The 72,089-nt window shown below is 44.7% G+C and overlaps 3 protein-coding genes across 3 annotated transcripts; all 3 read right to left on the reverse strand.

Annotated features, from left to right (window-relative positions):
• Positions 1-8,659: 8,659 nt before the first annotated feature.
• On the reverse strand, positions 8,660-29,051 carry LOC142563177 (uncharacterized). The gene is made up of 4 exons (XM_075673727.1): positions 28,937-29,051; positions 19,956-20,268; positions 12,203-14,346; positions 8,660-8,682 (listed from the first exon to the last, which is right to left on the reverse strand). Exons 1-4 carry the CDS (start codon positions 29,004-29,006, stop codon positions 8,660-8,662), a joined length of 2,550 nt encoding a protein of 849 aa, XP_075529842.1. The 5' UTR covers positions 29,007-29,051.
• Positions 29,052-35,254: 6,203 nt separating this feature from the next.
• Positions 35,255-43,978, reverse strand: LOC142564451 (uncharacterized). Its single transcript, XM_075675453.1, has 3 exons — positions 43,833-43,978; positions 39,950-40,265; positions 35,255-37,224 (listed from the first exon to the last, which is right to left on the reverse strand). The coding sequence occupies exons 1-3, from the start codon at positions 43,948-43,950 to the stop codon at positions 36,066-36,068; spliced, it is 1,593 nt and encodes a 530-aa protein (XP_075531568.1). The 5' UTR covers positions 43,951-43,978; the 3' UTR covers positions 35,255-36,065.
• A 7,294-nt stretch (positions 43,979-51,272) lies between these two features.
• Positions 51,273-56,223, reverse strand: LOC142564756 (uncharacterized). The gene is made up of 3 exons (XM_075675906.1): positions 56,034-56,223; positions 52,463-52,772; positions 51,273-51,589 (listed from the first exon to the last, which is right to left on the reverse strand). The coding sequence occupies exons 1-3, from the start codon at positions 56,206-56,208 to the stop codon at positions 51,334-51,336; spliced, it is 741 nt and encodes a 246-aa protein (XP_075532021.1). The 5' UTR covers positions 56,209-56,223; the 3' UTR covers positions 51,273-51,333.
• Between the last annotated feature and the right edge of the window lie 15,866 nt (positions 56,224-72,089).

A 72,089-nucleotide genomic window follows, 5' to 3' on the forward strand; every position in this document is an offset into this window, starting at 1 on the left:
ATGTTAGCGTGCCGACAGGGAAGTTCACTCCAATACCATGTGTACCTACATCCAGCCTACCGCTTCCGACGTGACCTGCACCAGAACCTGTAATAACATAAAAAGGCGTACGTTCACCGCGTACACTTATGCCGTCTATCCCAACACCCGTAGTACCAGCTAATGAGGGACCTGCTGAGCCTATATTAGTACCGGCGTTTCCACTTCCTGCAGTATATGTGGAGCGTGCACCTACTGCTGGTACTAGTGTGCCGGCAGGGAAGGTCGCTCCAACGCCACCCATTCCCATTGTGCCACTTGCAACACCACTTGCGCCAGTTCCTGCGGTGAGAAAAACAGGTGCAGCTTCTCCACTTGCAGGGGCACTAACAGGCCCCGCCACGCTTGTACCACTTAACGATGCTCCAGCCGGGTATATTGCCACACCTGACGGGTGAAGTCCTGATGCTCCAAGTAAATGTGCGCCCCCTGTACCTACTACGACGCCGCCTGGGCGGATAGCACCTCCATACATGTTGACCGAACCGCCATTGACAACTGACCCGGTGTTTGCGGATAACGTGCGAAGGTACCAGTCACACTTTTCTTGGCGGACGCACATATGGTGACCAAAGTACCAGAACGCGGCAAAGCCCTTGTCACAGACGCAGGCGCCCCTTTGGCAACTGGTGATGCATAGCTTCGGAGCCCTAATGCCGCACATAGCTGTACAGCTGGACACGCAGGGCTCAAACGTAGAATTTGGAGGGCATATCGGAGGAATGCTTGTCGCCTCGACGCACCTTTTCCAGTTTTTTGAGTCACTGCGTAAACACAGGGAAAAACAAGCATAACGGTAATCAACATATTTTGAACAAATCGAGAAACATAACCCGGTTAAAGCTATTATGGAGCAAGGGTACTGCTAAAATTATTCTATACAGAGGACAGCAACGGGGCACGCTGCTAGGTAATACAAGGTATGAAGACACACAAACAACAACATACGCTTTCGCACATGAACACGGAATGACCAGCTACCTCAAAAACCACTGGTGGAACGTGTGCCCAGCAAAAAATATGACGACTTGTTTGTCGCTCATTGCCCCATTTTGGGCAATACCACTCTGAATGACATCATGAATGGCGGCTCTGATGTACGCAAACTAAACAAAAAAGAACGAAGAGAAGACAGCAGATAGCAATTATAGACCTAGTGAATGCCAGAGAAATTACGCATTTGATGTTTATTTTGACTGCATTTCATGGTAATTTTGCACATCGCAGTTTAAATTGAGCCCGAATGCATGCACAGAATATTTTGTTTACTCAATAATTACTACAGCGATCGCCTCTTACGGTTCACTGCCCTAGTTATTCTTGTGTCCTCCGTTACCCCTGGTGTCCGTCGCTGGAACCCCAGAGTGCTTCGCCAGAATTTTATGAAGAGTGCCGCAGAGCTTCGCGATGAATATCCGTATTCACAAATTCACAGCCTAAGGTTCTACCTCTCAGCGACACTACCGACGCTGAACAAACGAGTGTTGGGCAGGGACACTATTCTGTCTGGCCTTTCGAGCGCTTCCCAAAAGGATTATTTCACGGTGCTCTGTGTAATTTATCCATACAGCATTTCCTAGCTGTAAGCAAATGTGGGCCGAATACATCTACAGTGATTGTCGATGTGATTTGCGCTTATAGAAGGCTATTCGCTCCATTATAGCAGTGATGCGACTTAAGGCACATATTTTGATCCTGTGAGGTTATTTACTTAGCCATAGCTGTTGTGTTGCTTCAGAGCGTAGAGCACACAGCTATTATCCAGCTCTTCTGTACCGGTAATGTCGGAGGCTATACATATAAGCTGATTCTTGGAGAGTTTTTTCCTTCCAGCGGTGTCAGCTCGAAAGTGGAAGGCGACGGCCATCCTCTTTTTCAACGCATAAACCTTCTCTTACAGACGCCAATAGGGTTTAAGGCTACTGTAGAAGAGCAGGGCTGCTCTTTACGAGCGTTGCACCACAGCATGTAAACATTCAGCCGCCCGAAGCAACCTCTTGCAAGACAATTCGTGCGTCTAATGCATGTGTTCTCGGATGTGAGGTGGCGAGAGGAAAATGGGCGAAAATGCCAAAGAAATCTATCCGCCTTAATTTTTGCGAAACCATTGACAAGAAACGATAAGCATCACAGTAAAATGCAGACATAAAGAAAGTCCTGTTTCGAGCGACTGTATTCTTCGAGCAGTTAGATTAGGAAAATAAGACTAATTCTTTATTCAACATCATCATCATGAGGATGTTGTTGTTGTAGAGTCCAAAGCTCTCTAGGACTTAGACCAAATGAGACCGAAGATCTACAGCTCTGCCAGTACATTGGTTAACATAACAGATAGTGGCTTAATGACACTTTCAGGCCCTTGCTGCAGATTGTTTTTACAACAGGTGCTATTCGCTCAATTTTAAATTCGCGTGCGCATTTTCCCGTCGCATGTTCACTGAATTGAGCCTCTGTACAGTTAGGCTTACCAATTGGAGTTCTTTTTTTACTCTTTACGTACGAATGCCGCAAAATAACGTGCCCACTTCATCTCTGCACTTTGGTTAATCTCAATATGTGCGTAATATGTACGAATTCTGGTAAATGTGAGTCAGCATAACGTGACCGGACCCTTTCAAAGGGCTTGCTAGCGCTTGCTAGGCCGGTGCGAAAGCTTAAGAACATTTGGATGTATTTCTACATTCGTGTTAACAAAATACCTGCAAATAATTTGGCTCAGTGGAATTATGTCACTGAAGCTTTCTCATTATAGTACTTGTTTTCTTTCACAAAATAAATAATGGGAAGAGCTTTTCAAAGTAAGATGGCAAAAATGCCGGAAAGGCTGCGTAAATTAAAGGAAAACAGACTCTGGTGAGTGCCGAGTTTTTTGGAAAAGGAATTCCACCAATTGGTTCAGAATTTAAGTTGATTACAGATGCCGAAACTGCAATACTGAATTATTAGTTCTTTGCGAGTGGACTAAACCGGGCACTGTTCGCAAAAGCCAGATAATCAGACAATGCTGTGGAGTACGTCAATACGCTATTTAGTGGCAGACACTGCACTTTGAGCTATGCAAAATAGCGTCTGTCACAACATTTCCTATGGCACTACCAATATGTCTTTCGTGGGAGGGATAAAAGGAGGCTGAAAACGGTGGTTCAGCGAATATCTTCCAAGGTCATAACTAGGCCGGAAACGTTGAAGCTTCGAGAGGCATCACAGAACGCGTCCCTCAGTTTCACTCGCAGGAAACCATACAAGACTTACTGCGGATGATATTGCGACCAGTTGTCCGCATCAGAAAAGCACACTCTGGGGTAAGCTGAAATATTCCCCAATAGTTCAATGGGTATCCCTCATAAGTTGTTATTCCAGCTATAATGCAAAAGTGAGGCAAGTTTTTTTCGCTATCGACCACATCGTGCCAGAGTCTGTGGGTGTTCGTACGCTTCCTATGCCTCTCCAAAAGTCGTCTGCACATAACAAGGTGTTCGCCGACGACCTCTGGCCTTTATCGTCCCCTGTCACGGCTACATCGTTTTCGCCATAAGCCTTTCACAACTGAAACGACATGGTCGGAAGGTTTACAGTGGACGTATAACGCGTATTTGTGCGCTATGCTTCCTACTGGCATCTGAGGAAATGTGCGTATGCTTCACATATTAACAATAGCTTTTACATGGAGAAATGCTGGCAGTTATTGATTTATTGTTATGGCTGCAATGATCCCATACCAGAACACAACATATTAATTGGTGACATCAAAATTCCTCTGAACAAAAAGCAAAGCACTTACGACAGCGCTTGAAAGCAATAGTCCAAATTTTCAAGAGTAATTCTTGCTCTAGGTAGCGCATTTACGATGCCGTACAATGTGCACACGAGATCCCACCCCTAAGAAATTTTCACTGCCGGGCACCGCTATGCCATGACTCTCAGAGTACAAATAAAAGCGTATTTCCTCAAGGTGATAGGGCCTTACAAAATATTGCTTCTACTGCTTTGTGAGCCACGCGTCACATGTACTACTAACCACACGGTTTTGTACCAATGCTCCTAGAGAGAACATTGGCCTTTGTGCGTACAATCGCCAGAAGTATGGCAGTAAGTTTAGCTTAGGAATAGTGCTTATTACATGAATTTGCCTAAACTTTATCTTCATGGCATCAAACAGCTTTCACACTTACCGAATTGATCACTTCCAGCTTAGCGTGACGTTACAAATTCAAGAACTTGCAAATGTTGTCGTTGTGCAATTGTATGTATGTGTGACTAGAAAAGAAAAATGACTTCAGAAATTAAAAAAAGATCAAGCACAACAAATAAAGAGACGAGAACGACTGAAGGCACAACAGAAAATACATTCATTTAGGTCACCATGTTCATGTGCGGAAGCGCCCTTACTTCTGAATATTACGACTACTGACGGCTAGTAAGAAAGCTTGAACTTAGCGCTGAGTGTGACTGTAACCCTCTGAGAACCAAAATTGATGTCATAAGTTAATTTGGTAGGGAAAAACAGGTAAAAGAATTCAATCTAAGAAAGTGCACTACAAAATTTCATGAGGACGTGTTACTCAGTATGATTGCTTTTACCAAGTGTTAATTTCTGCATTGGCTCTCACTAGACTGAGTGATAACCAGACGGTCTGTTTGTAATAGATAAGTTGCTTCTTTGTTTAATATACTACAAAATCTATGGGAGCTTGATATTAGTAATTATTGAAATTTTATAGTTGTATCGTGTCGCTTGGAGTGAATTAAATATACATTCTTCATGCATGATTAGTTTTCTGACACGTTTGCACCATGTAACAGAACAATATATGACATTAGAGGTTCTAGCACATTCACTAGAATTCCACGTATGAAATAGTTAGATAAGACAAATACAGTCACCCCTTTTATTCCCCTTAGGGGTCAGCGATCGCCGATCCAGGATTCCCTCTAGTGTTCACATGACTAAGCATGACCACGCACTTGCTGTGCAATCCGACACCTCAACTCATGACGATGATGAATTGAAAGTGCCGAGCGACAGCACCAACTTGTATTTCCGTTCAGTCGTGCGAATGGCCGCCATCTTAATGTAATTGCCTTCCCACCTCCATCGCCAACAACCCGGATCCATATGCATTCATGAGCTACACCTGCAACAGTGCTCGAAAACTCTACCACTCCTCTCGCTAATTCTGCAAGAACGTAAGAGTATTTTGAAATAAAAAGCAATTTTTCATTTTTAGAAAGCTTGCTGCCACCAACTGCAACGGTTAATGACGAAGCCAATGAAATCTTGAAAATAAGGATACGGAGAACAACTTACGCAACCCAGCCTGGAGGGCAGTCGCATCCAGGAGCGCACATCTTCATGCAGATAGGTATTGTCATATTGGAAGTCACGGGGCACGCAGATGCGCATGTGTGCCAGTCCTTTTGACGTCGTGCCTTGCACCGGCTGCACGACTTCCTGGGTACGCACTCTCCCCAAGAGTTACGAACGTAGCGAGGCTTGCACACGCATTCACGCAGCTTTTTCAGTTCCCAAAGAGGCGTGTACATGGGTCTGCAGAAATTTTCTCGCTGACCGTGGTCGGTAACGGGGACTTCATCTTCGCCGCATTTCGGAGTGCGGCAACCTGTGATTGCAATACAATCGTGAAGTTGACCAAGGTACCGGTAAAATAAAAACAGGCGATACGTCGATTTCTTTCCTCCCATAAGAGAGTACAGATGGTGAGCTGCAACTCAGCTGAATGCTGGGCCTGCTGTTATTCGAACTTGCATAACATCTTTAGTGCTAGTAGACAATGACAGAAGGGATATTTGAAAACCGCTGTCTGCTAACTTCAATTTATTCACAGGAAAATTCGTTATTTGTAGACTTGGCTAAAGACCGTCCCCCTCATCCCTGGTCAACACGTTATGCAGATCATTCCATAACGGTTGTCTCTTTATGGGTCAGGATGACAGACACTGTGCTAACGCAGCCTTCACCGCTACGCTTGAAGCTTGTGCCTGATAGCTTGTGCGGTGAAATAAACAAGACCAGATAGTCCGAGTACAATCGCTGGCGCTTTGCTCAACACAATGCAGATTAGCGGAAAAGGCTATTGAGAGACCGTGGCTTTCAGTCTTTGAGAACAAGTTTGATGTCTTTAGTTGGGTCGTGGCGGCTGGGATTCGGCGTGGGCAGAATAAAACGGAGTCGTATTTTGGTCCTGTGTCATGACCTGGCGTGATATAAAGCTCAATGGTATCTCCAATTACTTGTGTAGCTTTAGGACGCAGTGCTCAATCAATTCAGAATAAGACACTTGAACGATTATTATTTCCAGATGTTGCCACGCCGCCTTCGGGTGTATCCCTTCCAACCAAATAAAAGCGTTGTAACACCTATTTACTTTTTGTAAGCTATGACATATATTTTAAAATAAAAGGATTGCCAAGCTGAAAACAGTGGACGGTACTTGAAAACAGGCAAAAGTTTACGACCTTCGCATTTTTACTTCACAATAGTATGTTCGATGCGAAATTGCACCCTTCTGTAGGAAGAAAGCAGGGGGCATTATCCGCATTATAAACACCAAAACAAAGCTAAAATAAGAAAATATAAAATTCCTTTTCAAGTGAAATTCGCCGTCCAATGTACGCAGGATAGGCCGAGCAAGAAACACTGCGTATCTTCTCCCACCAAAAACTGTTCACCCAAACAAAACAACATGACGGCAAGGTATTGAGGGAGGTGAAGAAAGGCGCGCCAAATGCAGAGCTTATATATATTACTGCTTCTCTATTCCGGCCTCGTTGGTTTGAGTAATGCCTTGAGTCAATGACAACACACCAAGGGAATGCGCCAAGGAAGTGACGTAAACGTTTGTCTCAATCACTGTTACGTCAATGCGTTTTGCAGAAGATAGGCCCACTCAGCTTAAGTCATAACGCCAAGTACGCGGCTTTATTAGGACATCTTGCATTGCTGATTTCCAGTTTAGGAGAAGCAAGGAGCATTACGAGATCACGTTTCCACTAGATGTAGGCCAACTTCACTGCAATATGGTAGGATCAAGTACATGTATTATAATTAAGAACCGGCTATCCCTCCATGATCACGCAGAATCACTACAGGGTGCCTCATAAATATAAATAAAATAAAAAAAATATTCCTTAGTTCTCGATCAAGATGCTGATCCCAAATTAAGAATCCCGCGCTTCGATAAACTTCAAATTTCACCATCTCGCCGACGTGAGTCGGTATCGTTATTTACCCAGTTTTGAGCAGCTTTCAGCGACATTAGACAGCGTCAACAGTATAGCTATGTCATATTAAATGTGCCAGCGACAAAAGTTATCGGCATGTTCGTTCGTTATACTTATGAACGGGAAGACCGCTATACAGCAGAAGCTATTTAAATTCCTTTAGAAATGTTGTACTTCGAAGTTTTCGAGCACCAGCACACGGTGTGTGAAAAATAATCATCTATGTCCTAACGACCAGAGAGTCATAGCACAATGTTTAAGGGTACTTTGATGCACTGGTCCTCTAGTGCGCCTGAAGCGCAGACACATAGTTCACTTTTGGCGAAGTCGAGGTTTTCAGACGAGGCGTGTTGGCCTCAGCAGATTTCGCCGCGGTAGCGATCAACCTTCGTGTACGTTTCACCGTCGAGGTGCATCTGTCAGGCCGGACTGCCGCGAATGCATGCATTAGACGAGCACGAGAATTTTGTTATTTATCATCTTGGCGGCATCATTAAAGGCTCATTTCACGGAAGCTTACTTTCAGAGCGAAAAAAAAATTGGGCGGATCCCCAGCATTGTGGGAGTCGATGTAAGTGAAGCTTTGCATGCTGTTTTCTCTGATTGATGATAATCAGATGTGATGTTGGTGGCGAATGTACAATTTGTTCAGCGTTTAGTCTAATACGAGAGCGGTGAGTTGATTTTCAACGTTACCTTGTGTACGCCACTGATGTTTGTACGCGTAGACCACAGAAAACCCAGGGAGACGTGTTTTCTTGAGGCGTTGTTGTGGGTCATTATTCATAATATCTGAGGGGGTTGAACATTGTCGTTGCCTCAAATGGCACATGGCATCGTCGTAGACGTGTTAAACCTTAACTGAAATATGGGGCTGTACGTAATTCAGTTATTATAATTGTACGTATACATTGTATACACATATTCGCGGTCTGCACCACGTTTCGCGGCTTGGCGACAACACTTTTCTCCGCACGACGATTCTTTCGGGCGTGGGTGTCCTCGACGCTGAGAGCACGCTTTGTAGCCAATTTTGCTGTCACGTGCTTACGTGCTCCATCAGCATGCTTGGTCAGCACGCTCTTGAGACGCCACATCCAAGCGCTCTCTTCAGGCTTTAGATGATTGTAATGTTCAGACTACTGCAGTCCAGCACCTTCATTTTTGTCCCATAGGAAAGCAAGCAGAGCATGTGCCATACGCACAAACTGTGAAACACTGCCGTGGCGGCGATGGCCGGGATGTGTGGAGGCGGGTGCCATCTTGTGGTGGTGTAAGAAACTCAGTGGTGCGCGTGAACAAAACTACAGCAGCAGCTCCCGCAAAATCGGAAGAAGAGGAAAAGAAAGCTTCGCTTTCAGAAATTGTCCCAAGTTCTTCAGGGGCGCTCCCATCCCTCTCCTGCACAATTTAGGGGAATGTTACTAGAAAACTATTGGTCTGTGGCGTACGACTCGCTAACGTTGAAGGTCCCATGCGACTCATAGTAAACACTCGTAAGGCACTATAACGTAAAGCTATGCCGATCTGTCTCCTATTTGTGCCACTAACTAGTTTAGTCAAAAAAGTTTCAGACCGCGACCACTTCGCGAGTGTATGACGCGACATCAAGAAAAGCGCCAAACTTACCATTTGATATTACATGTACACACGGATGATGCGTGATTAAGCCAAATAAACGTAAAATAATTATTTTTGATTCTATGCCTTTTTCGCCACTATCCCTCATCTATCGGTAACAATTTCCGGGACTCTGCCTACTTCGCCTGCCTGTCAGGTGATGTCACAGACCGCGAAAACTCACCACGTGTAGCATGTGCCCGCACTAAAAATGCATTCTTGCACCGAACGAATTTGAATTTTTTACGGTATAGCCGGAGGCTGCCCTGTACCGGAACGAATAGAAGATGGCTAGTGGTCAGCTAATTGTTTAGGCACTGGCTGCTCCCAGCTGCCGAGAATCGATTTATCTGAGCATGATAATATCTTTTGCGTGGCAGTAGGATGTTTTGGGACCCTTTCGGCATGTATTCTACAATGCTCCGACAATGCTTTTTCGCCGAGGGTTTCTTTTAGCGGCATGTTTTAACCATTCATTCCACAGCGCCGCGATTTTCGATCAGCCTATGGAAGCAATAGCAAGGAGAAGCCGAACAATCGCAGACGCAGGCCACTGCCCTCCACATAAGATTTTCTACTTTCACTGCGCTAGCTTGCATCCACCGAAACCCTCTACACTTCTGCGCACTCCACGTCGGTTAGCGAATTACAGATAAAAAAGCCTGTAATGTTAGGGAGTGCTACTTGCTTTCCATGAAACAAAAGTTCTGTCCAGTAAACGAGAAGAGCTTTTCATTGGACTGTTCAAACGACGCTCTAGCTCAACGCACGATGCTCGCATCGGATGTTAACGTAATTCGACGTCATTATGTCGCAATAAAATTAATATGGAATAGCTTTACGTTATACAGCCTCTACCTAGAACAGAAATGCCAATTATTTCTGAAAGTTTTCACGCTTTTACAGCGCTGCTGCGACACATACATTATTTGTGAGCGGAGGAAGCAGCCTTTTGCCCAGCAAACTGTCGTTTTCAGACACCCGGCATTTCATAGCTCACTAAGGCACAAATTCCCTGCTTAAGGTCAATTCCATAAGTTAATGTTTTCAATGAATATTACTATTTTATGCTTTGACAGCAACGCGCCCAACTGGCGGGGCACGTCAAATTCTGTGGTCCCTACGAAGACAATGTAACTGACCGGTGTGCATGAAGAAGCGGTAATGCTAACGCACACGTGTTACTGTGCGACACGCCATGTTGTTTCTATTAGTCACCAAATGGTGGGCCAGGTGAACGCGGTCATGGACGTCGGTATCACATTGCGCTATAGAAGTGTATGCTGGCTCCTCGCATCAAGTGGCACTTCATGTCGACATTTAACACCAATGTTAACACATCTGCTGTCACCGAATATACAGGTGCGTCATACGTTCGACTTTATAATTAGCATTGTGGCCATTGAAACGGGTTCCATTGAAATCGCAAGGTAAACACAAACGAGAATATCTGAGTGATTTCCAGTCGTACGTGTTATGGCACATAAACTTAACTGTGCCACTTCAGCCGGCATGTGGGCAATTGGTAATGCTACGCAGATATCATTACTACGCAAATATTATTGCACAGAATGCCACGCAGTAGCAAACAAACGAGAGTGATTACTCTACTCTTTATTTTACGCTACACTGCAACTCGAAAGACTGAAGAATTAAGATGATGATGCACACTGATGGAAGCGCGAGGGCAACATATGCTGGTTACTTGATGCACAAGGTAGAAGTAATTTTAGCATTTTCTAATTTTTTTATTTAAAGATGAAGAATCAGTGGCATTGGTCACAATTTTCGCCCTTTTGTCAAAATAAGCGTATATCGTAAGGTATTCAGAAATATGTCCAAGAAGCTCAGAGTGTCACGATCGCGTAGTAAGATACTCTGAAGCACGCCGACATTGGCCGAAGTCCCCGGGAAGCTTCTGCGATCTTCAGAGCGATATTGCACAAACCGTGCTTGGATCAAATGTATGTTATTTGGCCAACTTTCTCGCAACAGCAGTGCCTTGTGCATTGTACTGTCCGTTTACCATTTAAAAATACCCGAGTCGAGCACTTTTGTAGCCCCCAGTTTATCCGGCACAATGTTGCCGCATGTGGCGGCGGCTTTGCTGAAGCCGCCGTACTTAGGCAGGCTCGGTATACATTGTACATCTCCGTGGCTGGCTGTTGACCAGGTAGGGATGCGGTGCTGGCTGAAGAACGCCGGCACCCGGTAGCGAATTCTTACCAATGCGGCGGCTTCAAGGTAGGCTGCATTATAACTGTTATTAGTGACACTTGATAATGACTTCGCCGCTGCTAACCACCAATGGCCTTCACTGTAGCCGTACAATAAACATTGTGGCGCCCTTTTACTACATGCCGAGTAGGTGTTTCAGGGCTCGACAACCTTCTGGTACTCCACAGCACGAATACTTTCCTATTTCCCAATACACAGGCTTTTGCTACATTTTACTTAACTTGATCAATATATGGGCATTCCACTGTACACGACTACAGCCAGGTAAAAATTCAGTCGAGACGCTTTTATTATGTTACAACCATAGTTTTATTGACCTTCCTACAAAAAAGCGAGTGTTACTTTAATTATTTCGCACCATCCTCAAGGCCTCCAGAAGTTACTGGCACTTCACCGGTGTCTATACCTCCGGAATGCGTGCCCGTAACATTTGTGAACCCATAATTAACGACCGTGCCATTCCCTCCTCCGCTAGGTGACATGCCAGTTACTATGACATAAGTTGGGTAGGAAGAACCTGGGAGTAATTTGGTGCCAGCCCCAAGAGTTCCAGTGTTCGCACCTGGGAGCACAACCAATGGGGTGAGCCCGGCGCTAGAACCACCAACTGTTGTGACGCCAAGTGAAGTTGCGCGCGCTCCGTTTGTGCTGCCAACTACAACACCTCCATTAGCCAGAGAATTGTGTGTGGCACTACTTGTGGCAGTAACCCCTGGCGAAATAACTACAGTACCATGACCAGGTGCCGCTGGTGTAGCGAGGTGTGCATTCGCAGGGCCCCCAGTGGCTCCACTTCCACCGACCACGCTGATTACTGTGGCAGGACCTGTTGCAACAGTCACTGGGGACAATACAGCGGCAGTGCCACCTGGTACAGTGCCAGTAGCGACGTTTATACTTGCTGGGCTTGAGCTGGCAGAAAACCCACTACCACTAATCCTACCACTCGTGACGGAGCCAGCTGAGGCTGTAGCTCCTGGGGATAATCCGATATTAATGCCACTAGGTAAGCGGACGCTCACTGGGTGTATTCCGGCAGTAGCACTGTTTCCAGTAACCCTACCTGTCCCTCCTGTACCAGATGCAACCATACCACCTGGGGATATTCCGCCTGCGAGGCCTCCAGGTATTGTGACTACAGGTGAGTGCATACCCGCTGTCCCGATAACAACACTGGTACCTCCAGCCCCAATCCCTCCTGAGGCTGCAGTACCACTTAGCGACGCACTACCTGTAGATAGTCCGGTACCTCTCGTTCCGAGTACGACAGTGCCATGTGAGGGTGTAGCCCCTGGGACTATTCCTGAAGAGATAGCGCCAATTGATACCGGTCCATACGAGGGTGAACTGCCTGTGTTCATTGTGACACCTGCTGTATTGACATGAGCACCGGTGCCACTCGAAGCTGCCCTACCACCTGAAGATGAAGCCTCTGATGCAAGCCCAGCACGACCTCCGCCGTGTACAGCGCCGCCATATACGGTTGATCCGCCCACGTGTCCAGCATGCCCGTGCAACGATGTAAGCCCTGAGTGTATTCCGGAAGCGGCACTGCCGACTGCTCCAAGTGACTGTGATCCTCCTGTGCTCATTAGAACACTGCCACCTGTCCCACTTATACCGGCGCCACCACTTGTTGATGAAACCCCAGATGTTAGACCAGCACCGCCTCCTGCATACCCAATAGTACCAGACCGGATTGTACTTTCCGTTATTGTTCCGCCAATTTCAGTGAGATGCCCTGTTACACCAGTGGCAGATGCGCCTCCTCTGACGGCTGGGACACCACCCGCGGCTGATCCGTGGGTAACCGCAGAACTCACAGCTGCTCCGTGTAGGCCGGTACCAGTGACGCCAGATGGTCCGGTATGGCCGACAGCTAAATTTCCTGAGTTTTCGACATTGCTTAGGCCATTTGCTGCTACACGCGACGGCCGCCCTTCGCTTGTTGAGACTGCGGAGCTACCCGAGGCAATGTTTCCTACACCACTTGTGGCAATTCCCATACCAGAAGTTCCCGCACCAGTCGCGCGTGAGCCACCTGCGTGTAAGCCGCTTCCGACTACCCTGAATCCTATAGCGGTACCGGAACCTGTTCCCCCCGAGCCTCCACCAAGTCTAACCCCACCACCTCCTGTGGCAATGGGTGACGTTGAACCGACTGTAGGTGATCCCGCACCGGCTGGGAAACTCACTCCGGCACCGGGGGCGCGTATACTGGTTGCAGTGCTTCCCAAGTGACCCGTGTGTGATCCCGTGGTAAGGGAAGAGCTTGGGCTATGCACACCGATACCGACTCCTGTAACTCCAGCACCACCACCTAAGGATGCACCTGCCGGGTTAACCGCAACGGTGGGTCCGGTAGTTCCCGCGATATTCGATGTTGATGTACCCGAGGCAGTTGTTACTACAGTAGTGGGGACACTCACGCCGATACCAGGTACGCCCACACCCCCTGTAGTGAATCCGAGATGTCCCCCACGAGTTCCTGTAGAAATGGAAACAGGCGTACCTCCACCGCCTACACCGAGACCTAAACCACCAACTCCTACATTACTACCTAGGGATCCTCCTACTGAACCTACGCCGACCCCACCCATGCCATTTCCAGCGGTACCTGACAAAGGTATGCCCGCTGCGGATGATATTACAGTAGGAATACTCCCTCCCACACCGTGCATGTTTACAATCCCCGTACCACTTCCAGCCCCACTCGCTCCAAATGCTCCGGTGTGTGAAGCAGATGTACCTCCCCCTCGCACGCCGACGCTAGTGGCACCGGTTCCACCAGTACCCAATAAGGAAGCGCCTCCTGCGAGCATTCCTGCGCCGAACGGAAGTAGCCCCATCGCACCAGGTACAAGCGCGCCTCCTGGGCCCATTACTAAACCGCCTGATTGAACCACGTTTCCCGGCAAACCTCCACTAACTCCGTTTATGATGGTCCCGTTGCGCGTCAATAAATTCCGGAAGTACCAATCGCATTTTTCTAGGGGAACGCATATCTTCCCGTTGTCTGTCCAGATTTCGGCAAAGCCCTTGTCGCAGACGCAAGCGCCTCTGTGGCAGATCGTAGCGCATGTTGTGGGCTGCCTAAATCCGCAGCTGGGTGCACAGGTAGACACGCAGGACTCGTACCGAGAGTGTGGTGGGCATACCGGGGGATATTTTGCTGCCTTGACACACCTCTTCCAGTTCCTGGAGTCCCTGTAAAATTGAAACACGGTACAGACAATCTGAATGTTAATAGGGCAATGACAAATGCATAGCAACATGGCAATGCGAGGTGAGATACAGAGGTAAAGCTTCTCAAATGTCGTTAGATAGGTCACCCTAGCGTATATCACCACCTACGCTACGGCATGTGACTCTGAATTATGGTATACTAACAGGCACACACACACACGTGCACGCAAAAGAACACAATCACATTAGCTTAAACAGCGTTATGTGCACGTGGGCTCGGTACAAAATTCAAACGCTTTTTAGTACTCCGATAAGTAGAGGCAATGCATTCTAAGCACTCCAGACCCCTGCATTTAATCTCGTAACATATGCAACTAGTGTAGCAGTCTTCAACAAAGGAATCGCAAAGATATAAAAAATAACGAAATGTAGTAATATATATTTCATCGCCACAGAACCATATATACTTTAAGCCCCGAGCACTTACAACTGTGTTTTTCGCATTGGACAAAAGATTGAAATAAAGAAAAAGAATGCTGAAATAAGAGACTTAAAAGCAATATCATTATAAAAAAACGTGGCGAACAGCGGAGCGTAAACAAAGCAGACGAGAAAAAATAAATATCTGTTCTTCAAAGCAAAGTGACTTTATCAATATGCTTGATGTTTTTACACTGATGCCGCCGAAATGAAACTATTTTCTTCTTTGACTCACTTCGCTTTATTTCCGTTTTGTCAGTACATGTCCGTATGGCGCAAAGTTCGTACCCCAGACAGACTTCGTTATTTCATAAAGGAATTTCCGACGTCACAACTGCTTTATGTGAGCCCTCTCACTCTCTTTTATGCAGGTGAAATTTTACCCAGGCCTAGGTAAACTTTCAAAACCTTTCTGTGCAATATTTTGGCTATCTACACGGTGGCCCTTTATAAAAAGGTACGTGCGAGCGCCTGGCAGCGCTTTGTGGCGGCAGCTTTGAGTGCCAGCAAGTGGCCGCAAGACGAAGAATGGATGGTGGATGAAAGGTGGGAGCTTCGCTTCGAAACGGGGTGATGGCTGTTGCCACCATGCTCAGTTGTTTATTTTTGTTTAAATGTGTTGAAAGTTATCAAACTTCGCCATTTTCTCTAAATACGTCTTCCTACACTTTTCACCTTATGTCACCTCTCTGGTTTTGAGCCCCCAACCTTCCAATCGCTTTTTGCTAATTTCCACCGCATCTTTATTTACATGACTATTGTTATCTCTAAACCCTAGGGCCTCAGGAAGCGTGACTGTGCCCGCATCGACATCTGGATGGATACCATCACATTTTAGTTTGAGGTGTTCTATTGTTTGTACAGGTTTTCTACACACAGTGCATGTGTCTTCCTCTTCTCTAAATTTCTTTTTATAGCTGCGCGTTCTAAGACATCCTGGCCTAGCTTCAAAGAGTAGGGCACTGCCTCTTGAGTTATCATAAAACGCTTCCTTCCTGATCTGCTGTTTCCAGTATCGATAGGTTTCAACACTACGCTTCTTTTCCATTGAATTTATCCAATGTTTACCTTCTGCATTTCTAACCTGTCGTTTAATGCTCTGTCTTTCTCCGTCTTCGTGTCTGGCATACTTACTGGTTGGCTTCCTAGTGCTTTACCACCATTGTGAGTCAATGGTCTTTCTGTATATGTAGTTAAATACCTTAGCTGCCCACCTGTGATCGTCCAATTTTCTCAGGCGTTTTTATTATAGGATCTTAGTATGAGCTTCCCGTGCTTGGAACGATGTCCAGCCCATATTCCCCTGTACTGCCTCGTTTGTGGTTTTCCCATAGGCACATAATGCTAATCTTCCAGCAGCTCTCTGATTTACTTCTAGTCTCGACTGAACTTCTGCTCTTAAGCACAGGACCGCATTCCCGAAAGTAAGCCCCGGCACCATTATTCCTTTCCAAATACCTCTAAGTACTTCATACCCTTTGTACGCCCATAAAGCCCTATGTTTCATTATCCCGGCATATCTTCGCCATTTTTCAATGAGTGAATGTTCGTGCTTTTCCGTGCACATCTGCCCTTTGTTTATCCATACCCCGAGATATCTGTATTCCACCACTCGGGGTATTTCATGGCCTTGTATTGTAAGCTTCTGAACAGTTGTATCGTTGAAAAACATCCCACCGGATTTAGCTGCGCTAAAACTGAAACCTAGACTGTCTCCTTCGTCTCCACAATAATTAACCAGAGTTTGCAAATCTTGCTCGTTATCTGCTAACAGTACAATATCGTCCGCATAGTTTAAAACTGGTGACCGTTGCTCAACAACCTTTCCGCCTAATCTGTGCTACATATTACACCCTAGATTGCTTCCTTGTAGCCTTCTCTCCATACTAACCACATAAAGCATGAACAGCAGTGGTGATAGAGGACAACCTTGCCTTAAGCCTTTGTGTACCTCGACAGTTGTCGCACTCTTAATTCCTTCCCATGTTATTTCAACATTATTTTCTTGATATATTTTCTGTAGGAAATAAGCTACCTCATGACCGATACCTTCATATTTTAATATGTTTCACAGGAGTTCCCTGTTCACGTTGACGTATGCACCGCTTATGTCCAGGAAGGCTAGATACAGAGGTCTATTTTCCGCCTTAGTTTTTCTATGCACTGGGTAAGCACGAACAGGCTATCATCTAAGTGCCTACCACTTCTGAATCCGTTCTGAAGTTCTCAGAGTATTGTATTACTTTCTACCCATGACTGCATTTTTAATTTCACCACCTGCATCGCCAGCCTATATATAACTGAAGTTATCGTAATTGGTCGGAATGATTTTATTTTCATCTCATCGCCTTTCCCTTTGTAAATGAATTTCGTTTTACTCTGTTTCCAGCTGCGCGGAATTTGCTTATTTGTTATGACAGCCTCCATTGCCTTTATCAGCGTTTCCTTGCTGCTTGGGCCAAGTTCATTAATTAACTTGATTGGAATTTCGTCTATCTCTGCGGACGTGCATTTTGGAACATGTGCTTCCGCCTTTTTCAGTTAATAGTGGTCAGTTATAAGCTGTTTTCTATTGTGCTATCCTGTGCTGTTCCCTCATTTGGGGCTATTACCCTATCGTCTTTCCTAAATGACTTAGTTAAACTGAACCAATGTAGCTCGCAGCGTCATCTCTCTCTAAACATTTTCCCTCAGCATCGTGAATCTATTCCTGCTTTCTGTGATTCGCTTCACCCAGCCAGCTTTATATGGTCCCAGAATTTTCTTGATCGCCCTTTAGTTGCATCGCGAACTTCAGCCAGTCAGCGATGAGAGGACAGCTTTAGTTTAGCCTGGACGAGGACCTGCACTTGTTGCTTCTTTTGTCGATAAGATTCCCAGTCTTGGCCTATTTCCTCTTCAGATAACTGCGCCCTCTTTGCGTCTCTGTGTTCCCGTGATGCCAACCGACGTTGTTCGATGGCCTCCCTAATTTCCTTATTCCGCCAACTTCGTGGCTTTCTCTTTCCTTTCCAAACGGTTTACTCGTTTTACTTCTTTTATTTTTGTACTAATGAGTAGCTCTAATTTATTATAAACCCACTTTTCCATAGGATGTTTCTCTATTGCTTCATCTATGCCAGCCGCTATATGCGCTATTTGTTCGTCATTTAATTTTGCGTACTCTCTTTCACTTCCCTGCATTTCTCTTTTGAGCAGGGCTCCCAGCTGAGGCCGGGTGCCCACTACTTCCGAGGCAGTACTTCCCCTCTTCGTCTATTTCCATTATTGCGAGCTTGCTATACATCCCCTGCGACATTAAGCAGTAGTCAATGGTCGTTTGCCTGTTACGGGATTCCCACGTGATTTGTTCCTCACACTTGGTTTCTCTATTTACTATAACTAGCTTGTGTCGCTCACAGGAGTCCAGCATCAACTTCTCTTTGCAACTCATCTATACATCCAGATCCTCGATGTGACCATTCATGTCACCCAGCTGAATAATATCGGCACCTTCTCCAAACTGCTTTATATCGTCATTGAGACACTTCACTATATCCTTGTTCTCTTGCCTGCATTTGTCCCCTGTCCCTAAATAAACTACTCCTAGCCATGTCCTTTTACCGGCAATTGTGCCTGATACCCAGACATGTTCTTTGCAAGTTGACTTTGTTCTTTGCCAATTTGTTCCTTGATGTATCAGCATACCTACTCCTCCTGCCTTCCTCTCCGTTGTTGTTCTGTTGCTCCCTTCCTAGACGTAGCCCTCAATAAACGGTGGGCCTTCTAGATCCCTGAGATGCGTTTCGCATAACCCGTATGCACCTACTTCTTCGTCCTTTAACTACGGTTCTATTTCTAAGTACCTGCGCTTCTAACGCCATCTATCGACAGTCAGAATAACCAGGCATGGCTGATGTGCAAGCGCCTGCTCTAGTCAGCTGGATACCCCTCCCCCCCTCGCATGACTGTCGTGCAAGGAGAGGGGTACAGAGCAGCCTCTGCAGCTAGAAGCCATATTCGGTACTCGAAGGAACTAGATAGCATTATATAGCAGCAGTCTATGATAGCAGCAGTCCTCACCGCTTTCAAGGTTTACACAGGTGAAAGGTAACACTGAGGGCAACGCGACGGAAAACGCTACTGTGCATTTTTTACAGTCAACTTTAACAAAGAATTTTTGACTCTATTTCCTCAACCGACTCCGGCCGTTACATAGCTTTATCCACACACTCCCTGCCTTTTGATCTCTAGGCACAAGCAGGTTTGCCGTAACACTAACCCAACAGAGTTGCCCTTCAGTACGCGAATGGCTGCTACCTCTGACTGGCTATGTGTCGAGAATGGCGCAGTGAAAGTCATCGTGAACGGCGGTAGCTATCGCGTCGTCGATGTTCCTTTTTTTGGTATTTGCTTAAGCATACTAAACATAACAACGGGAGTGTCAGCCAGCCCCACTCCTATGGACAGCGCATGCGTCATACGAAACAGTGGGCTTGCTTCACAGTGGCGGCAGGCTGTTTCTTTTTTCCTGGATTTCTGTTTTCATTGCTATTTCGGCATTTCAAATGGAAGCGCAGTTAATTTGTCCTATATGTTTTCCATCACTTAATATGGTTATTACAAACAAAAAGAAAGGGTCAGCCAAGTTTCGACGCATAAGAAGAGAAGTTCGACGTAGTTGCATGGCTATAGGGATTCAGTAATCAAATGTTAATTATATCTCTATTCAGTTTATTGCTGCCTCTTTTTCATGCTCATTATTCACTCATTTTCTTCTTATTCATATATTTTACGGGCAATTACCTCGACATTGTCTCCTTTAACTTTGACGCTTCATTAACCCTTTCCTTTTCGGAGCGTTTGACACTCTGAAATCCGGCCCTGCATTTTAGTAACACCCCCGGGCAATTCTTGAGAAGTGTTACATCTTCTTCACTCTGGTACGGCACTGAAATCAAATCCGTGGAGTGTATGAAGTGTGTATTGTTAAAACAGGGGCGATAATACTGCATCCTCCGACTTCTGAAGACCGCAGTAACAAACTCGACTCTCCTAGCTCTGCATACAGTCTCTTTCGACTGCACAAGAGAGATCTGAGCCTAATTATCGAGCCCGCTCGTTTTTCAAACGGTTATCCTTAAGGGAGAGGAACGAGATATTCAACTCACACAACCCAATCCGGAGGGCAATCGCATCCGGGAACGCACATTTTGCGGCAGAAAGGTACTATGAAATTCGCGGTGACGGGGCACGCCGAAGAGCACAGGTGCCAGTCCTTTTGAAGGCGGCTCCTGCAGCGCCTGCAAAACTTTCTGGGAATGCACTCGTTCCACGAGTTGCGCACGTAGTGGGGCTTGCAGATGCATTTGCGGAGCTGCGAGAACAGCTCGTGAGGCGTCATGGCAGGCCGGCAGAACCTGTCCCGCCGAGCGTGGCCTCGCACGGGAACTTCGTTTTCGCCGCATATTTTGGTGTCGCACCCTTCGAATGCAATACAGAAAAAAAAAAACTTGAGGTGAAACGATCCCTTAGTACAAACACTAGCAATTTGCAAATTCGTGATCTCCGATATTCTTACGAAGTCTTCAATGATCGATGTTTATATAGATCTATTATTGGGCATGTAAGAATGTATATTTCACGTTCTAGGGTTTATTATTGCTATCCTATTAGTAATACTATGGCCTTTCAGTATCTTTAACATAAAATTATTGAAGGACGCTGGTATTGCTATTTTCTTGATGTTCTACATTCACTTTTCGGCCGATTCGCCATTCTTGCCATGTGCCAATGGTTAAAATCACTTAATCGTGATCACTTCTCACTAGATTGGCGCCTTACGCAGAATAATTGCGATGGCTGCTATGTTAGTATGGCCCCTTGTTTCCGTGCACAACGTCATCAAGCTTGTGACGTTGCTGCTCTGTTTCGGTGGGCGCAAGATCACGCACACCCTCTACAAATAATCTGAGCTCGCTGATTAAAACCTAATTTGAATTTCTTGATTGCAGTGTCTGCGCAGTAACAGGAGACACTTTGATACTCATAACCCTAGAATCCAGAGAAAAAAAAACGAAATAAATATCAGGTACTTACCTTATCAATATGGTTTGCTCTTGTCGAATAAAATCAAAAGCAAATGGAGCTAAAAACTTGGGGTATCCGTTTCCACAGCAACAACAATAACCAGAAAATCCAAGTGTGAAAAGCAACACGGTGCGAAATTTGAGAGACGTTACGTAAAGGCTATAAAAGCTGATTATTCAAGTAAACGAATTGGTTTCCGACAGCTATCTGTACAAGGTTTCGTGTTACTGTTACGCCTGAGACGTAATAAGAGGCATGCTAGGAGTTTAATATTCTTCTGACAATTAAAGCCTCATGTAGTGGTTCGTAATTCTTTTGCACCAGTAAAGGCAAAAATTTCCTGCGGGTCAAAGAAAGATTAAATTTTTTTAATCAGAAGGTTTTTCATGGTGGTGCTTTAAATGCTACCGAAACACACAAACTTAAAATGGAGTGCTTTTGTTTTTTCTGAGTTTTTTTTTCAAGTCTGGAAGCCACATAACAACTCTCCCTAAACTACTCGAGGAGAACAGCGACAATGTTGCAGGCAGAAGGTGAGGGGGCAACATTACCGTTATTTTTTTTCAAAGCTACGAACTTACAGCACACGTTCAGCAATCGGAGAGGCTCCCACAAGTGAATGGCGCTTCATTGCAGCCGTTTACGAACAAGCGTGGTCGTCGCCACAGACCAAAAAATCAGGCGCGCATACAAAAAAGTGTTGGGCTCCAAAAGAAAGGTATTCGTACTAAAAATATTTTGCGCCAAACAGCACACACAAGAAAGACGACCACACTACGGGCACCCGTGGTGTCGTCCTGTTTCGTTTGTGTGTTGGTTTTGGCGCAAAATCTTCTTAGCGTGCAAGATCACCAACTAGCCCAGCAGGTAACTCTTCTGAAGCCATTCGCTTTCTCACAGCTGTGGTGCCTGTAACGTCGGCGAGTTTCCTGTAGAAAAAGCACCGTGCACTTATAATGGGATTGTGAACCATCCGGAAGTCTATCATGGATAAAGCTTTTAGCCGAGTTCCTCATGTACGTAGCAGGTTGGCGAGCAGGACCACAGTGAATGGAACTCGACGCCATGACATATGTTTGCACTTGCTAGTGCGACGCCCTGCGATTAACGCTGTTAGTCAGGTATGAACAACCACTTATATAGCAAAAGATTCGCCCTTATTCTGTCTAGTATCGCAGCCTTTTCAGTGTGTTCTCGCGAAACTTCTGTCGTCCGAATTCAAAGAAAAATTGCGGTAACCATGCTTCTGCTGCAATACGTCAGCTGCCTAGCAGAATTTAAGATATCTGTGATAACGATGATCATTTCTGTTGCAATCTCGCTTCAAACGCACGCCGACAAATACTAGTCACCAAGCCTGTTGGAGCTAATGAGGCTTTGGTACACCTAGTGCAACCTAGCACATTTCATATCAATCCTTAATCTCTCTCTATTCATTAACAAGCTCATATCAGTATCGTGCATGCGCCTGAAATGACCCAGGATATAGCTACATTTTTCCGTTTTTTTGTGAGTGTGTAAGAATTTAAAAATTCCTTGCTTCTTTCGACGGGAGACGTGTTAGTGCCTTCCATTTGCGATGAATCACAACTCCTATCGATCGCAAACGTTCTCCAGGTTTCTTGCTTCGCGAATATCTCGACATCCCTTTAATATATGTGGAGTCATCACCATACATTTGCAGACGTGGCACATGCCACGACCTGTTACCAATATTAGCTGCGGTATGTTTTTGTCCTCAGACAGCCCGCGCTTGCCTCCGCTAGTAACGCCCTCTCCTTTCTGGTATTGTAAAGACTCTCGCCCCCGATTTCTTTCTTGTCGCATTTCTTAATATCCATCGACGTTTTCGCTTTCACCACATGCATCCAACTTACCCTTTCTATTTATCTGTATTCTTTTTTTTTGTGGCCCTGGGCTGTCTAGTTACAGTTCGAATGACCTTATGCCGTTGCTATATTCTTCGACATCGTCTTCCCTTCCGTTTTGAAGCTCTTGAGGTACAAATATTTGCGCATTTACGACTCCCATTTATTTTCACCCATGTTGCCGAGCATTTATTTAAATTTTATTTCGCTCTGCGCTTGTCCGACTTCGAAAGAGCCCAATCCATGTCATCCTACACCGTCTAAATTCTTGTTTTATCGTGGAACTCCGATGCTAGTGGGCCTACAAACTTTCGACAAACTTCTAATCGTGCGACTTCTATGATTTGAAGCACAGGATGGCGTTTTCAAAATGTAATGCTTGAATCGATATCTTTCTCCGAATTTCTCGCATCACGTCATATTTATTGCAGACCCAAGGTACCCCAAGTTTCAATATTAGTGAATTGTGCGTATACGATTTCCTCAAATTACCTTCGTGAATGTTTGACAAAGTCTTTCTGTCGCTTATGTATACAGCAAGGCATTTGATGAATTCACTATGGGTGTGGCTTCTTGTGGAATTGGTCACACGTTTTTAGTCATCCCTTTATTAACGGTAATAATTCTTGACTCTCTCGTACTAAAATTAGGGTCTATATAGCTTCATTTCCACATGTATTTGAAAGCATCTGTAAATGTCCTGCACTGTACGCTAGTAGAACTAAGCTGTCCGAATACATCCGCCTATAAATCCTGAGTGATATACCCATTACGAGTTTAACCTAAATGAAAACCTAGTTCACGCTCTTTTCCAGTCGTCTTTCAAACGTCCTGAATGCAAAACATTAAAAATAATGGGTACAACAGGAATCTTTGCTTCAGTCGCAGGTGAACTGACACTAGTTCTCTGTGCACCCGGCTTTCCTTTCCGATATGTACTAGGCTGTTTTAGAGCGCAGCTCCTAGGCACCCGTTACAGCGTTTAGCGTCGGCGTCTCCCGGCGTCTCCTTTGGCGTTCGCCGTCGGGGTAACCAACCAAACGAGTACAGCGAAGGATGAAATAGCCAACGCAGAACGCAGCGGGGGGATGAAAGAAGACGGTAGCGAAAAGGAGGAGGAAAGCGTAGGAGAGTTCAGCGGAATCATGATGCGGAAAGCAGAGGAAGAGGGTATGGCGAAAGTGTGAGAAGAAAGTGTAGTGCAGCGCAAGTCGCCCTCTGCGATGCGACCGCTAGGAAATGGCGCCAGAGTAGCGCACCTTTGTTCACCGATGGCATGCGGCGAGCGCGTCCACCGATACCATATATGGAAACGAAGCACTGCATGAGCGAAAGGCTGTCTGCGGTGGCAGCTGCGAATCGCGCCCACTTGTCACCCAAGCGCTGCATCTCGCGACATCTCGTTTAGCGAGGCAGTCGGGCCGCACATCGCTCCGTTTGCAATGTGCCGCACGAGAGAGATTGTCCGCGTCAGCCAATGCATCGCGAAATGAAAACACGTATACAGCTGCGCTCAAATTTCTCATTAGGGAATATCGTAATCATCGGTACGTTTTTCTTTATACCTCCTTCAGCATCTCTTTATAATTCTCATCTGGCCCTCTATCTTGAGAATATACTATATGAATTGAGCCGTCTACGCCATCGTAAGCCCCGTTAATTTCGAGGAATGCTATTATTGTAAGTAAATTGGTCAATAAAATCACATCACAGGTATTTTATATTAAGAAATATTATGAAACTTCTGCACACCACTTTGTCTAAACGGTGACTTAATTTTTACACGCCTGAGTAAGTAACCAATGTATAACTACGCAGCGAATTTAGGGATATATTAGTAGTAACTGCTTATTAATTTCCGTCGCCGCAAATTTATTTATGTCATCCGTGTTTGTAAGGTCTGTGTGCGATGGATTGGTGTAATGGTAGTGACCCGCCGCAGGAGCTCAGCGGCTGTGGTGTTGCGCTGCTACGTACGATGTTGCGGGATCAAATCCTGGCCGCTTTGGCTGCATTTCGGTGGTGCGAAATGCGAAAAGGCCGGTGTGGCGTGCATTGGGAGCATGTTAAACATCCCTTGGTTGTCACAATTAATCCATAGCCCCGCCTCATATTCTAATAGTGACTTTCGCACGTAAAATACGCGCATCCAATTCAATAATGGCAGTGCAACTAAGCGAGTTCTGCTCAGTGTTTTGTGAATAAAACATCGCTCGACAAATATTCACCTGCAAAAAGGGTTTGCATACCTCTACAATAGCGTTATACTTACAGGAAAAAGAAAGCTGCTAGTAGTTAAGGACCTTGTCTTACCGGCGTAATCGCCAAAAAAGACAAGTAAGCCCCAATAGCAGCGCAATTGTTACCTAAATTAAGCAAAATTAGGCCTTGCGATAATAAGAGAAAGAAGGAACCAGGTGACATTACGAAAATTAAAAAAAAGGCGCTGTAGCCCATGAATCGTACGCAGCCAGAAACCTGCAGTTACAAAGAAATGTGCGGTTTTATCTACCAACGAGCAAATATATTATTGTCAATGCTACACAGCGTATGCTGCTCAAGTATCCTTTTAGTTCCGGAACAGCCTCGGCTTCGTGCTTATGCGGACTGCAAAACATCTATAGGTGGCGAAACAAGAAAGGCTGACGTCTGTATTGTTTTGTCAAACCACTGTAAAAACTTCAAGGAACATATCAGCCTGCCTTTCTAGCACTTTGTGCACCTATAACAATTCATGCAAATGAGTTACATATGTAGCGGTGTTATCGAAGCTAGGAAATCTCTCGCGCTCAGTGAAATAACAAGGCAGCCCAGGTCTTTTGTCGCCTTTTTAGACTTTTTCGCTTCCTGAAATATTTTAGCTCAACATGAAGCTGCTTCACTTTCATTGTTCTTCGCAAAAGTGCTGCCCTTCGCAAAGATAGTCGTTGGCTTCTATAGCTTTCACAACCAGTTGCTTTTTTTATCGACTGCGACCGCAAGGAGGGCTGAAAACAGAAACTGACATATCGAAAAAAAAGTAAATATTAAGTAACAATTTGGGCCACCTGTGAAATCGCGCTTTGAGGTTAGCCACTTCCAGAGAAAAACAAATAAAAATTTCCTTGCTTCAAACGTGATTTTCCTGCCAAATTCGAGATTTATTCAGCTGAATGTATTATTTAGAAAAAGTGCAATCAGTTGTCTCAAAAATTATATTGGCACGTTATTTCAGTTGAACTGTCAAGATGGCGCAGTGATGTTTAATGGGAAATCCAAACATGAAATCAAGTGAAAGATCTTCTTGAGGCTGAAGGGGATGTCGACACAAAGCCCTGAACAGCGATTACACCGCATAAAAGGTTATCATTCATATTGTTGGACACGTTACCTTAGTGTGAGCTTAGAACAGTTCGTTGTCACGTTGTTGTCAGCACACTGATGTACTGTAGACCTATGACCCCACACAAGCAGAAATCGCTCTTGAACAATTACCAAATGAACTAGAGATTATCTCGCCCTTTTATTTAGCCTGCCAAGATGTCATTTGTTCTACCATAGTTATGCTCTTGAGATTCTACACATAACTATTAGTTTTGGCTTACAGGATCTATTTTGCAGTCACGTTTAGCGTAAGCCGTCCAGCTTCCTTACGCAGTTGGATAACCCTAAGGTTCATTTCAAAAGCGGAAACGTATGAGTTCCATTCATACACAGTCATGCAGGGGTTACTGCACTTGTATGCACTTTCGTTGAACTACCTCCTGTGTACGGCTATATGGCTAATTTCATAACGTCATTGGCTTTATTATATGACTGAAGCATTGAACGCTAGTTTGCTGAATGTATCCGACGTTCTTATACTCATTTTGCTGCAGCAGAACAATCGTACATTCATGTGTAATCGTCAGACGGAACCATTCTGTATGGAGCTCAGTATAGGGGCGTTTCTTGCTTCCAAATCATTTGGGACATTAACACAGTGTTTATAGGGGGAACCTTACTGATTATGTAATCAACGTTACTGTTGTGATCATCATCAGCCGAGCTTATGGGAGTTCAAGACGAAGAGCTCTCCGAACAACTTCCATTTACCATTTTCTTGCGTCAGCCTTATCCAGGGCATGCCGGAAAATTTACTAGCCTCATCGTTCCACTTAATTATCCCTAAATATATGTTGCCCACCGTTGAATTATCAGAGTCGTAAAGTTATGCCGACTGATTGTGTAATAGTGGCAGGTACAACAAACGCGAAGACGTTGCGTTGCATTCAACGGTGCACAGAAATCCTTCAGCAGGGTAGCCGCTTATCAAATGTTCATTATTTATTCAGTTGACAAAAACTGTCAGCTTTGCACAGTTTTGCGGAGTGTTGCCGTGAATTTGACGGTTCTGTTAAGGAAGGCCGCCGGAAACGTGCACATACGAAGGGCTACATTAAAAGCTTCCAGTGCCTACCGATACCACGTTCATCGCACTAAGTGGTCAGAACTTCGTCCCTGGCGTGTGTGAACACGATGTTCTCGAGAGTGCCTCTAAATTAAAGAAAGCTTTTGTTGCCGGATGCCTTTTTATAGGCTGTATTTCGTTGGGATAACCATGGGAATAGGCCCCAAGAAAACGAACTGCAATAACTGAAATGACTGTTTCTCTATTTAATAGTTTGACTGCATGTAATTGCACTGTCTGATCAACCCGCCCTACAAACGCTACTCGGCGTATGAAGAATCTGATAAACCGAAAGCAATGTTTTGTGACAATTGCGTAATCGAGTGTTCAGTATGTAAGTAGCATCTACAATAAGTTTACGAGAAGTTTTCTTTCAGCGAATGCAAGATTAGAGCTGCGGCAGTACTTGGTGTTAGCTGTCTTTGTTTCATTTTCATTTTCGTGCAAAGTATACGCAAATTTCTCGAAAGAACTTATTCTGGGAACACGTGCATTTATTAGTGTCTCTTATTGTCAATATTGTGGGTTGGACAATTCGCTGCTCCTAAGCGCTGTCTTTTCCCAGAGCAAAAAGAAAGACGTAATAATGAACACAGAAAACGCTGAACTAACAAAGAAACTCAAGCTTCCTGAGTACGACTCCAAATGCACTTTGCACCAAGAAAAAAGCAAACACCTCAAGTAAGACACAGAAATGCAATCTGCAAACGCCAACCCACAGTACGCGTCACTAATTTGTTGTTGAAAATTACACTAATGTTCTACAACGTATTTACGATCCTCTTATATTCCTCCTCATCGTTCGTTGCCAAATAGGTAGGATGTCATATGTACCACAGGAACGCGAAAATCAAATAAGGGTTCCACAATATCTCTCGGTTGCTATGGACACATATTTCACGTTGTCTTCGTCTGAAAGTTCCCCTGCGTGTAACACAACCGCTTTTGATTTCAATTCGCGTAATTATTACCACTCTCGAACGCAGTTATGCAAGATACGACTTTTCTCTAAAGTACGACTTCCTTACTGCACAAAATTCCCGCCTAATTTATTTTTAGTACAAGCATTGCGAGCCTTCGTCAATTACTTCGAAAGGAAGAATATTTCAGCTTATGCACCGTTGTGCGTGTTTGAACCACTGTTCGCGCATCTTCAACATGATGCAACTTCACTTAAAAGTGGTAAAGATCTTGCGCTCATGAACTCGCGCTTTCAGCATTGTTCAGCGTGTCCGCTTGCTATATTTAGCCCACAAATCGGAGTGTTATTTTGCTTACACCAATTGATTGTATTCCGAACTTTAGGCAAGAACGCAAAAAAAACTATAAAATATAACAATAAAATATAACATGGTCTTGGAAAAACAAATTACTGCAAAACTAGTTTCGCGATGGTTGCCGATGGTAATGCAAATATGTTTCGACAACATGAACAAGCGAATGAGCCTTTTCGTTTGTTTTATCTACGTAAAGCTTTCACACGCTCTCAAGCACAAGCTCAGCAAATTTCTATCCTGCAGTAATGCCGCTTTGTGGGCTACTGTTTACTACACCGGCCGTTTATTTAGGGGGAAGGGGGAGGGAGAGAAGGAATAAATGCAAATGATTCCTAGACCTACTTGTGCGACGACAGGTCCATGACAGGGATATGAAACCTAATAGTCGCAGCAGCTACACACATACAGAAGACCACTTGAATTAGGCCAGGTACAGGGTGTAAGTTGCAGTACATTTAGAAATCCATGATGTAGAAGATGGCACTTACCCACACAATTGCTGTGTCCTTTTACCAAAGCAACGGAAACGGCGGCTAGGGCAATCGTTATGCGGTACATTTCGCGTGGCAGGGCACTGTTATGTAGAAGGAAGCCCAACCTCAACTGCCCCGCATATTAGTGCGAAAAGGTGGAGTCTCAGCACTGTGTACCTTGTTATTGAACGGGCAACCTATTGTTCGATATAAAGGAAGCATCACTTCTCTCCTTGCCACGGGTAAGCAAGACATGTTTGAGGAATTTTGCAAACTACTCGCCATTTCCTCATAACAATACTTAGAAGCTTGTGGCTTGAACAAAAAAATATCAATGCGACATTTTATTGTCTCCTTACTGTTCTCGATATATGTAGTACCGGAACTTGCCTCACGAGAGCCGCACAAAAGAGCCGCCCTGTTCCGCCTATGAAACGTGAAACGAAAATTGACCACTCTGTGTATTACCGAAGTATGTAGACTCGATATATATATATATATATATATATATATATATATATACCAATATATATATATATATATATATATATATATATATATATATATATATATATATATATATATATATATATATATATATATATATATATATATATCTAAGGGGGTTAACCGAGGGGCCCGAATATTTATTAGTCATATCATGTGAAGCCAACAAACACTGACACCAAGGACAGCATAGGGGAAATTACTGGTGCCTAATAAATGGAATGAAGAAACGACAAATTAATGGAAATTAAAGTGGATGAAAAAACAACTTGCCGCAGTTGGGAACCGAACCCACAGCCTTCGCATTTCGCGTGATATATATATATATAATATTCCGCCAAAGCAAGCACAACGAAATTTTCTACTATAGCATATTTTACTGCATGAATTGAAAAACCGCGTCGTCAATTTGTTTTCAAATATTTCATGCACCTCACTTGTATGTCTTCTATGGAGAAGCTTTCGTTTTCTTTTTCATCAACAGGAACCAATGAACCTTGAATATGCTGTGGACTTTGTATTCTTACCAGGCCTGTATTTACCCTTGCTTTGAACGGTGAATAACAATAAAGTCACATAACACTATTCGCTTGCTATAGTAAAGCACTGGCAACGCACCCTCACGCAACATCATGTAAAACTAGTGCAACAATGCGAAATGAGTCAGACAGCCTATTCTTATGTTGTTGTAACAGTAGAAGACGACACGTTAAAGCAAATCTAATAAAAATTGTGCAGTGAAATAAGCCAGTTGCAGCCCTTGCTGCGAATGATTGCATCCTTTAACTATAAACAGTTCTTGCACGCCCACAGCTAATCAAGTGAGCAGAAATATGGTTTCTATTAAGTTTTCGACCACATTTAATAGTGTGTAAACCCATATAATGATATCCTCTGTCATTACTACCTCTTTAAATAGGGAAGTACCACGCTCTTTGAAAGAGCAGTTCAGCTTGGGATTATAAAAAAAATTTCTCCATTTCAAATATACACATAATATTATTATTAATATTAATAATAATAATAATAAGCCTGTTTTATGTCCATGGCAGGACGAGTGCTTCTCCCTGCAATCTCCAACTACCCTTGTTCTGCACCAACCGATTGCAACTAGCACCCGCGAATTTCCTCATTTCATCGCTCCACCTAGTCTTCTGCTGTCCTCGACTGCGTTTATATTCTCATCGTACCCATTCTGTAACCCTAATTGTCCAACGGTTATCTAACCGGCACAATAGATGACCCGCCAAGCTCCATTTTTTCTCCTGATGTCAATTAGAATATCGTCTATACCAGTTCGCTCTCAGACCAAAACAGCTCTCTTTCTGTCTCTTAACGTTATGCCTAGCAATCTTCGTTCCATCGCTCTTTGCGCGGTCCTTAACTTGTTCTCAAGCTATTGCGTCGTCAATGTTTCACTATAGCAAGCCAATAGGGTTATGTAACTTTATAGTTATTTACTTTTCAAAGCAAGGGTTACTGCAGGTCAAGTAAGGATACAAAGTCCACAGCATATTCAATGTTTATTGGTTCCTGTTGAGGAAAAAGAAATAGAAAGCTTCTCTATCGAAGAAGGCATACATCTTAACGTACATGAAATATACACAATACGCATTTGATTCAATAAAGAACCACAACCAGCTTTTTTTTCAATGACGCACTCATTTATTGCAATATTTACCTACATAGAGGCAAGAAAAAAAGACAAATCTGTCGACAACGAAATTGTTCGACAATTTATTCACCGGCCACTGTGGCTATGGCAGTCTGCTGCTAGCACAAGGTGAAGGCTGGAATTGCCAGCTGTGACAGTCGCATTTCAATGGGAGTCACAGGTAAAAAAATTGCTCTTGCTCTTAGATTTATTTCATCCTCATTTACTGAACTCCTAAACATCGAAAGCCTAATAAATAAGCGAGTTTGCATATGTAAACTCTAACAAGCAAAACTAACACCAACCAAAATAAAGGACACAATTGTAAAACAAGCATGTTTCCGATACTTTCAATCTGGAAAACATTCAACGCATCAATACGCAATGCTCAACAGCACTGCACAAATAAACACGACCAGGCACAGTAATCACTCTGCAAGGTAGCTGGTTGTACGGATGTATAAATTTCAAAAGTCATGAACATTCATGCTACAACATGCACACAGGAAAACGAAAACATTTTGCAAGAGTTGTCCCTACTGGCAGGTAAGAGTGGGCGGTAAACAGCAGAATCCCTATTAGAGGGCGTTGTGTAATACCGCTCATGAAAGAGTGAAAAAAGTACCTGTCAGCTGAACGAAGTTCAGCTGATAAATAATTTACATTCTGTGAAGGTATTCCTTTACAGCAGACGCTGCCTTATACGATGTAAAAGGAAAGAATAAACTGGTAACTGTCGTGGAGGCTTAGAGCTTATGGCGTCGAGCTCCTAAGCACGAAGTCCCAGCATGTAATCCCGGCTGCCGCAGCCACACTTTAATGGGGGCAAATGGCAACAACATCTGTGGTGCTGTGCATTGATTGTAGATCAAATAACCACAGTTTGTAAAAATTAATCCAGAGTCCCTAACTATGGCGAGCCTCATAATCATTTCTTAATGCTGGCACGCAAAACACCGGACTTCAGATTAATTTTCATTGAATAACAAAACGAGCTGCTTTGGTTTTTAAAGATACCAAGCAATTAATCAGGGTAACTGAATGAGAATTTCCCTTATGAATGCATATTCATGCTCAGAGCTGTGAAAATGTTGTAAGCAACTCATTTACTGTCACTGTTAAGAGGAACACAAAGGACGGCAAAGGCAACCCTATGTAGAGCGGGTAGGCTGTTAAGTATCGCGTGACATACAAGTGAGATGAACACCCAAATATTCATAAAAGGAATGGTACGGATACACTAGCCATGAACAGCCTTTCGTCGTAGAAAAGATGTATGCTACTCTTCGAAGCATTTATATTCATAAGCCAAATAGTGCACGATCCACTCAGTTTGTCATCGGGTTGCGCTGTAAACTACTGTCAGATGGCAACTTACCTTACCTACAGATCACACAATAATCGAAAAACGATCTTCGTTACGTGATATGCCATTGCACCATGAACTTTGTATATGTCACACAATCATTGTGAACATAGGGAAAACAACAAACATTTTTACACTAGAACATGAGAGGATGCTCAGCTTCTGCTTGGAATGCATTGAAGATGGCTTCAAACCAAAACTGCTGTCTAGCTGATCAAAGAGGAAGCAGTGGTCATTGCTTTCATTTCAAGCATTTCTGCTGTACCTTGCCGAAGCTTTAACACACTGAAGATGTAGCCTGTAGACGTGGATACAATAGAATGCGTGCTCGGCAGTCGATCAATGAGAAAACTCAATTTCACAACACAAATTACATTCCACGTTCAAAGTTCACGCACAGATAATTTGCGGCTTGCTTCAGGGGCAGGCGTGTGCTTTAGGTTGGGGTTGGTGGTCGTTGCTGCGATGGGTGCAATAATCCGGCTAGAAGCAGTCGCCCCTTATGCAAAATCACGAGCGATATACAAACAATATTTCTTCAGAAGGGGACGCTGAATCCGGGTAGCCCGAGGATCTCGTTGCGTGGACAGGACGAATTTGCTGCAGCCGGGTACTTGTAATTATCGTAGTTGGTCATCTTGTAATTTGCTGTAGCGCTGGCACAATGACATGGACGTAGAAGGCAAATGGGACAAAATACAGCGCGTGTGTGACACACAGCGTGTGTGACGGGGATCGTTGCTCCATGAAGGGGCGATGACGAGAGTCTACGAGTAAGGCTCGATGTGACGCTCCCTTGGGAGTTCTGGCGCTGACACTGGTGGCGGGATTTTTCCGCGACGAAAGGCCGCTTTTGCAGTTGGTGGAACGGAAGCGTGAGAAGAAAAGCGTAGTGCAGCGCAAGACGGACTGTGCGTCGACGATGCTTAAAATATAGTACCAGAGTAGCGCTCGTTGTCTGAGTGGAAATAAAGCGCAGCATGAGCGGAGGTTTATCTGCGACGACTGCTTTGAATCGCAGCCATTCGTCATCCTAGCGCTGCCTCTCGCAATCTCCCGATTAGCGATGCAGTTGCGTCACACTTCGCTAAGTTTGCAATGTGCCGCGGGAGACATTGTCCGCGCCAGCAACGCTACCTACAGCGTTCTTCTCCTGCAGTACTCACCCGTGCACTGAGTTTCCTAAATTGGTTACTGTAAATAAAGCAATTACTTACTGATATAAGCCGTGCACCTATATAACCCTAATAAAAATTATTGACACGCGAAATGAAAACATGTGTGTAGGTGCGCTATCATTTCGCATCAATGAGTATGGTTATCGTCGGTGAATTATTTTCATTGCATTAAAAGAATTATGCGGTGTGTGCCATGAAACCTGGCAGCAAACAAGCCTGAGCTTCGCACTAGCCGCATTGTTGAAATCTCAATCGTGTGAAATTAACTCTCTAAAAATCACACTGCGACGCGTACTATGGACCGATTTTTTTTCGCTCCAGTGGCAGCATGTGATACAGGCTTATGACGAAGGCAAGCCGAAAAAGAAAGGTGTCAGAATTTTTTCCTACAGGCCCCTCCACCGCATGGCACTGCCTTCGCATGTATGATCTGCGCTTCTAACTTTTTCTATTTAACTAATTTTTTTGCGTCCTAATAAAAGTAGCATTCCCCGTGGCATCAAACTTCGTCCGATTGGCAGTGTCTGGCGATCGCGCCTCCCCAACTTTCTTGAGTTATAGTTTAAAGGAAGGTATTGCAATACATTCAAGTAAATCCCGCATCTCTGTTATCTAGCAACATTAGGTATTCACTCAATGAGTACTTGCTGGTTCAATGAATGCTTGCTGCAATTCGCAACGTTGATGCTTTGCTGGAGATGTTTTATCAGCCTTTACTTGTTTTTTTCCTACAGTACCATGGTTGAGACCCCACAGCAGAAAGCTGGCAGTAGGCGCAAGCATAGGTCAACCCAATAAACGGGAACTTACTCAGACACTCGTAAATTGTAGTTGTTTTTGAGGGCTCACCCTGACTCACTCACCAGAGTTAGACGCAGTCAGGCCCCCTTGTGCAATGCTCTCACTTTCTGAATCTTCAGCAGCTATAGAAAATCTAAATTATCATAGAGGCGTGAACTTCGGCGTATCTCACTGCCCCGAAGTTGCTTTAGAACGGTGAATCTTATCAGACAACAGTTCAAACCGACGCACTGTGTTCCAGTGTGGAAATGAGTTGGCAACAGTAATATTTTATTTCAGCAGGGATGGAGAGTGTCTAAGTGAAAAGGCCACAGAGGCTGCTTCAATGTCCCTTAGCCCTCTTTTGCATGCGGACGTCGCAGCGAATCTTGTGACTGTGAGGCTGTATAGTGCAGCAGTTCAGAATCTCTTGCTCCAGCAAACAAAACCAGTTCACGAGTTGTTACAGATACAAGAGAAAACCAACACAGGTCCTGTTGTGAGAACGAAAAAATAAACAGATTCTGCAGCACAAAGGACTTGATCTCGCGAAAGATAATCTTAGGTGAACACTTACTATTTTTGTTCTCATAGTAAAATAATAGTATTAACTCTATAGAAATCAGCAGGAACAGAGTAGAGTATGCTCGAAGAAACAGTGCATCGTGTTGCCAACAAGCGCATTGTGAGTTATAGCAGGCCTTCTCTGTTGAATACTTTAAACTCGTAACTCTAATGTATTAAAGGACCGTCTTTGCAGCTCCAACTACTTCCAGAGATTATGCTTTGTATAAAGAAGCACGTGAAGCCATAAAATTGTTTATTTTCTTAACTTTATATCATGGTAGTATTCCTAATTATTGTGCATAAGCGCTGACATGTGCATATTGGTACATAAGTAGCCTACCCTACTAGACAACAATAGGTTATAGCCGAGGCGCCTACACGTGACATGTGGGACATATTATAAATGATGTCATGGAGCTAAAATCTCACATATAAAATATTTGCCGCTAATGTCAACCAAGAATATGAAATCTAAGATATAATAAACGAATTGTTTTGTCAGGGTCAGAGGTTTTCAATTAATAAGGAAGAAATGCCATGCAAGGTGGAAAAGTTATCACGCTGTCCGATATAAAAATAGAATTTCATTTTACATTTGACCCAAAACAGACGAATCAGTAGTGGAAGGAAACGGCAGCACAGTAACTCTGGCCACTCTTCAGGACTCGATACCACCGACTAAACAGCTCCAGTTTTTATTGATGTAAAATTAACATCAACATAAATATTTGTAACCTTATTTGTCTTTCTTTCAGTTTGTGTTTGAGACAGAAGCTCCTAAACAGGGCAGTTGACTCTGCTAGAGCTTATCTCTTACCCAATGACTGCGATAATCCATTATTAATTATTGACATGTCTTTCACAATACCTAATTTCACAATAAGTAATGCATTATTTAACATGGGAATTATGAATGGCGGTCTGGTTTCGTTTGATAAACTTCATAAAATCTGGCGGAACAACATGAAGTCACTTGTCTGCAATTTTTCTTTCCTCCAAAATATCAGGCTTTGGCTACACAGGCTCCTTTCCAGTGCTTTTTATAGCTGTGATGTCATTCGTGGAAGAAATGTATTGCTTCTTCACCGAGAGTTATAGAGACGGAAGAATAGGCTGCATATTCGGTGGAATCTCTAAGGTTGCCGGTAGTGGTTGTGCTTCCCCGACGTCTAGATCCTCGTCGAACGATGAGTGACCTAGTCCGCGCCCTCCGATGCCAACTGTAGTAGGAAGGGTTGGCGTGCCAGGCAAGAATGCACCAGGCTGGTGAGCAGATGTAACACCTGAGTGACCGGGTTCACTGCCGAGGGGTGGCACAGTCTGAGGCAATGGCACCACGCCAGCTGCCTGAGGTGTCGTAGCGGTAATTGCGGCTGCGCCGCCTGGACCATAGCCGATGCCACCGGGCATGCCTTGAGGAAGACCTGTGCCGGCTAAGGAGATGGTTGCGCCGCCAACAGATGGTTGAAGGATAGCGTTTGGAAATACACTAGGCGAAGGAGGTACCACGGCAGTAATCGCTGTTGAACTCTCCAGCCCTGCTCCGGCAGCATGCAAACCCACGCCACCAGGTAGTGGCGTAGATTGAGGGTATCTTAATATACTGGGTAGGGATGGTGGCGTAGAGACCACTGTAGCTACACCCTCTTGACGTCTTGCAACAACCTCTGAGCCGTGCCCTGCGGTATTCACCGAAGGTACACCCTGAGTTGCAATGGAAACAGCGGGAGGTTGATTGGCGGTTGTGCCAGTTAGAGTTGTGCCTTCTCGCCCTATCCCCACAAGCTCCAAACGATGTCCCGCGCTACCTTGGCGCAGTCTCAGATGAATCGTTGGCAAATGGCATCCCGTACCACCAGGTGTGGTTTGACCACCAGTCGTTTTACTTGTACCACTCGGTGTGTGCCCAGAGATTTCAGATTTACCTGGGGGGAACACGACGACAGGTGCACGGGCTCCACCACCTATATACTCGATCTCGTTTCTTCCGGCTATCGTCGTCGCCGGCCTAACGAACCGGGAGCACTCCTCTTTTGTTACGCAGGCTTTCTCGCCGTTTCGCAGCAACTCGTAGTAGCCCTGCTGGCACACGCAGCTGCCAGTGTAGCAGCGGGTGACGCATTTTTTGTCGGTCGCACTCCTGACGCAGCTGGGCGCGCAGGTGGACGTGCACTGCTGGTATTTCGAATGTGGAGGACACTGTGGCGAACATCTTTGGACCTTGACGCACCTTGTCTTGTCTCTTGAGTCTCTGCAATAGAGTGACAGGAAAAGCAAGCAATGCTTCATATTGAGTGGAAATGGGCACGGAGCAAGAAACATTTACGAGTGGAAACTCCGCTGTTTCTGGCGACCAGAAAAGGTCACGAGACCGCGGAGCCACTATCATGCTGGCGGCGCCTGGCGGCCTGGAAAGAAATTACCGCCGTTTCGGTTGCCAGGGCAACCGGTCGAGCGTGTTGCTCCCGTTCGGCCGTGCGCGCCTGAGTTCTATTGAGGCCACGGAGGAAATGGCCGGAGAGCGCGCCGGAGTCGCCTGCCCAGCCGCTGCATTTTTTTTCGCTGCGGCTTCTACGCGCCGCATGGCGCCGCCACTGCATACGGCCCCGTCGGCGCATAGAATTGTGACCTTATCTGGTCGCCAGCACTCGCTCGCACTGACGGGAGTTTCACCTCCTAAATGTTGTCCTCCGTGGAAATGGGGATATGTTCGCTCACTGCGTTTAACATAAAGTGTGAGAAAACATTATAGTATAGTTGCAGACGATATGCCATACAAGGCCTTGCACCTGACCATATTGTGCTTCATTTTCAAACGAAAAGTAACGAGAAGGTGAGCACTTGCGATTGCAACCAGAAATACAGCTTGTGGAGCACCGTTAGAACGAAAGACGAAAAGGGTCGCGTAGAGGCAGCTTAGAGGATGAGAAGAAATACCTTGATGAAATGGAAGGTTCGCTTGAAACGTCTGTTTTGAGTTCTTTGCAAATTACGTTGGCGATGTTACGGAAGTGAAAATAAGTTAAATTCTGTCGGTGCATGTATTTCTGCAACAAAGTAAGGCTTTGCCAACGTTTCAGAACCAGATTCCATTTAGCCCTTTGCATAAATATTACAGTGGCTTGTGTTCCTTATATCCGTTATGCTTCTTTTTTTCTGTGGGTGTTTGACAGTGTTAAATTATATAAACTAGCAATCACTCTGTATGGCACTTACGTATAGGTTAGCCTGGGCATGAAGGACTGGCAGCAATCAAGCAGGAGTAACTTCTGCAGCATTTAGGCCCAATTATAGCAATGAAAACAAATACACTTGTAAATTAATATACATTGACCATGTCAAGTCAGTATGAACCTGCTGCAACGGGGGGGGGGGGGTTGCTGTGGAGGGGTGCACTACAGTTCTCAGAAATTACATGCGATCTACAAACCTTTACTTTCGATAAAAAAAAGTGCTAGCAGTCTCTATTTACGCCTGAGTGAAGTATAACACCACAAAAGACCAGTGTCTCTGCTTGCGCAGGAAGTCAATGGAGGCATAGCAACTGGTGTAATTAACTACGCGAGCTCCATTTTCGCACTACAGTAAAAGCACGTAAAATATTGTCAGCTTTTATTTTTTAATCTTTGGGCTTCAATATATAGTTCTGCAGAACACCACCTCCGACCTATGCACTCGAACAGTCTATTGATAATCTCTTACCAGAAAGGCCGGAAATCTAGGGCCGTGAATTACCCCGTAGTTCGAAGTTTAGGTTAAAGAGATCATCACTCCTCTAGATGCTTTGTTTTTTGAGGAATCGTTTTCCATTTGCCAACTGTCTTTCTTTCATTAAGTGATGGTAAAGCGAAAGCTTTACTGGCCGCGAACTTGCCATTTAACCGTGGCCGGGCTCCAAGGAGGCACATGATGTCACACCGTGTTCCACGTCACACCACGTTCCTCATCATTGCATTCGCCTCGGTTCGCTACGCCAGCTGCGTCACATGCTTGATATATGTCGGAGGATTGAAAAGGAGAGCTCGCGTGCGCCGCAACCACAGTTGAGGCGGCAGTATGGGCGGCAACAATTCTGATAAGCAGGAGGAGGCATGGAATCGACATCGGAACGAGATGAATAGGAAACGAATCGCCCAGAAACAGACGAACAGCGCGCCGAACGACTGGCTGAACACCGCAACATAGCTACACAACCAGACTAACCGGGACTTGCAATCAAGATTAACCAAGACTAACCATGCTATGCCTTAGCTTTCGCTACGTATATCCTGGCATAGCCGAGCTAAGCCACTGCCAATGTTTTTCGGAGAGGTCGGAACCTTCTGGCAACACCCATTATAATTTTCCTCATATAACACGCATATATTAAAATGAAATAGCAAGCCGACATTTGACAAAGGAAAGGTAACAACGAAAAAGTCATACAGTCAAGCAACGTAAATGCACTGCAACATAAATATAACATCAAAAACGAATTTGAGCATTATCTGACATGAATTAGAATAGACGATTCACAACAGATTATACCTAAAAGTAAACTCACGCAATCAATGAAAATCACAGCACATCTCATATAAGGCGCCCTAGAACGTGATGTCAGCTGTCATACACTTAATACAGAAAACACGTCAGTTCATCGCCATTCGAATAATTGTTTGCACAGGAACGGATAGCAGCTGCAACCAGCCATTTCCAGCAATATTACTTGGTACCGAAAACCTTTAGTGGGCCACGAGCACCCGCCTTTCTACGTATGTGTTGGCCCTCGGTCTACGATCTTTTATATGGTTACGTGCCTGCGCTAAATCGCCATTAAGGGACGCAACAGATGGCGCCTTCTAGTATCATGTCACGATCACTCCTGCCTTGGCTGGCGCCTCTTTCACCATGTGCTCTAACGTGCGAACGGATCCGCGAGTGCAACCGAACGTTCTTACACTGCAGTGGAAATCGGTAGTGATTGTGCGTCAACTCACACCACCCAACCGGGAGGGCAGTCACACCCGGGACTGCACTTCGTGCGGCACATTTGGGCAATGGGCTCGTTGCAGCGCGGTGGACAGCCCGACGCACAGAGGTTCCAGTCCTTCTGCGGTCGGCACTTGCATCTGGTGCACTGTCTCACGCCGACGCACTCGTCCCACGAGTTGCGGACATAACCCCGCTTGCAGATGCAACTGCGCCGTCTCATAAGTACGTCGCGAGGCGTCACGTGGGGCCTGCAGAACCTGTCGCGGCGGGGATGACCTTTCACTCTCTCTTCGTTGGGGCCGCATTCTGAAGAACTGCAGTCTGCGAATGGTGCATTAGCGCCATGGTTAGAGCTAAAGCCACATTTGAGTGAACTAGTGACTGTGACAAAGGAAAGTGGCGTTTCGCTCTGTGTGATGTCGTCAGAGAATAATCCCCGAATACACTATTAGAGACGACGTCCTTATTGGCGAGTCACTGCTACTTTTCTGTATGGGGTATGTCTGTTTCTAGTTTCAAGCTATTTTGGTACCAGAGATAGTGCAGACTACAGTCGTCGGTTCTCCTCCTCCCGCTCACCCGACAGGTGACGCGATAGAGTGTCGTGCGCAGAGTCTTTGCCTGTAGCACATGAAGGACTGCTACCTGGCCCTAGAGCGGGGGAAGCTTCAGTACTTCAGGGCAGTGGCATGGCATGAGACCAGCCCTAACTCGCTCGCCATGTGTAGCGCCGATTCCCCCCACCCTTCTTCATAAAGAACATTCGCATCATTCTCACCCACCATTCGCCTATGAAGACATTGTCTTTCACTGACTTTAATTAGAGTTTGGGTCTCATTCTAACATTTTTCCTTTGCTAACTTGAAGCACCACATCCCTGTTGCAAAAACAAGCATGTACTACTTGCGCATTGTCATTAATGCTACATGGTTGTACGGGTTCCAATATATGAAAACTGGCATGTTCCATAAGCGTAAACCCATATGTTTATGCAGAACTGTTGTACCGAGCATTTGGGTCTTTATTTGTGATGAAGTAATTCTCAAAGATTTTGTTGTACATGCTTGTTTCGCTTCCACTATGAACAAGGCAATAGTAGATTAGGAAACAATGTTAACACCATTGGTACGCCACGTGTAGCGGCTTCGTTGAGATAATGTGGCTTACACTCCAGTTGTGCTGCCTGTTACTTGCTGGTACTTCATTAGTCCCAGCCAATGAGAATCATTCGTTGTCAGTGATCTCTTGTAATTCTTATTCTATCTCCGGTAACTCATGTTTGAGTGATGGTACATATGGTTTGCGCTATTATTTTCTGCTTCTATTTCAAGAAAACGCGGAAACAAATTTGCTGACAAATCATCGGTTGTGCACTGCCATCTGCGCGAGAACTTTCTGCCTCAACTTGAAATGCCAAAGGCCGCAGAACATCTATTCGGCAGTCTCATCCTCATTGCAGCTGGCACATCTTAAACATCATTTTCATAGGCTATTCAAATAGCAAAACTCATACTGGATGATTCCGACTATGTTGTTAAGCTTGTTATACTATTAATTCTAAATTGGAGAGCAATCATCACCAAACTTCCCTAAGATGTGCATTTGCACATCGCACCAACGTTTATTTTGATTCCTTTTTACCAAGAACGACGAATGACTGGAACCGCTTCCCTGCCTCCATCACTGCCATTTCTGACGCCACAAACTTCAAGAATATTGTTAACGAATTTGTTTGTAATATTCACCACTCCTCTCTGTAATGCCCCCGCGCCTTGAGAGTATGACAATAAATAAATAAACAAATAAATGAATAAATAAATAAATTTGTATTTTGTATAAGGCTTGAATGAGCTTTCGTTCAAATCAGTTCTAAAGAAAATGAGTAGCTGTGCTTGGTAGTAGCAATCGTAATGGCTGCATTAGAAGATAGCACTGAAGTTTCATGGCATCTTTGTTGCAGCGTTTAGCACAACATACATTTCTTTTGTGGACTGACGCCAATAGACAATTACATGCTTTACTTTTATCTCTAAAGTATGTGGGTTTGTTTCGCAATATGAGCAAAATAATTCTAATTATTCGGAAAACCCCACAGTAAGCTGGCGGAGCGTGGAGATGGCAGCTAGAACATTGCACGTAATCTCAGGTATAGGCTGACAATGCAGAAAGAGTGTATAGAACATTTTTGCCATTACAAACATTTTTACTTATTTTCGCGATGCGAACTGTACGAAATATCACTATACAAAGGAAAGGAAGCACCGTGGGTGCAGCCGTAACGCTGTGAACATTAAACACCGGAGGAAAGTACTGAAGTCCTATTCTCCATTGTGGTATATTTCAAACAAGCAGAACGAAGGAAAACGCCTTCAACCACAAATATGGAAGCTTTGGTAAGTTGCAAATTAAAAATAACGCTTGCGCTGTGCTGTGTACGAGTTCTAACAAATGCAATAAACGTGTGTCCATAATACATGATATACGTATATACTTCAGCGCTGTATGGTCACATTACTGATTAGACGCAATGTAGTTGTGCACGGTGCAGGTTTGGTGAGGATCTATAGATGGAGTGTCATCTGTCATTCGGAAACTAATCTAACACTAGCCACAGCATAATGGTTGCATTAACGATATACTTTGTCTCATACCTCAATTATAAGATATTGTGTCAGAGCTTTTCGTTGTAGCACCCTCAGTGAAAGTAACTTGTTGGGAGCGCATTTAACAATACAAGTAAGATATCAGAATTTCAATGTTATCAGGTTACCAATTTATTACTGAATGGCAGTATTACTGCATAGAAAAGCTACAAAAATATACAACTTGTTGATGCGCAGATTCCCTTATGTGAACGAAATGCAAGTTGTACAAATAATAGTTGTCTCTCGAATACGCAACAGGCAATCTAATGGCCAATGTTTGATGCGTCTTCTGTATCGATACTTGTACTGTGTAAAAGAAGAATATAATAAGATTGAAATATATATTATTTGTCGAGTAACATGTTCATCGACAAACAGCATTGTTTTCCGTTTGTGCTGCATACCTTGTGCACATGCATTTGCTACTGGCAATGTTTCATAAATTGAAACAAGTTTGACGCCTGCTTTTACCTGCCAGCGCAGTAAGTGTACGGTGAACGCAGTCTGATGGTGATGTTCTTCACCCCTTGTCACTTGAACTTTGCCAGTTTACTTTTGTGCGCAAGGAATTACAAGCAACCTTAGTAACAATTTGCAACTTTACCGTTCGCGATAAAAAAGCATGCCGCGAAATTGCACGGTAATAAACCGTGGGAGCTTTCCATGTTGAGAAGGCCACCTCCGAATGGAACCTTATAACATTCGGTGAAACTGTCAGCTGTTTAGCAGGATTGCAATTGTACCATGAAAAGAGGGTGTTTTGGGAGAATAAACATTTTCATATCTGGGTTTTCCTGGGCTTTAAACGTGCTAGTTTACAATGATTAAGTACCATTCATACTTTAATACACATTCCGATTATTATGGCTTCCTATATCCCAAACTTCAAAACTTAGTTCGGCTCAAACCATTCTTCTACAGACTGCTGAAAAATCAAGTGGCCACCTTTTCTAAATGTTCTTTGCTACAAGCTTTTTTTCTTAAATATACTTTTCTGAACGACTTTTCTTCTAAATGATAGTCTGGAAGCAATGTATTGCTGCATGGTTAAAATTTAATCTTTTAGTTCGCTTGTTATGTGTCGACATTGCGCACTATTGACACACTTGCTACAACAATTTCTGAGGCACTCTTCATTTCCGAAGGCTTCATGATGCAAAATATTTAGACTAGAAACATGCCACGGCATTGATGATTGAGAATGACGTCTTTTACAACGCGGCTTTTGAGGGACAGTACTTACTCGGACACTTGTTTCCACAAACCGCAACAATGCAAAATGCGGCTATCGCAATCTTCACACAATACATTGCGCTTCCGAAGGTGCTTTCTCCAAGGATGTCGCAGGGCAGTTTGCTCATATTTCTAAATATGGGTGCGGTCACATGCGTCCTGCACCTGCAGACTAGTGCACCATAGACATTGTTCTAAGTGAACACGTGAAATTTTCATCCTCGAGACAACTATGACGTCTTTTTATCATCATACATTCAACAGAACTGACATTTACTTGAACACAATGAAGGGTAACTCATCAAATTTGTTTAAAGAGGTCAACAGCTGCTTCACGTGTCTACATGCTGTCTGGTTTAATTTTGTCACAAAAGAAACCTTCAGGACGCCTTTGTCCTTCTGAGAAGTTATCATGAGAGAAAGCAACTATCAGGAGGGGGGGGGAGACTTTGCAAGCTTTGCGCGGAATAAGATCCTGGTTGCTGTTTTTATATCTGGCCTTATCATTGTCACTTCTGAAGTGGTACAGGGTCTCAGCCAGTTTCATTGCCATTACACTAGTTCCTATTCCGTAGCCAGTAACCACGCCTTAATGATATAGACACTTGTCCAGATAGGGCAATCTCATTTGGACTAGTCACCATGGGCCGGTCTATTGTTTTTGTAATTAGAAATCTAGGTCTCTTGGTGACAATATTTCTAACTATTGTGACACAATACACAGAAAGCACAAGGTCCAACTACTATAGTATCAGAATCAAATTTTAATGTACTTTTGAACACCTGCCGAACATATCAACAAGAAAAGCGCGAGTACGGTTTTAGAAACATCGAGCTCCCTGTGGTAGCGCTGGAGCTTTGGCGTCCGTCGCTGACAACAGGGTCGTGGGCTCGCTACCTGCCACGGCGGCTACATTATGAGGGTAGACCCATGCGAAAAGTATGGTGTGCTGTGATTTGGGTGCCCGTTGAAGAAACCCAGGTGGTCAAAATGAATCCCAAGCCCTTCCCATTACAGCGATCCTCATAGAAATAGTCCCGACCTCCTTAATTTTTCTTGCGCATTTGCTTTTTCTTTCAGCTATTTTGCCCATATTTCTTTCCCTCAAGTCAGAAGTGTTTCGGCTAACCTCTGTGCCTTTTCCTCCCTATTCCTCCCTGTGGTCACTGTGCCGTTTCGAGGTGTTAAACAACCCAATTCAGTCTTCTTTGAAACGCAGCACGAAACGGCGACCCCGTAATAGCTATTCTGAAGAAATGGGCAGTGATGAAATCTCGCATATGTTCAGTATCCAATGCAAACGTTGCATGATGCACCCGGAAATTTTTCCCTTTGAAAAATTTATGAGCCATCCCTCTCTGTGAAGCCGGACGAGCAGCGAAGCTGAGGGTGGCTGGCAATGCTTTATGACTTTAGGGTAACGGTAGCAGTGCTACGGTAGAGTAATAGTAGTAACCGGAGTAATCGCAGTTTTGACAGCACGCCACCGACCATGACACTGCTGCAATAGCATTGAAATCAGTTGCTAGGATGTTTATTATATATACGAAAGGCTAGGGACGTCAAACCCCACGTCGAAAGGTGGCGTCGCCGCCGCAGCTTCCAGAACGGCGATCATTACCGGGAAAAATTTTCATGGAGTGCTACGTGCTTCGTGTTGCTATCACTAGCGCCTTATCATCAATCGGGCTGTTCCGTATGTTGTATGCGTGATTCCAGAGAGTGCCAGCACTTTTAACTTCACTTTGTTTGTAGGCACTGCCTGATGGGGTTAAGAGCCATTGCATTTTTTGCTTGCTTACGGGGGTATGACCTCTTCATGATGTTTTTTTGATGGACAACAAAATTACACAGAACCCTAGCCATATACAGCTTCACTGTAATTCCCAACGTTGTTATAAACAAAGTATAGGCACCCGTGGCTAGACCACAATGAGACAGTTATTCATATGTAAAAGTGGTACCCCAAGGGCAAGTTGTCATCGGTAGTGCGCTTTCGGACGTGTCAACAAAGAAGTTTCTCCTTAATGGCTGCTGATACACTATGCAATATAATGTTTGTTGCCATTTGAGGAACACAAAAGTTTAACTACTGACAGAAAAAGTTAACTATCAACTGACTGTTGACGGCTTCAGACACCATAGTGAGAATGCTTCATATGCCTTATGCCCCATCCATCATAAGAACGTGGCTGTAATTTTAATATGGCCACTATGCTTCACAGAATACATTCCTGGATGATACAGTGTAATAAACGTACCACTAACACAACCTCTGCCGACTAGCTGTACCGCACGTTCTGACCGGTGTTGTAGGGTTTGTAATATTTCAAGCACTGTGTATTCTTCAGGAATGCTGTGTCTTGAACACGAGGTGCCGTGATAAAAGCACGGTAATGTTGTCATAGTACTGTGTTATCTGCATGTGTAGAAGTCTTTCCTCGACGCCTAAAACCATCCATAAATATTTGGAAGTTGGTGCTTGTCTGTGTGTACTCTTCTCCGGTTTTCATATTTGTCGCGTTGTGGCAAGTAGGGCGATACATTGTATCAGTCCTAGACGGCAAACTTGCTGAACATGAACCTCGGATCTATTATTGTTCCTTAAGGTACGTGGTCCTCCAATATCTTCACTTTATTATATTATCAGTTTTCATTTCCCGCTATGTCCTTCAGAATGCATCTTGGTGATTTTCATAACTGTCCGCTGTTTGAGTCCTTACATAATTAATCGACGAACTAGGGACCTTCCTTCCCTAAGCGGCCACGCTACCGAATGCGTACAACTTCCCTAGTCTGCCAAGCCTACAACATTCTTGGCAAAGTCATTTCAGAGAGTGCAAATGATTAGTGCAGTCACGTACCTCCTCACTGCCTGCTTTGCTTTGGATGGAAGGGTTTCTTAAGAAAGATACTTTAGACACTGCCGTAGTGCTCGCTCGACGCACCCATATAGCAGGTATTATGTGCATAAGCTTTGCTGTTTTGGTGAGAATTCTTATTCTTATTGAAGCGAGCAGTGCGAGAAGTTATACTTCATACAAAGGGAAGGAAGACTATCACAGTGCTGTGAACAAAGGCTTATTTAAGTTACACAAGTATGCATACTCTAAGAAAACGTGACAGAAAAAAAAATTTAATGGCGAAGTGAAGAGGCAGCAAAGCACTGATCACTCAATAATGCGCATCCAGCTATGTTATCTCTGGGCATGCTACATGGCATATGGCTATCCTTGTATCAACTCTTTCATTTTGCGCTGCTGGCCTCAAGAGTGAAACAGCAATTGGACGAGAAAACATACATTCTCAAACTTCTTTAACAGTGTTTTGGCGGTCAACAGAATCTAGTTTCAGCAACTGGCGTGTCATTGCCGTTGTCGCTCTTTTCGTGCTTCTGACACCACGTTTTCAGTTGTCCGGACTCTAGCATGTTTTTGAATTAAACGCATCTGGGCTTCTATCAGCTGGACCGCTTTTTAGGCCTTCCTATTTCCGTTTTCCTACTTCTTTTAGTGATACTTGATGACTATACCTGCGGTTCGAAGCTATACAGTTGTCTACTAGGGAGCTTCGTTTGCAATACACTGTTCCGGTACTTCGTTTAGTCTCGTGTACCAAGAGATCTCGCTTTCGCTTATATCCGTACTTTCTTGCTATCATTCTTTGGACGGAGGAACGCTGTGGAGCACGAGGTTGTAACTGAGCCGATTACAATGCCAGGATATATATGCTCACCATAGACGGCTAAATAAACAGCTATAAATACACCGGCCATCTTAAGTCTCCGCCTACTTCTGACAAAGCGTGCAAGAGAGACAACCTCGTGATGATGGCATCGAATTGAGAAACGATTTGTGATACAGTCACATTTCCTTATGCGCTTGGTGTAAACAGCAAGTTTTTCACAGGACTGTACGCCAAAGTGTAAAAATACAGAGGTATATGTGCTTTTTCTAAGTTTTTCTTGAGGCCGCGAGGTCAAGTCATTAACAGGGATTTCTTCCAGGTGATTCCAGATTTGTTTCATTACTTTGGTTTCAAGTTCCTTCTTCAGCTTTCAGTGTAGACTGTCTCCAATACTCACCAGTATTGAAACACATCAATAATTGAAATTGAGCAATAACATGTAGTTTCCCGAAGAACGAGCGCGGCTATTCAATATGGCATTCTGAAACTACAAAAAAATAGAACAAACATACGAGAAGTTAGTTTCATGTGTGCTTCCTGGGTTTGCATGCTTCAATTGGGCCCCTAAAGTTTATAAAAATGGTTGCACCTAGGATTGCTAGAAATTCTACGCTGAACAGAATCAGCAATGCGTTGTTCAGAGCTTTTGTTTAAAGAAACATTCGGCATATATCCCGATAGCTCCTTTGTGTTTATTGAGTGCAACGTGGACAAAGTATGACATGGAAGTGCTTCCTTTAATGACGTCCCACTCAACGGTTATGTTTGCCTTTAAAGATGTCTTTTTGATCTTAGCTTGTTGCTGTAAGCGCCGGCAATGAAAGTGTTTCCTTTTACTGGCGGAACTAACTCGGAACACCCACTACTTAGTGGAAAACCCTAAGAAAGAAGATGGGTTCCATAAAAATTGAGCCGGAGCTTTTGCTTTCACTGACGGTAGCTGCTCAGATACTTGTTTCTGGGAAGTATGCAATTTTGCTCTTTCTAAGCCACTCTTCGTAACTTTTTAAATTTAGCGGAACGAAAATCTTTTAATGGGGAAAATTTATAATGTATTGAGAAGGATCTTGACAGGAATGTAGTTAGCGCGGGACATTTTCACATGAGTTTGTGAACTTTTGCAATTGCCTGTTTTGTGCAGGCATAAAATATTGTTGCGTAAGATGTCACTCAAACCAACAAGATACCAACGCCTGAAAAACGAGAGGGCAACCATAAGAGCGGAGTAAAATTGCACGACGCCTTTGCCGCTGAATGAAAATTAGGTCTGTCAGACGCATGTCCACGCACGTGAAAGCTTTGGGGCGTCCAAAGGTAGTTGGAGGTTTCCAAGGGTGTTTGAAAATAAGCAGTGCTTGAGTGGAGATGATGTCCCAAAAGCGAAGCTGGATGGTTGCCATCTTAGGAGGGGCGGGAGAGAACATTAGCTCATAGTAGACGGGAGGTATCGTTTTCCTCGCACTCCCCATGAGTTTAACGTGGCTTGTTTTGCTGTCAGGTACTTGTGGACTTTTATCTTTGTGTTACTGGTTTTATGATGAAGATCGAACGCCTTGGCAAATTTCATCGGTCATCAATCACTAGTCGAAGAGGATACTTCCATCGGGAATCACCAATGTTTTTTTTATTTTTTAATCAGCTTAGCATTTACATCAACCGAGCCACAGCACTTGATCTGTAAGCGGACATCATCCGTCAAGTCTATGTTTGAGAGGTGAAGGAGGGCAAGCGCGGACTTCACCTCTGCTGATAGGAAGCTGCGGGAACTTCCTTTCGAGCACTTTTAAAAGTTCATTGGGGGTTGCACTGCGCCGCTTTTCTGCGCTACCTGCACTGACGGCTGCTGGGCTCGCTAGTCATGCTGAATCGCATTGACTTGTGTTTATGCGCCCAAGTAAGCGATTTCTTTCGTCATGTAGTGTGCAATATTTCTGCGCTGTATGTCTTCGAAAGCGATGAAGAGTTCCTATGGGAATACCTTAGGCTTGGGGATTATCTACGGTACTGCTGAACTGCCTGCGATGTGGTGCTATTACGCACATGTTTGTGCTGCAGTTTCCACCGCTCTAGAATTTTACAGCGGGGCTGTATACCTCTACGCCCCTCCCCCACTTATGCGTATTTGGTGTCTTTGGGCAAAAAACGCAGCCAATCACAGCGGGAGGTGTGGGCCGCGTGCGCCACTGGGTTCCTTGCAGCAATACCAGATGGCACTTGTCTCCACGGACCCGCGGCAACGGCGGCGCCAGCCGTGCGGTGGAAACAAATAAGACCCTGATCGCTCACCCTCGCACATTGCGTTCGCCGCAAGCGCTTCCCTGTAAAAATTGCAGATGCATAAGCTGTAGTTGCTGGGAAGCGGCAACTCTACCGTAGGAAGCAGGCAATGACGTAACTACGCTTTCATATATATGAAAAGAACAATCCGCCTTGCAACTCACATCATGTGTGTTCTGATAGCGCTATGGAAAGGTCATGCATATTCAGGACTCCCGAACAGAATCGTGAACACAATGAGTGGCGACGGGAACCACAACTCCAACAGGCACAACGGCGTTGTGCTCAGGCTCTGCAGGACCCACTTCAAGGCTACGTCAAATTGGTCTATCGGATCAGGTGCTACCACATCATCGGTGACCGACCACCTTCGTAGCGTGGATTGGAGCCGAGTTTTTTAATCGCATCATCGTCGCGGAGTGGTCTCAATCTGGCTACGTATGTATGTATTCGTGAAGGCAGAAAGCACCACGGAAGATTTACTTTGTGGCCTGCTTACCTTCCTTGAGGCTGTTAGCTGGCAGTTCCGCTATACTGCTCCCATAGCATGGCGCTCGCTGTGAAGAGCTATGTGGAAGGCATGGTGAGTATATAAATTTAAAATAACATAGCTTTTTGCGTTCTTTTTGCGCGGCACTACAGTTTATGAAACCTTTGCCTGAATGTTCACTATATGCTACTGCGTACGCGAAGCCAGAAAATTACAATATTAGTGAAGACGCACAAAACCATTAGAACAACGACTACCAATTGAGTAGACCAAAATTTACTAATGAAGGGAAAATGAGGCATCCACCAAATCGTAGGAATTGCTACAAAGGAAACCTATACGGGTTCCTGGATTGAAAAGCCTCGCAGTTGAAGGAAAATTCGTCCTGGTCCGGTACTCGTACCCGGGACCGCCGCCTTTCTGGGGCAGCCGCTCCACCATCTGACCTAACCAGGCGGCTAGCAGATGGCAGGGCGAAGTCGAGTTTAACGACAACTCGAAGCAAAGGCAAGAGTTTGACGTATACAGTAGTTGTACCGAAACCCGCAAGGTGGAGGGAAGTAAATAATAAAGAGAATTCGCTTTATATATTTAATTACTGTAACCGCCCTGCTTAACACCCGGAATTGGTCTGTACGGCACATGAACAAAAAATAGCATACATCAATTAACTCCTTCAAAATTCTTGTTTCTGTAGGTCTTTCGGAGTGCAGAGCATCTTAATATTTTACTCTAGGGGATGCAACATCAATTGATTTAAGGTCAAGGAATTGAAAGGGGGAAAATTCGGGAAAGTTCGGAAATGCCTACAGAAAATGACAGCTTGTGAATTACACAACCTTCGGTAAACCCATATGATGTCAAAAGCAAGAAATGCTGTCAATCATCCTGCGCTCGTCTCACATTGCAATAAGTTGGCAGAGACGATTAGCGCACCTGAATTTTATTGCTGTGTTTGGTAGGCACATGGACAAATTAAAGTTACGGTTTCTCTAAAGAAAAGACAATCTTTCAATGTCTTGACTTTCTTCTTCGCAGCAAGCGCTCGCAATGTCATCAGATTTCGTTGCGGGGCAAATATTGACTGCACTGGAAATCGGGCACGCAGCTGATGGCGCCACCAATAACGACCTCGGAGAAGCCTTTGTTGCAGACGCAGCCGCCCGTGGTACAACGGTTATAGCAATTGCGCGGTTGTTGTCTACCGCACATCGGCCTGCAGTTGGAGACGCAGAGTTTGAACGTCGAGTTTGCAGGACATTTTGGCGGGCAGCAGTCCGCCTTGACGCACTTGTCCTCGTTATTTCTGCCTCTGCATCACAAAAAAGTCAAAATAAAAATAAATCTGAAGACACGTTTAAACAGTCAGTGCAGAAAATCAACGTATAAAACGTAGGCGCTGCAACAAAGGCTACTTATGAAGGGTATACCCATTATTCCTTGCGAAGAAGGTTATTCGATACGTTTCTGATTATACGATTTCATAATGACATCACCAATCTTATAGTTCTATAGCGTGAACTCTTCATTTTAATGAGATATGAACATAGTCTGTTTTAAAATCACGTACTACGTTATAGAACTGGTGTATTGCTAATTGAAAGAGTAGCTGCTCTTAAAATTATCTTTCTGTATTCGCAGCGAGAAATACGCACACTCGAAATATTATACTCAAGGTAGTCAAGTTGGCGCACTACCATATATAACTAGTTATTGAGAAAGAATACCTGAAAGCGTTTAAGTAAGCTTCCTCAGCACTGAAACGTGAAATCTTCAATAATCAGCAGCCAGTGCCCCCGATAATCAAGCACAACTAAGGTGACGATACATTTCCTAACATTGGCCGAGTTAGCATAACCTAGTTGAGTCTAATGTTCCTTGAACCTCCGTTACTGGTCCAGCGCTCGTGATTCTCTTTCTTTGCTTTTGTTCGCTTAGTAAGCCCAAGGAATGCTGTGCCTGCTATCTCAATGAGGCCATAATTAAGCCTCTTTTACTGTACATGTTACTGTCTTTACCATAGCACCTGATAAATCACTATGCCTCTGCACATCTAAAGGCCAGTAAGTGGTTATTGACTATCGTTTAAAAGAGCAATTCACCTCGTCAAGGTACTACACCTAGTAGCTTTTAGTGAATGCTTTCTTCGTGTAAAACTAAAAAAAAAATTTAGAACGAAACTTACAGCACGTATCCAGGAGCACAGTCGCACCTGACGACACACCGGTTGGAACATTTTTGTACAGGCTGGTCGCACCTCAAGGGGCACTCCGACGCGCAGAGGTTGTAGCTCTTGTGTGGATATGTGCCACAACGCCTGCACTCTTCCAGGCTGATACACTGACCCCATGGATTACGATATGCGCCAAGCCTGCAGACGCAGCTGCGAATTTGGTTCTTCACCGACGCCGGCGTATTGTAGGGGCTACACATGAGGTCTCGACCCGGTCCACCCTTCGCTGGACGTTCCAGGCAGCCGCATCGCATAGAGTGAGCTGCGCAGAGTATTGAACGAGGTGTGTTTGTGGCAAGTGTCTTAACAATGAAGAGGAGCCGTTGTGAGAAAAAAAAAGTTCTGGCTGGGTAATAAATACAATTGTTGCCAATATCTAAATGCGTGTTTGGAGAGTGGCCAAGACGCGAGTGGTACATATCGTGCCACCAAGTAATTATTTGGGACGATCAGCGCGTACTGACGATAATGGTAATTTCCATGCCATTGCACATACCGACTACCGGGAGAAGCATCCGCGCGTGGATAACGACGATGATGGTTTTCATACAATGACACATACCCAGAATTGTAAATCACCCGCTAAGCGCGTCCGCGTCTTTCTAGTGATCATTTATATACAATGGTACCTACTCACAATAGAGAATGGGCCGAAAAACGGGTGGTACTCGTCTCGTTGCTACCTAGGTTTTTGAGCTGATCGTCTGGGTTAATTGCGATATTTTTATACAGCGCACATACCCACAACGGGAGATCGGTCTGGAAACGGCCGGTACGTCTAAAGTAAATCAGGAGAAATTAAGAAACACAAGTCGATGTGATATTTGTCACATTTAGTAGAACCGGTGCGTGGGAGCACAAGCTCGGGCCCGTTTCCTGTAAACCAAATATGCAGGAACAAGATGAAAGACCTTATAGCACGTCATTATCCACTCCACTAAAGGTTCCCTTCTGCTGCATTTCAACGTGTTCCTTTTATCCGCATAACGTTTTTAGCAATTTTCATAGTGAGGTGGAGAGGAAGAAGTAATATTGTACATGCCAGATTACCGGTCGACCCAGTCGGGCTGTTGCTGTGCGGAAATTTGTTGAGAGGTTTTGTTTGAAGGACCCATCAATGTTTCAAAACAGAGCTGCAACCTATCACTGGTGTCTCGTAAATATGAGTGGTGCTGTGCACGTTAGGATCCGCCGAGTTTTATGCGTTAGATTTAATGTACACGTGTACATAACTGCCTCTAAATACTCTATTAGAGTGTCATGGTTTTATAAGTGTAAAAAGTGTACGGCCTCTTATCTCTCACGGCAGGAAGCAACGAAGGCGGCATCAGTATGTGAAAACTACAGTTCTGCCTCCAAAGAAGCTGACTTTATTGGCTTGGGCCAGATAAGAGTTGCGAAAATTTTCATAGTAATGAGGAACCTGGCGCGAACAGAACCACAACATTATGAACAGACTAAGATACGAATGCTCCCTCGATAGTTATTTCATGTTAAAAGAAAACAAAAAATATATTATCATTATAAACCCTAGCATCAACACGCTAACAAAAAAGAAGGTCACGCTGAATACTACCACTTATGAGAAAACTATGCAGACCACAGGACACGCGCTTGTAAAAAAGGAGTTTAACAGAAGATGAAACTAAAGGGTCGCTAATATATGTTGCATCTTTTCTCTTTTCTAATGAAAAATGCCTTGAACATTGCCTGTAGGCCGGGAGCAATTATACCTTTATAGAGATACATACAGGATATAGTCTTCCTTATTATTAAGCCACCAATAAAAAACATTGATGATGGCCTACATCAAAAAGCTAGCTATCCTGTTGTGCACAAAAACAGCATCAATAGCGCCGCACTCGTTTCCTCTGGCTGCGCCCTCGTGTGTCGATCGTAGGAACTGAGTGAGCTATTGCGATGTGACGTCAGCTAGCACGATGGGACGTCATGGCACATTGGTGCCGATACGAAAACTGATCGCTACGAATATGTAATAATGTAAATTTTCTATGGGCTCTGAAAGGTGCCTATATTTTTTTATGAGGCTTAGGAAACTTCTACCTTGGATCTGTGTGAATGACCAGTCGAAAATGTCGTGTCAGCACTCTGTGTACGAATTTCATCAATACCATTTCCTAATTCGTAGTTATTTTTTGGATCTAAATGACGCTACATCTACCGTACAACAGATTCGCACAAAAAGTCGCTTTGCCCACCGAATGTAGGGGACCGAAACTCGTGCTTCTCGCGTTAGGGAGCCTGATCTAAACCCATATTATTTGCAGCGCCACTTTACCCAACTATAGTCGTCTACCTTGGCTTTCTTTCGCAGATATGTAACAACGTCCTGGTGTTTATTTGGTAATTATTAAGAATAACATTCTGCACATAGTGTTGCTCCTATGGATAGGCACCATAATTTTAACCATTGTGCTTTTCAAGAGCATGCAACAACACTTTCGAGTAGAGGCTGCCTCTCTGACGAATAGATGCATTCCAGCAGCATGCATCCCATTATGGGCAGAAGGTGGTACAAAAACTTAAGTTGTTCGAACCGAAAAAAAACACACATGGTTGATGCTATGTGATCATAATTGGGGTATACGGCGGCTATCATCTGGGCTAACCGTTGCTATCATGGATATCAGAAACAAATTCCCTGCTCTTAAGGCGCTCTTCGCGTAGAGTTACCTAATTGACGTGCGTTTACATTAAATCGACGGCCTACACACATCCAGAACTGCATCAGCGGTGGCAACTAGCCTAATGAGGCATGACAGCTTTACCTGTCCTTTATAGCTTTCAGGTGCTACGAACTTTTCTGAGTAGTAGAAGTAGAACCTTGCTTATTAGAGGTGTATTAGGGCAGCCCACGCATAGCCCCCACGGTGCTTTCGTTTCATTTAACATTCATATTTCTAAGTACGTATTATCGGGAAATGGTCGCACTTCCGTATTTATGAATACGTATTAAAATGAGACTTCATCTTGTAGCTGTCACAGCATTTCTCAATTCCGCGGATGACATCTTGTACATTGAGTCCGAGGTGCCCATTGTGCTCTACTTAGTGATTGAGGAAAACAAACTCTTATGGTTTAATATGAAAAATTCGATCCATTTTAACAGTAATTTCAATATGGCCGTATAGTTTTGAGGCCCAGGACGTTCTGCTGCCAAGAGACACCAACAATTTTTTGTAGGTTAGGCATCACATGAAGTTCGCTGATAAAGTGCCTCCGTCGTCATTTTGTTTTGTTTTTGCATCAAGGGTCCTGGCGATTGTTAACACCGATGGATGCTTCTCCGGGTTAAAAGTACAGCTGTCCTCAATTAGAGTATTCTCTTTGCATTGGTTTATTTTTTTTCGTTTTATTGAGGTTCTCAGCAGTATACATTATACTGGTAGTTAATGTTTGCACCACGTTAGTGTTCATAAAAGCAGGATGCATTAGTTTTGTTACAAAGTAGCTGTTTATACTTCATTGTACCACAACGAAAAAAAATAATTGGTTAACTTACTAATTTGAGGGCCGCTTGAGAGTAAAATGCATATGAGGGCTAACGAAATTTCCTTCGCATACATTTCGCTTCCAGCGATGTAGTCGCAAAGAGGTGAGCAGGCTGATCGTTCAATTTTGTGGTAAAGCTTCAAGTCGTCAGCATTGTGCACGCCTACGCAAATCCCATCTCCCATTGTTTCGACAACGCTCACGTGTCACTCATGTGGTTGAAGACAGTACCAAGTTCTTTGTTCCCATGTCTGCAAGGCGGTACGCAATCGCTTGTGTGGAAAGAAACGAAAGCTTTGGCCTATATAAAGGGGCATCAGATCTTGTTTCTCGACAACGAAAATACCTGACATTGCTGTGCAATCAACGATTTACCCTGACTAAACTAGACGCATTTTGTGCATGTAATATCACTCATAAACGCACGACATTTCACCGTGCGACCTTGAAAAGCCTGTAGGGGCACACAATGAAGGGTGGGTGTACATACAGCAATTATACATTCAATATACACTAGTTATGAATCAATCTGGTTAAATTATAAATACAACACACATGAACGGCTCAGATAAATAAGAAATGCACATTCATGAATAGCACAAGCAATGAGCACAAAAGATGGCCTCGTTGTTTACTTTAAAAGGTGGTTTGTTAATTTTTTTTTTCGCTTCAATATGTATACACAGCTTATGGCGGCAACTTGGGGGGAGCACGTTGTTGCAATCTGTCGCTGCTTGAAAAAAATGGAAGGAGCCTTGGAAGGCGGTAGCATTGAGTGGGAGGGTGGCCTATACTTGGCAATGGTTCGAAGTGCGATGGGATATATTCGCACTGCGATGCTGATTCATTGGTTCATTGGTTGATAGGGTGGTTGATTAGGCGGAGTATGATTGAGCATCTGAAAAGGGAAAACAGCTGAGATAGAGCATTGTTTAGGGAGGTTAAGTAGACCAGATTCTTGTGTGGATGATGACACTCTGACATCAGAAAATATTGGGGAATAACTGAAGCACATCGGAACAATTCTGCGGTGGTTCAAGCTAGTTGATTAGATATGCTTGACGTGCGCTCCATGCGCCACAAGCGCGTTCGAATTAAAGTCTGATTACGGTTCGATAGGCTCGTAATCTCGCGCGTTTGGGGGCTTGATTTTGGGTACGCTGTAGAAAACAGAGATATTTATTAGATAAGATGAGTCACTAGTAAGGGAATCATGATGGTGTTTCTAAGACTGCACAGTTTCTACGCACTTATTATCCGGGGTGTTGCTATTTAAGTCCACTGGAGATTTCAAAAATTGCCTGTTGCAGACAGCATAATTCTAGTCCTTGAGCTGGATTTTTCTGGGACGCAGACAATACTTGCAAGAAAAATGGAAATACAAATTCAAATATTTAAAGATATTTAATTGATTACCCTAAAAGAAGTTGCCAACGGCCGATGACAGCACTACAGATGTAAAATTTTAAGAACTCTTGAGGAGCGTGAGAATTTCCTGCATGTTTTTCTTTCAGAAGAATACGAAAAATGGAAAGAAAGACGCTTGAACCCAGAGCTGAAAAACCCGACACATTTATTTTTCTAAGACTGAAAAGAATATAGCCGTTACATTATCGCATCGCAGAAGTCGCAGCAGAGTATCTGGGTTGAAAATCTTGGCACGATTTCACGTCAAGGCATTGGTTCCCATCAAAGCGTCGAGACAGACATTTGTATCAATATCTGTCTGACTCATTTACACTTGATGCACCAAGGCTTCGCTGGGCAGCGGAACAATCCTTCCGAACATTGAGGTTCGAGTGCACATATACAATTCATAGTAAAATATTTCGCGCGCACAATTGACAAGGGCACAGTGAAGGGGAGACATACGAGCGCTCGTGTCCCCCCCCCCCCCCTTCACTGTGTCCTTGTCGGTTGTGCGCGCAAAATATTTTACTATGAATTCGTACCAACTCGCCCAACTATCAGTTCTGCTGCACATATACAAGTTTTTGCGTGCGATTTCCTGCTAGCCTCTTGCGTATAGCTTGGTGTGCACATTTTCAAACTCGTATGAGTTTCTTTCACATGCTGCATAATAAAGGGGTATCTGCAGTACGCGATAGGTGCAGCGGATTAAGGGTTGGTTGGAGCAACGTCCTTGCCAACATGTGGATGGATCCAGATGGTTCGCAGACTCCCTGATTCCTTCTTTTGACAAAACTTTTTGATATCTCGAAAGGACACGCATCGCAAAGGATTCCGCGGTGAGGCTCTGTCTTTTTATCTTGTTTAAGGTTTATCCTGGTTAAAAGAAAATGTTTTTTTTTTCTGAAATTTTCAATGTTTTTCCAACCGCTTACATCTACAGATGAGACAAGTTCTCCTTTCCTATCGGTGTCTATTGTAATTGGTCAGTGCCTCAGCTGTGACAGAAAAGGGCATGGCCTCCATGGTAAATATGGGAAAGATGACTGAGAAAGTAATGAATATGTTTTTTTCTTAGAGTGTGTCTCCCTGAGTTCTGGGCCCTTTGCGCCCAACACAATGAAACAAAGGTTTTGCTCATATTGGCGACGTGTTGTCCATATTTTCCACGGAGACCAAGGTCTTTTTAAATAACATAGACGGTGTACTGGGCAATACAGGCGGCGAACCTCCGTGGCCACGAAGCACAATCTGCACAGCTGTATTTCCCCGTGACAAATCTTAGCACAGGAACACATGCACAGATGTTTTAAAAGTGTGACGTAGGACAAACCGCCTGCGCGTTTCTTCCCTAGGATTTGTCATGACGTGAAACAAGCAAGCACAAACAGTGACAGTTCTATACCTTTTCACTTCATAATTCAGTCAGTGCGGGTTGCTGCTCTTACTACCTCAGTTTTTTTATCCAAATGGTGGAAACTGCGCGCACGCATGGCATGACGCTTGCAACGTTTAAATTTTGCACCATTTCTAGCGCTTTTTGTACTGAGGCGGTCAGCGCGCTGTCGTACTGCGATAATATCATCAAAAGCAGACAGGCAGCGAAATTTCAGAGACTCGCAGACGCACAACTTGTTAACCGTAACAACACATTACACAAGTTGCCTATAAATTCTACGATTCAGGCCTATGGAAGCGTGTATTCGTATGCGTGTATTTGCACGCTTGCGCGTTTCCGCGGTTGCATCTTTGACCGTATTCCTGCATATCTACAGGCTAATCTTTTTTTGTTTTATGGAATTAAAACAATATCGCTTGTAGCATATGGCGTAATTCTTGCCCTTGAGATCGATTAGTTGAAGAAACGGCCATTACTAGCACAAGAAATCAAAATACGTGTCCATCTACTTAACACACATTCACGAATTAACCACCGAATTATTTACGCTACGGCGCATATTGCAATTTAGGAATCATAGCCGGTGAGCTTGCAAGACATATCCCCTTCAATTATGAATCTGTCTTGTCAGAGTGCATGACTGATAGACGAGGGGCGTTCATAAACTTTGCATTATTAATATCATGTATTTGAACAACGTGTGTACATTAGTATTCAACATGAGTGCACGTCTGTATAGATTTATAATAAAATGTATAATGTGTTCTATGTAGCACTGACATTTGATCGCTAGGGGCGTCAAACCAGAAACGGCGGCGTCCATTGAGAAAAATTGTTGAAGCACAAGCTGCGATTATATTCCGATTTTAAAGTGGAAAGATTCCGAAGACCTTGATGCCCAGCTTCATGATATGCAGGGTTGTCTGCGGCTTGCCGTGGCCAGCTCGGCACGAATTTTCTTGGCATCGTGTTTCTTAAGATGCAGAAAGCGCATTGCGGCTCACGCTTCAATCACCTTTTTCGGTGGACACTGCCTTATTCCCATTTGATAGCCCTAGTGGCATTCCGTGATGTTATATAGAACACAATTTTCAATCTAGCTAAAACTTCAGAGCGATATAGTCACCTTGATGTCTATTGCAAAATATTGTTCCAAATTCATGGTACCGATAATACAAACTGTATGAATGTGCCCAGGCTAATGTGAATCAAAACCTTGAATTTCTTCTCAATACAAGTCGGAATTAAAAAAAACAGCACTTCCAGTAACTCTCACATATAAAACTCACGCATACCTGTTTGAAGTATACCGAGGGCACATCTTTACGTTCAATAGTTTTTATCCTTATGATATACTGCAAGAGCCACCATGTTCAAATTGTTTTTGTAGCTGTATACCAAATGGTAACGGCCCTATTTAACGAATTCATAGAGACACTACCTGTTATTGTGTTCTTGTCCTGCTATTTCCAAGCACTAACATTCCGCGTGCTCTAAACTATCATGTACAGAGCATCTGTATTCTTGCGGTAGTTTAGTTCAATTTAGCAAACATCCGTGATTGGCTTCCAAAGTGGTCAGCAGGTTGGCGTGAGTGTGCTGTGTGGGAATTACTGGAAGTGTTTTCACGAGTGGGATCCATTTCATGCTGAGAGGAATGCAGCACGCAAACTACTTAACGAATATACATGCACAAGTCATACTTAAGCGATACATGGTATGAAAGCATTATTAGCGTCAGATTTGAACAGAAGGTAGAAATCAGAAACACTTTCGAAATACTTCGACCTTATTAAAGAGTTGCTAATAAATTTTTGCCGAGGAAGAGATTATATCCTGCTCGTACAAGTCACATAATGCACAAATTCCACATGTTATAAAAACCCTAGCCTGAAAATTCGACCTGTTTAAGTTGCAGTCCATCGTCTGATGACTGCGTTCAGCTGCTAAAGGCCTGTCTTGGCTATGATTCAACTAGTTCAGTTAAATAGTATTCAGCCTAATTGCAACAGGTGAGTTTCCCAAGCGTATCCACACAAAGAGAACTTCAAGAATGACGCCCGTTTGGACATATGCGCCAACAGCCTCGCCGTAAAAATGCATTGCTGTTTGACTTATTTTGCAGCAAAACTCTCCATTATGCATTAAAGCCTCCACGTATTTCTTCCGGAAAATAAAAATATTTAGAAACTGGTGTCACCCTAGAAATTCATTACAGGTAGCCAGGGTACCACGGACGCGCGCCAAGCAGGGCACATGTGCGAAGTTGACGCTCATACCAGAGAGAAAGAAATTCAACAAAAGTAGACGCTCCCGTAAAGCCCATGCAGCGGCTGAATTGGTTCTAGCGGACTAACCGGATGGAAGTCACACCTAAAGCACACTTCCGGGCTGCGAGTTTATAAAAATGTCTTTTTTTCATGCCAATGCTATTTCGTGTGACATCAACGCTTTTGCACATGGTAGGCGCATATGCATGACGTCTTTTCAACAGCCCAATCAAAAGCTCCCTCCGTAGGCTGGATGTTTCTTTCGTGTTCTCTTTATTTTTTCGGCTGTATAGCAAATTTATTTTATAAAACGAAATCTAAGAACAGCCCATTTCAATGCTCCGGAAAGCAAATTGGTTTTATAACTTTAGAACGTAACAGCTGCCGTAGCATTAAAAAAAAGCAAACACGAGTGCTGCTATTTAAAAAGCGGTAGCCACATATTTGTCGAATCTGCATCGAACCGATGCCTTTAAGAGCACGCAAAATAACGCCCTGTGTTGAACCCGAACAGCTGATGGTCGCGTCCGCTGAGCGCGTAAGTTAGTCCGTAATGCAGCGCAACTAATTGCGACCCACAGCGGTGTACTTTCGTTTGCGAAGAATTTCAAAGGCTTCTTTCGGGAGCCATGAGATACAAGATTGAGGTGAGTATATATTGCGCGTGTAGAGCTTGTATTGTGTGCATTTCACTTCCTGTGTTATGTGACATGTCGTCCTTTTTTTTAGGGAGGGCCTACAAGAAATATTCAAAACACCCGAGCCCAAAATTTGGAACGTAGTGGATCCAAAACCGACAAGGCATCCAGCACCTCTCAATAGGTTAGCGGCAACCCTTCCTCGGTCAAGCGCCCCTGCATTAACCGTTCAGATCCGAGCAGCAGCTTCTACAACAGTAAACGAGAGTAGGGAGCGTAACTTCTTCGCGTTAGCGGTATAAAATGGTCAACCATACAGGACGAAAACCGAACTCAGCATATTATGCTGGCTTCAAGCTTAGACCAAATGCTTCCCTTAACGTTCTTGCTCTGTTGTGGATTGGCCGAAATTAACAAGTTTAGAAAGGAAGGCAAAATGTCACACCAGAGTTTTGCTGTGCCAGAAATATATCTTTGTTGTTTCAATTTAGAGTTACAGTAGCATTATTACAAAAAATCCAAAGGCTGCAAATGCGGATGAATAAATAACATTCCAAACTCTTCTTAGTCAGCTTCTGCATGTAACTTATTTTACATCTATTTTTTGCAAAGAGCACCACGAGGCGCAAATGGAGAACCTGGGACAACTAAAGGAGCAGCTGTTTCAAGAAGTGTAGCGTTTGCGGGAAGTCAAGCCACAGTGCCCCGAACTTGAGCGCCATAACACGAGGAGACGCCGTGCCTGCTTCAGAAGCTGCCGGCTGTACTTGCTTAGGGCCCCAGCAAATCCCCTCGCACGTCTAAGCCCCCTCATGAGAACTGAAGAAGCATAGGCAAAACATTTCTCGCCACATTTCCTTTTTCTTTACTTTAACAAATTTGCTGATTTAGTATGTTGTTATGAAGCCAGACTATTGCTTATTTACAACAAATAATTTATTATGTCACGCTATAATTCAACCTCACATAGTACAGCATATGCAGCATGGTTTTGAGCTTGAAGTGATACTGCAGCAATAGGAATGTCCACACCATCAAGCTCACCTGCACAAATAGCAGTAAGCTTGGTGGTGCAGGTATTCTGACTGCGGCAGGGGAACTTCCAGGTGCTTGCTTGTCATGCCAATTTAGGCACGACGTCACACTTGTAAATGTTCAATTTCGTCTCGTCTCATCAAATGGCAACAATCACTTGTTGAGGGGCCAAGGTATTCGGACTCTAATATAATGTCCGAAGGAACCTATGAACGCACAAATAAAAAAACGTTATGAGAATTCCTTGTATATGCTCTTTCATTTCTTTTGCATAGTGCATTTTTCTTTGCATTTTATAGTTTTTTTATCACGGTATAACAGAGATGGAATGTGAACTTGTGCAACTCTTGCATTTTCACAATATTATTTTCATTCAGCTTTGTTTCAATGCAGGTTGTGGTCTATGCTTACCCGTTGCGGTGCAATTCGCCATATTTATGTGGCCGTTTCGCTTTGTTAACATCAAAGCTGGATATTACGGCGGTTTTTTGGGTATGTGTGCAACTCCACAACGCCACGTTTCTTTGGCATGTAGTGACGTATCTGTACATTTGGATGTGATAATATTGGTCTGTTGACGCGCGATGATTTATGCGCTTGTACATTTTGTGGTATAGTTTAAACTGGATGCTGCTTCCGTGTAACCACGGCTTACAGAACGTTCCTTAAACAGCGCGTGCCATTACCTGTGATAGTTCAGGATGCATTCATCTGTGATTTTTAGATGCAACACTAGCTGATCCCATATCTGTTGTGGCATGGCTCTGTGATACGTTTCATGTCTCTACTATTAAAGCACTCCTGATGATTCCGACACTTCTTTAATGCACAGAGTGCTGTACATGATGTGTATATAAACATGTTTTACTTTATAAAGAGTTGAATGTTGAAGGCTGAAATAATAAAAAGCTGTAGTTTTGTTTATTGCTTTTATTTGCATATCACTACTACATTTGCAGTGCTGGCTTGCACCGTAAAAATATAACAACGCAACATTCCAGTTACTGAATTATACTATTTACAAGTGGGGGCATTTTGTTGAAATCTATGAACTGCTCGTGCGCGAATACACTCCACAGAAGCCACAGCGTTTTACAAGTTGCATGACCATTCGACGGCCTTTTCATCGCTCAGAAGAAACGTTACGGCTGTTGAGAGACAAAATGGTGGAGGACCTAGATGGCGCACGATGGAGCGGAACGTGTGACGTGAAGTGTGCACATTGGCTTCTGTTTCTCCACGGGTGGAAAAAAGGAAGAGAAAACGCTTATGACCTTCAATGCATAAGGGGAATAGATAACTGTCTGCGATACCATTGCAAAAAGAGAGTACAAAACAAAACTGCAGGCTACATCCATGGCACACGCAGCATCTAGGCCACGATAGCAGCAGCAGCAAGCAAATCATAACGAAGAGATTTTTAAAAGCTACTGAAGTTCTTTTCACTTTCTGTTTGAATCCTTATTGCTAAATATCTTGTTTTACTTACTGTAAATATAAGTTCTGCATACCGCTCCACTACATACCTTTTGCATTTCTCGGCAAATCATGAATGATTTGCAGACATCAACTGCAACTGAGCATGGAAACTATTTTGCCAGCAATTTGACAGCATGAGATGTACAACGCATTTATTTGATATCTGATAAATCACCATATCTTGCTGACGCTATAACAGCTTATATGCAGCTAGCGATGCTCACGCTACGGTTACCGTCGCAGGTGCCGTTGCACACTAGTCCTCAGTTAACGCAGGTGTTGTGTGTGGGTTGTGCCGAATATGTCAACAACAGTGTAGCGCCAACTGACGCCGCTACGCGCGGACGCTGAAAGTCGGCGCTTTCGATCGGCCCTGCGAAAGATGAGGAAAATAAAGTTGGGCAGCGCGTGCTCGTGGCGTAAGCACAACACGCGCTAGGTCATTCTATGAGCCGGCGACGTTGGTACTCTGGATCTGGCACTCCGCTGCAACCCCTCTGTTCGCGACATTGGTGTCCCGGACGTAATAAGATGACCGACCCCAGCAAACTTCCACCCTCAGGCAATCTTGCACCTGCTGCTACCTCGCGTCCACAGGACGTCGCAATTCTACAGCTTCAAATGCCCACGTTCAGGCGCAAGGACCTGCAGGTTTGCTTCGCCCTAATCGAAGCCTCCTTCAATCTACACCACCTCACCTCGGAGACTTCTCGGTATCGCCACTTACTTGCCAACCTGAGGTTGCCTACGAAGTCTCGGACGTCATCGCTGCCCCTTTCGGGAATGTCCCATTCCACCAAGTGAAGCAAAATATTTTGGACTGCACCACGGCATTTTAGAGAGCGCACTTCCCGCAACTGCTCCCCTCCGAGAAGCTTGGAAATCGCTGCCCTTCTCAGCTAATCAACAGCATGCGACGGCTCCTAGGCTCAAGCAATGCTGACACGAAGGGCGCGCTGTTGAAGGAGCTCTGCTTACAGTTGAACCACCTTGCCTTGGTCGCTGCAGGACACTTCACACTCGACCGCCTCGTCCAGCTCGCTGATCGAGTTCACGACACGACTTCTCTTGCTGTCGCCGCTCTCTCTTCGACACCAAGGCCCTCTAGCGCGACCCGCTTAGAGTCCCGCATGGACAAGCACACCATCTTGATCGACGCCTTTCGGACGTCCTCTCATCAACAGCGCGGCTCTTTCTCATGCCCCAGCCTCCGTGCATCTTTACCGAGCAGTCCCCACTCATGCAGTGCTCGGAGCTCGCCATTTGCTGGTACATCGCACTTACCAGCACCATGCCAGCCAGGGCAAGTTTCTATGCCACTAGTCGGGAAATGCAATACGAGATCACTGACGGTAGGATGTGACCTCACCTTGGAACCATCATAGGTCGCATTTCCAGCCTGCAATTTCTTGTAGATCCTGGTGCCGAGGTCAGCGTACTGCCGTCCTCCAAGCGTGACTACGCTTCTAAGTCACCTGTACCCACACTCCGTGCGGCGAACTTTATCTCCATCCCCACGTATGGCCCACGGTTCCTCACTTTCGATTTTGGCCTGCGGCAGTCGTTCCAGGGGGTCTTCATCCTGGCCGCCGTGAATCAGCCTATCCTCGACTCGGACTTCCTGACCCATATCAACCTCGACATCAGCATGCATTGCCGTTGCCTGATTTACAGGAAGAGGCCACTCTCCATCCCTGGAGTTCTGTCGGCTGTTGCTCCCAATGGCTTTGGAACACTGATATCACCCTGCCCGTACGCTCCCATCCTCGAAGACTTTCCTGGCGTACCGAGGGACGGCAGTTTAAATCAGCCACCCAAGTAAAGTGTAACCCACACATTGTCACTCGTGGTCTAGTCGTCGCAACTCGTCTACGGCTCCTCTTCGGAGAGCGTCTGGACGTTGCTAAAGGATAATTTGAGCACATGCTCCATCGAGGTATTCTTTACCCTTTGCCCAGTAATTGGGCCTCCTCACACCAACTAGTGTCCAAAAAAGAACCTAGTGACTGGCGTCCGTGCGGCGACTACCGGGTGCAAAGCACTCACATGGTCGGTGATAGATATCCCCTTCCAACCATTTAACATCTCGCATGCCACATGGAACCATGCAAAATCTTTAGTAAACGCGGCCTTGTCTAGGCCTATCCCTAACTCCCCGTTGAGCCTGCCGGTATCCCGAAGACGGCCATTACTGCACCCTTCAGCCTCTTTTAGTACGTGTGTTTGCTACGCAACGCAGCTAAAGAGTTCCAAATATTCATCATCAAGGTAACGCGCGGACTCGCGGCTATACTTGCCTACATCGACGACATCCTCGTCACGAGTACCAATCTAAACAATCATGAGCGCCACCTACGGGAATTCTTTCAACGGCTTCAACAATTTCGGCTGGTTGCCGACCCTAGCAAATCGTCTTTCGGCATTCCGAGATAGAATTGCTGGGTCGCCACATCTCGATGCTATTAATTCAACCGTAGCCCTCCCACTTCCAGGCCGTGCAAGACTTCTTAGCAACTACAACCCTACGCCATCGGCGTGAGCTTCTCGACATTGTTAATTTCTCCCGACGTTTTATTCCGCACTGCGCTTAGCTTCTGTACCCATTGACTGACCATCTTCGCACGTCCAAAGGCTCCACATCCGCAATTTTGTGGACTCCTCAAGCTGAAGTTGTTTTCAGGGCTGCTAAACAAGCCGGTGTGAAAGCATCTAACCCTACAGCTAGAATAGAACTTGCAGAACTTTCGAAGTTAATCAACAAGCGTAAGACAGCTGACACAAGGAAGTATAATATGGATAGAATAGAACATGCGCTCAGGAACGGAGGAAGCCTAAAAACAGTGAAGAAGAAACTAGGAATTGGCAAGAATCAGATGTATGCGTTAAGAGACAAAGCCGGCAATATCATTACTAATATGGATGAGATAGTTCAAGTGGCTGAGGAGTTCTATAGAGATTTATACAGTACCAGTGGCATCCACGACGATAATGGAAGAGAAAATAGTCTAGAGGAATTCGAAATCCCAAAGGTAACGCCGGAAGAAGTAAAGAAAGCCTTAGGAGATATGCAAAGGGGGAAGGCAGCTGGGGAGGATCAGGTAACAGCAGATTTGTTGAAGGATGGTGGACAGATTGTTCTAGAGAAACTGGCCACCCTGTATACGCAATGCCTCATGACCTCGAGCGTACCGCAATCTTGAAAGAACGCTAACATAATCCTAATCCATAAGAAAGGGGACGCCAAAGACTTGAAAAATTATAGACCGATCAGCTTACTGTTCGTTGCCTACAAAGTATTTACTAAGGTAATTGCAAATAGAATCAGGAACACCTTAGACTTCTGTCAACCAAAGGACCAGGCAGGATTCCGTAAAGGCTACTCAACAATAGACCATATTCACACTATCAATCAAGTGATAGAGAAATGTGCAGAATATAACTAACCCTTATATATAGCTTTCATTGATTACGAGAAAGCGTTTGATTCAGTCGAAACCTCAGCAGTCATGGAGGCATTACGGAATCAGGGTGTAGAGGAGCCATATGTAAAAATACTGGAAGATATCTATAGCGGCTCCACAGCCACCGTAGTCCTCCATAAAGCAAGCAACAAAATCCCAATACAGAAAGGCGTCAGGCAGGGAGATACGATATCTCCAATGCTATTCACAGCGTGTTTACAGGAGGTATTCAGAGACCTGGATTGGGAAGAATTGGGGATAAAAGTTAATGGAGAATACCTTAGTAACTTGCGATTCGCTGATGATATTGCCTTGCTTAGTAACTCAGGGGACCAATTGCAATGCATGCTCACTGACCTGGAGAGGCAAAGCAGAAGAGTGGGTCTTAAAATTAATCTGCAGAAAACTAAAGTAATGCTTAACAGTCTCGGGAGAGAACAGCAATTTACAATAGGCAGCGAGGCACTGGAAGTCGTAAGGGAATACATCTACTTAGGGCAGGTAGTGACGGCGGATCCGGATCATGAGACGGAAATAATCAGAAGAATAAGAATGGGCTGGGGTGCGTTTGGCAGGCATTCCCAAATCATGAACAGCAGGTTGCCATTATCCCTCAAGAGAAAAGTATATAATAGCTGTGTCTTACCAGTACTCACCTACGGGGCAGAAACCTGGAGGCTTACTAAAAGGGTTCTACTCAAATTGAGGACGACACAACGAGCTATGGAAAGAAGAATGATAGGTGTAACGTTGAGGGATAAGAAAAGAGCAGATTGGGTGAGGGAACAAACGCGAGTTAATGACATCTTAGTTGAAATCAAGAAAAAGAAATGGGCATGGGCAGGACATGTAATGAGGAGGGAAGATAACCGATGGTCATTAAGGGTTACGGACTGGATCCCAAGGGAAGGGAAGCGTAGCAGGGGGCGGCAGAAAGTTAGGTGGGCGGATGAGATTAAGAAGTTTGCAGGGACGGCATGGCCACAATTAGTACATGACCGGGGTTGTTGGAGAAGCATGGGAGAGGCCTTTGCCCTGCAGTGGGCGTAACCAGGCTGATGATGAAACAAGCCGGCGCCGATTCGGTGCTCTTCATCCACCCGAGAACTACCGTGCCTACTCGCATCATGGTGGGTGCTTCCACTACGGCGATTGGCGCTGTTATCCAGCCACAGATCGACCCCAAGTGGCATCCATTGGGCTTCCTCTCTCGGAAGCTACAACCTGTGGAGACTCCCTACAGCGCTTGTGGCCTGCGGGCTACTCGCTACCAACCCCACCATCCACTGCTTCTGGCACTTGTGGGAGAGCCAGCCACTTTATGTTCTAAAGGATAATAAGCCTCTGCTTTATGTCTACCAGTACAAACTATTCCAAGTATGTCGCACGTGAACTTCGTCAGTTGGCCTATATTTCGGATTTCACTATGAACATCTGGCGCATCAAAGGCATCGAAAACAAGGCAGCTGATGCACTTTCCACATCACCTTCCTTGGCACTTCTACATAAGCTGCCGACTGGGAACGTGTAGCTCGGGCGCAGATGGCAGACCTGGAGCTAGAACAGTTGCGTGTCCATCTTGGTTCCTTGGGTCTACAACTTCTTCCTCACATATCTCTGCCTGGTTCACTCTCGTGCGAGCCAGGCACAAGACCGCCAAGGTGACCCGCCACACGAACACTCCCACGCAATCTTTTTTGTAATTTGGCTGTCGCTTTCACTACGTCATCTTGATTGGGTTGGACCAGTTCTTGCCTCTTACGACTGCCAGTACATTCTAACAATGACGCTTCACCTGTTGACCCGAAGGCATGCTCATTCCTGACATCACAGCGGAAATGGTCGCCAAAGCCTTCGTTTCAGCATGTGTTTCCCGCTTGGGCTATCCCAACAGGGTGACCATTGATGGCGGCCAGCAATTTGACTGTACCCTCGTCAGATCCCTCAATCTCCTGCTTGGTGCTGAACACTGCCTTACCATTGCATACGATACCTGTGCGAACAGCATGGCTTGAGTGGCTGCACGACCAGCTCAAAGTCCCCCTTAGTGTGCATCAGGATCGTGAGCAGTAGGTCGACCACAATCCTATTGTGCTTCTCGGCCTACGAGCCATCCTTGGTGGCAACCATGGCTGTTCTCTGGCCGAACTCGTCTGTGGTGCGCCCCTGCGGCTTCGTTGCTTCAGACTCCCCGCCACAGCTGCTGCAGCACCTCGAATGTCTACAGGACAGCATTCAGCAACCGTCCTACCTCCTTCTTCGGACCACAGCATCTTTGCGCATCCGTACCTTACGTCTTCGACCCAGTTTTTCTTATACGAGACGTTGTAAAATTACCTCTCACACCCTCCTCAGGTGGATCGAACCGTTTGTTTCATGAGACGCCGAAGTCCGCCACCATCCTATTAAATGGTTATGGAGAGGTAGTCTCTTTAGACCGCTCTGAACAGACCAAACTCGAAACGTCTACCACGAAGCTCCCCGCGGATGTCACTAGTATATCGGCGGATCTGCACGCAACCAAGAAAGCACCCTCTCCACTTAGCTGACGAGTCCATCTTTGCGGGGTGCCCTGCAGCGCCAACCGACGATGCTACGCGCGGCCGCTAAAGGTCAGGGCTCTCGGTCGGCACGACAAAAGTAAAAAGTTCGGCGGTGCGTACTCGCGGTGCAAGCATGGTACGCGGTAGTCCATTCTAAGAGACTGTTACCCTTGCCCTCTGGTTGGTACACTCCGCTGCAATCCCTGGGCTCGTGACGCCAGGGCCTCGGACAGCCCACCCTCTGAATTCATTCGAGACCCCTTGTTTCTTGGCATACGTTATGGTATGGGGACGCCGTTGTCTCAGGTTCGCTGCTACTGCTGCTGTTGTCATCACTTTGATCATCATATTCGGTGTCGCCTTCCGAAAGCCGAAGGTTGTGGAACACAGCACATGCTACGACAACGTTGGCTGCACGTTCCAACTCGTAGAGGAGGGCACGGTACAAATGCAGACAGCAGAAATCACTCTTCAAGACCCCAATACACCTCTCCACGGCAGTAAGCATGGCGGCATCTGCTGTGTTTTACCTCCCCTTGGCTGTTTGCATTGGAAAAAGGCCAGGAACGAGAGTCAAGAGCCACGCCGCCAAGGCTTAGCCACTGTAAACTGCATGATGATGGGAATAAGGCGTTGAGTACTCATCTGACAATAGGCAAGTTGAAAACTGAGGAAAGTTACAGCATCATTCAGCAAAGGTAGAATTCAGAGGTTGAAGACCCCAGAGTTTACTGTCGTGAGCCCCAAGTAATATCATGAGTTGGGCATATCGACACAGACTGTTAACCAAATTACAAGAGCCCTACGCAGTGCCTCCCGCATACTGAAGAAAACACTTTTGGGGCTACCAATGACACAGTAGTCGAACGAATGTGTGTTTAGTTCTTGTGCTTCTCGGAGGCACTGGGTGTAGTAGTTATAAGTGCTTAGACGGCAGGGGGCTAAAAACACTTAGACAGGAGTCATGGCGTAACACCTATGTATTCCAACGTCTTCCTCCTTTTCTTTACCTAAACTTTCTAGGCGCGTTTATTTACTTCGTCTTTTTTCTATATCTGGCCCCGCCCACAAAGCAGTGGACATCTTCAGGTGGTGCATTGCTTGAACGGGCCTTTTAAGTATGTTGCCGCATTGTGTTTTGATGGAACAGGCCCACACCAATCCATCGCGGCCGGGATACATTTCGAGTACTAGAGCCAGTCGCCAAAGACATGTGTTTTTTTCTGTCGTCTTCCATTAAAACGACGTCGTCCACCTTCACACTTCGGTTGGAGCTTTGGGCGTACTGATTTAGATATTGTAATTCTAGGAGATACTTCTTTTTCCGTCTTTTGCCGAGATGAATAAGGATCCTCTGACCGTATTCCAGCTTCCTGATAACGTCTTCTCGAATAGCCTGCGGCCAGGGCGAGGTGTCCCAGAAGCGGTGGTTTGGGTCAGGGAGGATTTAGTTGCCAACCAGGAAGTGCGCTGGACATACCGGCGACGGTTCTCCTGCTTGCGAGTATGTAAAGTCAAAGGAGAGAAGTTGATCGCGGCTTACACTTGCAGGATTAGAGTCCGCAACTCCTCGCTTTCTAGACTTATCTTCCCAAGAACTTTGCCCAGGGCTGACTTGGTTGATGGAAATAGTATTTCCCACGGGCCACCTACCATGTTGCATTGAGCACCAGGAACTTTCGCGATATTCTACGGTTGGCGGCAAATATAGCAAATGGAGAGCCAATCATAATGCGCACCAGGTAACGTAAGTCTCTGCCTACAGTCTTCAAGGTCAGCGCATTATCCGAACACACCGTGAGAGCCACTCCCCTACGAGCAAGGAAACATC

The sequence above is a fragment of the Dermacentor variabilis genome, chromosome 11 (assembly GCF_050947875.1).
Source record: "Dermacentor variabilis isolate Ectoservices chromosome 11, ASM5094787v1, whole genome shotgun sequence".
Taxonomy (NCBI): Eukaryota; Metazoa; Arthropoda; class Arachnida; order Ixodida; family Ixodidae; genus Dermacentor; species Dermacentor variabilis.

Excerpts from the sequence above, each read along its gene's own strand:
- LOC142563177 (XM_075673727.1), bottom strand. The coding sequence starts at position 29,006 with ATGTACCGCATAACGATTGCCCTAGCCGCCGTTTCCGTTGCTTTGGTA. Across the intron at positions 20,269-28,936 it reads AGGACACAGCAATTGTGTGG|GGTGCGACACCAAAATATGC; the intron begins GTAAGTGCCATC and ends TTGCATTCGAAG. Across the intron at positions 8,683-12,202 it reads ATCTGGTACAGGAGGGACAG|GAGAGGGATGGGAGCGCCCC; the intron begins GTAGGGTTACTG and ends TAAATTGTGCAG.
- LOC142564451 (XM_075675453.1), bottom strand. The coding sequence starts at position 43,950 with ATGAGCAAACTGCCCTGCGACATCCTTGGAGAAAGCACCTTCGGAAGC. Across the intron at positions 40,266-43,832 it reads TTGTGGAAACAAGTGTCCGA|ACTGCAGTTCTTCAGAATGC; the intron begins GTAAGTACTGTC and ends CACCATTCGCAG. Across the intron at positions 37,225-39,949 it reads TGCCCTCCCGGTTGGGTGGT|AGACTCAAGAGACAAGACAA; the intron begins GTGAGTTGACGC and ends ACTCTATTGCAG.
- LOC142564756 (XM_075675906.1), bottom strand. The coding sequence starts at position 56,208 with ATGGGAGATGGGATTTGCGTAGGCGTGCACAATGCTGACGACTTGAAG. Across the intron at positions 52,773-56,033 it reads CTCAAGCGGCCCTCAAATTA|CTCACTCTATGCGATGCGGC; the intron begins GTAAGTTAACCA and ends TACTCTGCGCAG. Across the intron at positions 51,590-52,462 it reads TGTGCTCCTGGATACGTGCT|AGGCAGAAATAACGAGGACA; the intron begins GTAAGTTTCGTT and ends TTTGTGATGCAG.